Source organism: Dermacentor albipictus, unplaced genomic scaffold (assembly GCF_038994185.2).
Source record: "Dermacentor albipictus isolate Rhodes 1998 colony unplaced genomic scaffold, USDA_Dalb.pri_finalv2 scaffold_23, whole genome shotgun sequence".
Classification (NCBI taxonomy): domain Eukaryota; kingdom Metazoa; phylum Arthropoda; class Arachnida; order Ixodida; family Ixodidae; genus Dermacentor; species Dermacentor albipictus.
Genome location: NW_027225577.1, coordinates 2,002,123 through 2,074,211, shown reverse-complemented (window position 1 = coordinate 2,074,211; position 72,089 = coordinate 2,002,123). Strand labels below are relative to the sequence as shown.

Sequence of the window (72,089 nt, the reverse complement as noted above, 5' to 3'; positions counted from 1 at the left end):
CGACATTGGGACTGACAATTGACGTAAACTGTGGCGTGCATCACTTTGTGAGTGTGTTATTTGACATGCCCCGCGTTCAATGTGCGCCTCGCGCGCTGCACTGCCTGTGTTGCCTGGAATGCCACGGTGACTATAGGAATCCACTGAAATAAAATTTCACGATGGAGGTGTATCGCCCTGACATTATATATTAACACACTTTATATACTAAACCCCGATCATTTTTGTTCAGGTTTGCGGATGTCGCAGTGTCTCATGTTACTGGTTTCAACTACAGGCACGAAAAGGAAGGTGAACGGCTCGAGGGTTCGCGTCGCTCGGACGCGAGACGGGATGAAAGCTGTTCACTCTTCTTTTCGCGCTGCCTGCGGCTCGGCGCAAGCTCGAAGCTGTCGCGAGAAAATTCATCACTTTCAACGGAGTAGATCATAGTGTCGCGTAGACGTCAGCGCTGCTTCTGTCGTCGTCACGTTTCCTGAATACGGCCCGCCGCGGACGCTGCTCCGCCATGGAGGAAGCGCGCGGTGCTTCCCTATTAAATGGGAAACAGGCTTGTGATGGTGTCTTGCAGCGACATTTAAAAAAAAAGGAAAAATGATCGGGAGCTTCAAGACAAAGCGTTCAGCAACAGAAACACTTCGAAGTAGAGAGCGAGAGCAAATGATAAATTAAAGGTAGAGAGAAAATGGCCCCCTCCGTTGTGCTCGAGCCAGCCTTCGAAATTTAAAAAAACATATATTTGTTAGGGTCAGAATAGTAAATGCACAGCAATCACCACGCACTAAGTCCGATCCCACTCACACGTACACCTTCACTGGAATATGGCAGATACGATAACTGCTCCGACAACTACCAGTGAACTTGTAACGCTCAGCCCCGTGTGGTACATGCTAAGGCCAATCGCGGCTTGATTTAACTAACAAGCTTTGTACGCGGAACTTGCTTTCGCAGAACGCGACTTTCAAATATTCAAACTACCTTTAGTGTGTATCTGTGCTAGCAAACGTTAACCGATTGTATCGCACGATTGTTACATAATTCAGCAAGGTTTTCAAAGGTCAAGGCGAAAAGGCAACAACTGCAGAAACGGGTGCCGGTTGTGGTATCTTACGATAGGTGCACAATGCTCGCGCACTTGGAAAGAAAGAAAGAAAGAAAGAAAGAAAGAAAGAAAGAAAGAAAGAAAGAAAGAAAGAAAGAAAGAAAGAAAGAAAGAAAGAAAGAGATAACCTATTGTATGGGAAAGAGAAAACCTGTAGACCTTCACGACGGCAGAGTGTTTCCTTGAGACATCAAACTTCAAGAACTATTTTTCCGACGTAATTCGCGAATAGAATGCATGCGCGTAGACATAGAGAGCACATAGATGATAACATTACCAGTCTATTTATATACGGAAGATAAGATACACGCGGAAATGACGACGTAAGTTGCGTTACATATTCACACAAAAAGTTCGCGCGAAACCCACGCGAAAATCTAAAAAAAATTAATTAGAGTTTTACGGGCTAAAACCACGACATGAATATGAGGCCCGCCGTATAGTGGGGGGGGGACTCCGGAAATTTTTACCGCCTGGCGTTCTTTGACGTGCGCCTAAATATAAGCCCACGGCTGTTCTCGCTCCCATCGAAATGCGGCCGCAGTGGCCGGGATTCGATCTCGCGACATCGTGCTTTGCAACCCAACACCGTAGCCACCCATGCGAATAGCGTCTGTGTGTTACAAATGTTGACCGTCCAAGACCGCAATAAAAAAAAAAGGAGTCAGCGGTCGTAAACGAGAGCTGCAATTGCAGAGCAAGAACCACAAAGGTCGCGCAGTTGGCGAAGCTTTTTGCTTGGCTGCTCCGCAACGAACACCAAAAAATTGGCACTCAACGCGGGAAAGAGGGCGGCAGATCGCCTATTTAAATCTTCCTCAATGAATACACCTCCGTGCCAACGGTAGCACTATTTCCATTACACGCTTCGAGAGGAAGCTGTGAGACGTTGCTGCGTTGAAAGAAAGAAATAGCCCTCTGGAAGGTGATTGAACCGCATAGAACTCGTTCTTCCGTGTACCTGTGCGCATTGCAGGTGGCGCCGTGCACTCCCCAACAAACGCGTGAGTTCTCTGCTCGGAACCCGACATGCCTCCTTCTTTGTAGCCCTCCCTAGCAGTGCAGTCTCAAACACTGTGACACACGGGCATTCACTGGTGCACCTGCGTATGAGTCGCCATTATCCTTCAACCCGACCTCGCCGCGCCCCCCTCAACTCCACCCCCCCACCAGCACCCCGTCGGTTTCCTAGCCAGAGGGCTGTCGCCAGACCCGCTCGTCTCTCCCGTCCCTGTCCCATCAGGGTATCGAGTCCCGCCGAATGTGTTGTCAAAGCAAATGGCTAAGCGCGAGCTCCCACGCAGTATACATGTTCAGGCTTCCCCGCAAGAATAGGAAAATTCCTTCGATGGCCACTAAAGTTTCCGTTCGCTATCTTTCTGTCTTCTTTTTTCTATCTTGACAAACAACAAGAAGGCTGAAGAGAAAGCAAGGACCCCAAGCGAATAAAGCAAACGACAGTTCCGATTCCACGAAAAAGAAATGCAGGCTCGCGCGGAAAAGACCCGGAAGATAGGGAATGTTTGCGGAGGTTAGTGACAACAGGCTGTCTTCTTCCTTTTCTTTCTTTCACACTTTTTGTTAGGTTTGGCTGGGGGTAAACACGCGGGGGTACTCTGCTGGGGGGCTGAAGAATTGCGACGTCCCGGCAAGAACCATTTTCGGCGTGCAGCGAGGACCCTGCTACTGCTATCAGCCATTCCCGAACGTTCTCCCCTTTCAACCCCCCCGTAAGGATAGGAAAATTCCTTCAATGACCACGAAAGTTTCCGCTCGGTATAGTGCTGTCTTTTTTTTCTTTCTATTTTGGCAAGCAACAAGAAGGCTGAAGAAAAAGCAAGGACCGCGACGAATAAAGCAAACTAAAGTTCCGCTTCCACATGCCAAAAGAATGCAGGCTCGCGTGGAAAATAACCGAAAGATAGCGAATGTCTGCGTAGGTTAGTGACAACAGGCCATCCTGTGCCTTCTTCTTTTACATTTTTTTTCTTTCGCAGTTTTTGTTAGGTTTGGTTGAGGGGTAAAGAAGCAGGGGGGTACTCAGCTGTGGGGCTGAAGAATCGCGACGTCCCTGCAAAAACAAGTTTCGCAGTGGAGGGAGGACACTGTCACTGCTATCGGCCAATCCCGAACGTTCTCCCCTTTCATCCTCTTCACTCTATGCACTTCCGTCATCCCACGTGCGTCGCATTGTGCTTCTGACGAGGAAGACATTTTGCATTTTGAAGCAGTAACGAACATACCTACGATTGTCGTCGTCGGTGCGCTGTAAGTGGGGGTTGAACCGACCAAATGGTCGCGCACTGGGACGGCCCGTTGAAATGACGGTTCGATATCCATCTCCCTGCAGCATAACACTGCGACCACGAGAAAGCGTTTGAAATAGGGGAGTCAAAGCAGCCTAACATGCCTAAGTCCGTGACGCCGCACAGGTGCAGGACCCCTCCTTCGTCGTTCCTTTTTTTTTCTTTTAGTACGCAACGCAGATAACGCCCTCTAACCTTGTGTAACCCTAGATATGGAATTTAAGTGTTAAAATAATATTATGCATTTTTACGTGGCAAACCCGCGATTTGAGTATAAGGCGCGCCGTAGTGGAAGACTCCGGATTAATTTTGACCACCTGGGTATCTTGAACGTGCATCCGGTACTCCCAATTTCGCATTTCGTTCCCACCAGAATGCGACCTCCACGACTGGGATTCGATCCCGCGCACTCGTGCACAGCGACAAAGCCGCTAAGCCAAACAGGCAGGTATGAATTTCTGTGTAACAGGCATAGAGGAAGGAAAAATATAGGAGGGAGCATTAGGTCACGTAGCCAGCTTTGGAAAGCGAACGCTCCGTGAAGCCGCAGCAGTGGCTCAACACGTGATGTCTTGCGTCGAGATCACGTAGCAAGAATCGAGATTTGCTGACACGTTTCGTTCCCAGTACACTCTTAAAGAAGTTTACACCCTTCGGGGCTTATCTTGTCCCACAACAATAATTGTTATCTGCCTTGCTTGCGTTTGCTCTCTTTAAAACTCAGACCTCGCTACTTAATTAATTGCGGAGAATGCTGTGTCACGCTGATAAAATGCAAACCGTTCGTGGCGTGGAGTAGCAGGCTCGCAGCATTAAAGAAACGAAATGTAGACAATACAGATTATGATTATTGTTGTGGGACAAGACAAAACCCAAACGGTGTAAACTTTTTTAAGAGTGTAGCTATGCCAGTAGCTTTTATTCAGTGCGCGCTTGTTCAGCTGCCCTGCAGTGGCCCTGCCTGCAGAGCGGAAAACTACAGCCGACAACTAACGACCACGTCACCAGGTTGGCTTCACTCGCGTTGCAGAATGCCCCTTCCTCTCATTCTCATTCCTCGATAGCAACAGATAATATATATATATATATATATATATATATATATATATATATATATATATAAGCGCTCCGGCGCTATTACTAACTGTTCAATGAGCTGTTCTGTAACGCAGAATGTTTAACGGGGACAGCCAACATATTGCACTAAGTTTGCAAGTGTTCCACAAGTGTACCAACAATCAAACACAAAAATAGTTATTTATCGGATCATCGATTCATGCTCGGCAATCAGAACGCGTCCTCAACACGGAAGGAGAAGAACAGAGAGAGGTAGTTTTCAAGGAGCGAAAAAACGAAAGGAGCATCTGTCCTTGAACTGAAAAGCCGTCGGCGAGGAAGGGCTGTTGACCCGTCATCGTTCACCCATCTCGCTGCTGTTGACGGCTTCGCTTCCCATTACCGGGTTCGTTTCGTTACGACCCCAAATGCCAGTAACGCGCCGTGAAAGGGTTTGGGCTGCTTTAAGGAGGGGAGTTGGAGGAATGTGAGAGGTCCAGCAATTTCAGCGTCTGTTCTGCCGCGAGGCGCGCTTTGCCTCTGAGAAAAGAGTACAGAGATGAAGAAAAGGAAAGCTCCCCTTTCTTCCGGAAGGGAACAAGGGATTTGCGACTGCAAGGCATGTGCAAAGTCCGATCACTTCCTTTCGTGGGAAGGGTCACTGACCTGCGCGTGACGTTGGGAGAGACGGCGACTGCGCTTGCGCAGCTCAGTCTACCGTGATGGCTGCTAAGACCTCTGACCTGCGAACGCGTCTGAGTAAACTTAAATCTGGCATAGCTTTGTCGTGCTGAGATGATGCTTCCCGTAGGGCACATGGGTCTCCCGAGGCTGTCAGCGTGCGTTGTCTAGGTTATGGCTCCGCCTGGCTCAAGCTTTATTCACTTAACACAGGAGCCAAGTCGAGCCTATGGCCTGCTCAATCCGCCTGCACCACTGCAAACCAGTTCACGGTGAGGCACGAGAAATGGTGCAGCTTAACTTCCGCAGTGCCGGCACAACGCGAAGCTCGAAACGAATGCCGAGGTGCAGACGGGGTGCAGGCGTTATGTTTTGTCCGCTTGAAGTGCACCGTCTGAATCTATCTGAGAGTTCCCAAACTGCCGGTTTGGTCGGCTTCTGATGCGTATGAGTAGACCCCACGTTGCTTAGACACGGTAGATGGGCGTAAGCGAGATTTCAACGGCGCTTACGCTCACGCGCTGCGCATTCTGCTGCATTGCTGATTGATTCGCACCTGCACATCTGCATCAAGTCGGCACCGTCAAGGAAGGGTGGCGAAAACTCGGGAACGCCTTCCCCATTTCCTGTACCTTTTGAAACGATCGGCATTGTTCAGAGGCCCTCATTACTGCCCTGCTGAAACGAATGGCAGGGTGCGGAACCTCGTGAACCGGTGCCTGAAAATTCCTGCGGTGCCGGTGCAGCACGTAAGTGGTGCCGCGGATGCTGACGTTGCACGTACTTAGAAATCGAGTGATGAGGTGCGCAGGCGGTGTTGTCTGCTTGGACGAGTCTCTCAATGGCGTGCAGCCGTGTTTTCGGTTCAGCGCGAGCTTCTCGAGCTTACGGTGAAGTTCTAATACGCTTCCATGGCACCGTGCCACGAAATACGTCGCTCGTTTGGTCTGACAACGCATATAATCAAGCAAGTATGACAAGCGCTAGAAGAAACCGCGCTATAGTAATTCTAGCAACGACTTATGGTACGTTGAAAAGGTTAGGGAGTGTTTCCACGTTCACTGGAAACGTCTGTTGTGTACGCAAACAATCGCCTATGCGAGCGTCCTTTGCACTGCGCCATGCACCTCGGCTGCACTGCTTCGTCAGCAGGTGGAGGGCGTCATGCCGCAATCGCTGCACCCCGCCACAATCGAGGGCTGAGCCGCGATTCACACGCGGGCAGAACCGCGCGTGAATCGAATGGACCCATTGCGAGGACGCGGAATCACGAGCTGGAAACTATAGCGGCTCCTTTCTTGAGCACTTTTTTTTTTTCTTGAATACCTCCAACTTGGCCTGATCGCGTGAGCCAAATGGTCCAAGTCGGTACCCGCTGCGTCGTGTGCGTGCGCAGCAAAAATGACGCACAACTCTCGAGGACTTTATGTGACACAACGATTTTGTACCAGCACTCGAAGCTGCGATGATAAATTTGATGAAACTATGCGTACCGGAGGTTTTCCGAGGGCTATGGAGACGCGGAAGTGGCGGGCTTCGGAATAATTATGACGATCGCGTGCTTTTTTCTTCACGTGACCTAAACCTATTATCTGACGCATCTTGGCGCACAATCAACCGTTCTGCAGATAGCAATATCACCCTGACTGACACATCAGACGAAACTGTTCCTACAGACCAATATGCAAATATCTTAAATACACAGCCTAGAAAACATTTTATCGTCCAAAGCGGTTGCTTTCTTACCCTTGTCTACAGGGATTATTAATGCAGCTCGTGTTGCCCTGACTGACTGGCAATATAAAATACCATATATATATATATATATATATATATATATATATATATATATATATATATATATATATATATATATATATATATATATATATATATGTTAAGCCACCTACATGTTCTTGTGCGCCCCGGTCGTATAAAGTGAAGACTATTTTGTCTTTCGATCTCCTTCATGCCTTTCAGATATATTACTGCTAGCTTCGCTAAATCTCTTTGACCTTGGTTCTGGCTTAGAGATAGACTGAAGTGCCTGACGTCAGCTTATTAGAGCGCCTGGAGGCGCCACCCTAAACACTGTATTATTCTTTGCGGTAGTGTTTGCAGAGTGGCGAAGAGCTAACATTTCAGTCTGGCAATTTGTCGGTTTGCAGTTATAATCGCGATGAAGTTGTACGAAGCTTTCCTTGGCTTTATTCTTTATAAACGCCTCAAAAAGCCCTTTGGGATTACTTCGGTAGACAGCTGAAAGACTATAGGCAGTGATAGAACATAAGATATCACCGTACAAAGAAAACGTAATGTGCAGTTCGGCAAAACACCCATTCATATGGATGTAATAGTTCCTCAAATAAGCTTTTCTAAGGGTGTAAGGGTGGGCGTTATAAACTCAATAAAACACATTTAAGGGTGCAATTTTCCTGATTGTCCATGCCAGTATCATAATTAAGTAGATAAGCTCTGTAATGCGGGAATAAATGTCACTCGTGTATTTGCTAGCGTCATTTCTGTGCCTATAGTGCTCATACATTCTACCAGTAAGCACAAGACCTTCCACGTACCCCACTGCGGCTGCGACAGCCTACCCAATTTGTTTCACTCCTTTTTTTTCATTCCTCACTGTCTTATCTGGAGTATAGCATACATAGGCCATGCTAACCTTTCCAGATTCCTTTTAAACTCTCTGTCTCTTTCTCTCTACAAATTGCCGAATTTTCCGTTTCATTGTGTTAAATTTACTAATCCATCTATACTCTATAAAGCCTATCTGCAAAGGTGACGTGCACCTCCCAGAAGCCTAAGCGCCAACACATTGTTCGTGTAATAGCGACATCCCTGCTTTAGCTGTTAGTGGAACTCAACCGTCGCTCGGCTCCCAAAATCTTACTCGCGCCATCGTAAAGACCAACTCGCAAAAAGAAGAAAGCACAGCCGTCAATGAGAGGCTACGTTACGAGCGCCGTCTCCGACTGCAGCTAAGCAAGGAATATGCAGATTGGGACGGTACTCAGTGAAATTCGCACCGTATACTCCCCACACAGCACCAATGAACTACCATAGCTTTCGGTGCAGAAGCGTTGGAAGATGTTCAAGTAGGAGAGACTGCATTGAATGTAGGCGCATTCAAAAGCCAACTTTCGAAGCGCTCAAACACTGAAACGTGAACAGCAACGAACGCTTTTTACGGGTAATTACGCGGAAGTGTGACGTGTAATTGCTCTACAGCCTGTTTCTGAGCGCGGTTTCTAAATTCCGACTGTACGTTTCGGAGTCTGAATTAAACAGCTGTTACAAATGTGAGTGAACAAAGTTTTGCAGTATACTTTTGGAACTGTTGGCGCTTAAATTTCGAGCGCTGTGCTCACGCACGCACATTGCGCGCGAAAGAAATGGAGTCCGGAAAGAGAGCCAGTATGATATCATTTGGAATAGACATCTTGCCTGTAGTTCATTCACGTGGTGAGCCGATACTAACAGCGCTGCTTGCTCCCTGTAAACAGCCGCACAGTCAACATATCAAGCTCATACTCGCTCTCAGCATAAGGCAGCGCAGAAATGGAAAAAAAAAGCTACAAAATGCGTTATCGTTTCGTGATATGTAATCGAGAGTTCGACGGAAGTCCGTCTGGTCGTCGGGATGAGACATGACAAAAAAAGACGTCGCGAAGCGGCTTGTCCTTTAATAAGCTTTACTTGGTTGGTGTTCGTCTTTCTTTGTCATGTTTTGCGATATGCGCGTGTGACAGGCACTGTTTCTTTATGTTTGTGCATTTGTACTTATCATTCGTTAACGACTGCATCATCATCAGCAGCAGCAACAGCCTATCTTACGTCCACTGCAAGACGGAGGCCTCTCCCTGCGATCCCTGACTACCTCTGTCTTGCACTAACTGATTAAAATTTAATTATATTACGGGGTTTTACGTGCCAAACCCACTTTCCGATTATGAGGCATGCCGTAATGAGGGACTCCAGAAATTTTGACCACCTGGGGTTCTTTAACGTGCACCTAAATTTAAGTACATGGGTGTTTTCGCATTACGCTCTCATCGAAATGCGGCCACCGTGGCCACGATTTGATCCCGCCACCACGTGCTTAGCAGCACAACACATTTAGGCTTGGCATCTGAGACCACGTGGCGAAAGGAATTTCAACCGACCCTCTCACCCTGCCTCCTCGAAATGAGGCGTGACTTCGCCTGCTATTGTGGGCGTCCTGATCCACGTGCAGAAAGAACTCTCTCACCGCACCTTTTATGAGGCCTCGTCGAAATGAAGCGTGACTTTCTAATTCGCCATGACCGTTTCGAGTGTGCCTGTCTGCCGGAAGCCCCACAGTGTACAGACTCTTTTGTGCGTGTGTGTGCGTGTGTGCGTGCGAGTTTAGAGAGGCCCTTTCCTCGAATTGGACCTAGAAGGGAACTTCCACGAACCCGCAAATCGCAGATGAGGCGGACCAGGCGTCTACAATTCCGGGAGGTGGGACGACTTCTTCCTTTCAGCAGGCTGGGTATTTATTTTTTTATTATTATTATTTATTTATGGTACCCTCAAGGCCCGAAGGCATTACAGAGGGGAGTGGGAAAACGGGAAGTATAACAATAAAGTACGGAATAGCCGGAGGAGGAGGGACCCTCTTTCTGTGCCTGTCAAGTGACATCGACGGAAGCAAGATTTTGCCCATGATTTTAAAGAGCTCCGAAATGTACTTTTGATCACTTGATGTTCTTCTAATTTTCTTTCATCTACCTTTGAATAAACCGTGCAAGTTTCGCACTAGAAAATCGTCTCGCCCTTGCTTGGTCGCCATGACATACCGGATGCCTGCAGCCCGCCGACAACGCCACGCTACCCAATAAGTAACGTCGGTCGAGCTTCTATAGGCAGGCGCCGCTACTACTCGGCAGCAGTACGGTACGATACCCTGGAGTACGCAACACCACTAAGCAACCACGACGGGCATCGCAAGCTGATTCCAACTCGCGTCTGAAAGTTTTCAAATTTCGTCATCCCACTTAATCTTCTGCCGTCCTCGACTGCGCTTCCCCTCCCTTGGTACCCATTCTGTAACTGTAATGGTCCATCGGTTATCTACCCTACGCCTTACATGGTCGGTGCAGCTCGATTTTTTTTCCTGTCTTAATATCAACTAGAATATCGGCTATCCCCGTTTGTACTGACCCACACCGCTTTCTTTCCGTCTCTTAACGTTACGCCTGTCATTCTTCGTTCCATCGCTCTTTGTGTGGTCCTTAATTTGTTTTCGAACTTTTTTGTCACTCGCCAAGTTTCTTCCCCGTATGTTAGCACCGGTAGAATCCACTGATTGCGCACATTTCTTTTCAACGACAGCGGCAAGCTTCAAGCCACGATTTGTTAATGCCTGCCGTATGCACTCTAACCCATATTTATTTTTCTTTAGGTTCCTTCTCATGATCAGGGTCTCCTGTCAGTGAACCTGATCTAGATAAACATACGCCTGCACAGACTCTAAGAGCTGGCTGGTGTTCATGAATTCCTGTTCCCTGGCCATGCTATTGAACATTATCTTTGTCTTCTACATGTTGATCTTCAACCCTATTCTTACACCTTCATGGTTAAAGTCCTCAATAATTTGTTGTAATCCATCCCCAGAGTTGCAGTACCGGACGTCAACTGCAAACAGAATTTTGCTGAGATATTCGCCATTGATCCTCACTTTTACGCCATGCCTGTCTAATGGCTTGGATACTTCTTCTAAGCATGCAATCAATATCATTGGATAGATTGCGTCTCCTTGATCAACCCCTTTCTTTATAGGTAATTTTCTACTTTTCTTGTGGAGAACGGAGGTAGATGGGGAATCTTCGTAGATATTCCCCAATATGTTCAAGCATGCCTCCTGTACTTCTTGATTACGCAGTGTCTCTACGATTGCTGGAATCTTTTCTCCATCAAACACATTTTAATTATCTATAAAAGTCATATAGAGAGGGTTGATTGTACTCTGTATATTTCTCAATTAACCGATTGATGACATGGATGTGATAAATCGTGGAATATCCCTCCCTGAAGCCAGCCTGTTCCCTTGTTGATTGGGTTCTTTGGAAAATTATATTTTATGCAACACTGAAAGCAAATTAATTGGCCTATAATTCTTCCATTGTTTAACGTCTCCCTCCTTATGGATTGGTATAATGTTGGCATTCTTCCAGCTCTCTAGTACACTGAAAGTAGTGAGGCGTTACGTTAAGGGCAACAAGCTTTTCAAGCATGATGTCTTCTCCTGCCTTGCAAGGCCGCATATGCATATGCCGACGCAAATAAAAGGAAAAAGAAAGGAAAAATGTTACTCGAGAACATATGGTGCCATTGCATTTTGCATGAATTAATATTATTTATTTATTTAATGTGCAGTGATGTATAGCCTTGAAAACGGTGTTGGGTTGCGGAAATAAACCTGACGAGATGGACACCAAAGCGAGCCGTAGCACTGTATCAAAAAATTATTTACGAGTGGAAACATTCGATCAATACTTCCATGTGCTGGAACGTTTACCTTTTCTCGAGCAATGCATAAAGAAATAACCTTGACAGATGTATGCACATCTTACAACTGATACAGCCAAAACAGCGAATTCCGACATCCTTCGGAAGTAGCGAGGGTCTGTTTGCTGGCTCACGGTCGCGCTCCAACGCAGCTACTGTGTTCGAGCCCGGTCGTGAGTGGCTGTTAGTGGTCGGTCCCAGATATATGTGCAGGTGGCGTTGCAGCACTATAGCGTCAGCTTTCACCGCTGCAGCCGTACGAACTCCAAGCCGGCATAAAACGCGAAGCCGGTTTAACACTACGTCAGGAACAAATATATATATATATATATATATATATATATATATATATATATATATATATATATATATATATATATATATATATATATTACTAATGAAAGAATATCACGCTCATAAGTTGCCTATTTGAGTAAGGTAATCATAAGATTATTTTTATCGATGATTATGTTTCAAAGCCAATTCGGGGTTTCGACACACGTGGCGTTGCATTTACGTTTGGTATCGATCCACGTCATCCGCCCGTCGGCCTTCGCCGTTGTGGAGCGTGCACAATCGAAAAAGATCGTGCTCAAACATTTCCTCCGAAATTGGGCGCGTGCTGCAAGGCATTGTGTCCTGCCCAATTTAGGAGACCATGGCCATAAGCTTGCTCAGTTAAGTTCGTGGCCACCGCACTTACGCCATCTCCCCCTTTCACCTGCATCCGCATGTTCGATCTATTGACTTCCTCTCCTAGGCTGAAAACCTACGCTTGCTTGCCACGCACGCTCTTCCATATATACACCCTCTGTCAGAGGAAAGGAGTTGGGTCCCGACTGCGTTGCATCGCGTCCGTGGATCTACCGGCGCATACAAGCCCCCCCCCCCCCAGAATGGTCGAGCGTGAGTTCTCGGGTAAGTGCAGGCAGTAATCAGCTGCATAATTCAAAGTAAGCGACTCTAAAAAGTGCATGCATCTTGCGGTGCAGTTGACCTCGTGAAGGCGCAGCAAACTATGGCCATGAATAAAAAAAAAAAGTCGCAGTTTCGCGCGGAAGGCGAATCATCAATTGCGATTAGCGGACAGCTAGCTATACGAAGTAAGGATACTAGCTGTATTGGCCGTACAAACTTGTAAACATAGGCATACTAACTGAATTAAAAAGCATAGTGTCACGCGCGCACAAGCAAACATTAACACATCTCGCTCGATGACAGCGGAAACGCGCTGTCAAAACGCTGTAGTGAGGAAACGCGGCAGCAGCAGCGAGCGAATTGACCTTCGTGCAACCGCTCGCATCAACGCGAAGTGGCGAAACCACGCCGCAGCGCGGACTCTGTACCCGTCGCAGATGGCTTTCAAGATACAGCGGCCCGGCGGGTCGCGCGCAGCCGCCGGGAGATGAACACGCCCCCCTACCTTTGAGCGCGACGGAAGGCGGCACGCTTCTTCTCCGCTTCCGTCCGTTGCGTGCGCGAGATTGAGCCGCTATGGCCGGCTCACCCTCACGGTTTCACTCGCACATGCAGCATACAGCGCGCGGCGACGATTTTATCGCCTTTACACTTCATCCGGAGCCTCACGCCGACGGCAGAAATGCGCCGGGAGTGGCCATATAATTGCCATCGTAATGAAAGTTTAGGCGGCCGGCGCGTAGCCGCGCGCACTCTGTAGGATCTCGAGACTCGAGCAGTAGCTACTGAATATGCAGCGAAAACTACGATATGTTTTTTTCTTGCTTTGCGTCACATTGATCGGCATCAAACACCGATGCCGCGAAAGAGCAGCAGTATAGACGCGTGCACTTTGAAGCACTGCAATGCTACAAGTCAACGGAAGAAGGCGCGCTCCGTTGAATTGTTTGTGATAAGAAGCGAGCAGTTGTCAAGACTCCTGGACAAAACAAAATATACGCTTTTGTAACAATGATACAGCAGTTTATTGCAAACAGTTGTGGTTTCTAATACATCGACGACAGATGACGATGAGGAATGGACAATATTTACAGGGCGTTTGGGGGAAGAAATTTTAAATGAAGCAGTGAGAGATCACTGTGTGGGTTCAGTTTAAGGGCGAAGAACAGAGCGAATTCAAGACTGCACAGAAAATACAAATTTTAGACAACGTTTTGTACCGCCCTTGAGCACAACGTGATTGGCAATAGAAACTAGCATACTAGGACGCAGCTTCACTGGTTAGACGAAGTTGGGTATGCCGCTTGCCGTACGACATGGGAATTACAGGGAACAACGTCTCAAGCTATGCACGATTTGTTTGGCCTCGTCACAAGATTGAGCAGCATCTCTTTGCAGGAGCGGAGTTAAAAAAAAAAGCGTGACATCCGAGATACGTGGGAGGCCTTGCGAAATTTGTCTTCACAAGAAAAATACGGGAGGGCACTCCCACCCAATCAGGTAGCCGGGTAGTCTGCCACAGAACAGGAGAAACATAAATACGAGTCAATGGCAGATTCGGCGGCCTTAAGTAACAAGAGACGCTGACTGCCCCGCAATGAAATGCTAGTGAGGGGAACCGCTGAATCACTACGTGACACAAACGACAAGAAAAGAAAACACAGCAAACGATCAGTCCTGACTGGAATGCCGAGACTTGCCGGAAACATCCAGAAGAACTTGAGAATCCCCTGGAAGTCGCCGCCGTCTTCGCCGCTACACAGGCAGTCTAGCGGCTAGTGGATGAGGGCGTCCTGAAGGCACGTCGCTTGCTGACTAGGCTTATTGCGAGGCGGCGCCGAGAGAAATAACCAACAGTTTGTTTTGTCAGCTCAGCGTCGCTTCGTCGTCCTGGGTTCGAAATGATGTGCCCACCAGGCGTTGAAAGGTGAAGGCGTTTGGTCATCGGCCCATTCCGATGCGGAATAGCCAGTGATCCGACGCTGGTGACGTCATCAGTCTAGTTTGGTTTGCGAGCCGTCGGCGCCCGCCGTCACTGCCGTCTTCACGTGACCGTTTCGCTGCTGCTGCTGCTGCAGGCTGCGCGCCGTGTGGGAAGCCTTGTAGGCCTTGTTGTAAAAGTTGCGGAACATGAAGAAGAGCAGGACGGCCTCACCCATGAGGATGTAGGCGAAGTAGGGAGGGAAGCCGCAGTCGTAGAAGACTGGAATGGCAGCGTGCACGAAGCCGATAACGAACTGGACCATCTGGAACTGGGTGAGGTAGCGCTTCCACCACAGGTATTTCCGCACCTCGGGTCCCATGGCAGCCAGGCAGTAGTAGGTGTACATCACAATGTGCACGAAGCAGTTGATGAACGGGAAGAAGGCGTTCTGGCCGCCGGCTCCGAAGTTGACGCCCATCCACACGGTCCAGGCGACGGTCGAGTGGTGCACGACGTGAAGCAGCGAGATGTGGGAGAACTTCTTGGTTAACACGAAGAAGACCGTGTCCATGAACTCTATCATCTTGATCACCAGGTACCACCAGCCAAGGGTCGTCACAGCCAGCGAGTCCGGGTCGGTTCCGTAGCTGACGGCCTGGCAGAACCAGTTATACGGTCCCAGGTACGTGTAGGAGCCGCCCAGAACGAAGAAAAGCGTGCTAAGCACAACCATGAGGAGGTTGTAGGCGACCAGGACACCCTTGATCTTGAACGGTTCGCGGCCTTTCATCCAGTTGGGGCCCCAGACCTTCACGAAGTAGACGTAGCCGGCGATGATGGACATCATGGTCATCGGGCTGCCCATGAGCGGCCAGCCCTTCACCCGCGGGTCCGTGCTGGCCACCACAGACTGGTACGTGGTGAACACCTTCTCCAACAGCAGATCCATTGCTGCAGCACTGCGCGTTGCCGACAAGGCGGACCGAGGAGACGAGAGAAGCACCACGGGAGGACGCGGTTGAAGGAAGGAGGGCGCGCGCTCGTTCAGCTGGAGCCGTGCACGACTGGCCGGCGGCGGCGGGAAGAAACTGTGTCTCGTCCCAGCGGAAGCAAGTGCCTCAATGCTGCTCTGGCAGCTGTCGGGAGTCCGGTTTATACGCTGCCGCCGGCCCCACGTGACTACCTGCGTAAACGGGGAGGAGGAAAGGGATCAGCCGCCGCCTCCTCGACCACCCCGTTCGGCGGCAGGGTACGGCCGTGCCCTCTCGCACCCCTCTCCCGCTGACGTCGTTGCCGTCGGTACAATCGCGCGGGTCGGCCGACCGCCCGGTAGATACCGCCTCAAGGCAAGCCAAGGCGCCATACCAGGAGCATAGGTCTGGGCCTGGCATTCCCCAAGGTCTGTCCTCCTCGTCTCTTTCCGCGCGTTCCTTTCTTCTTCCAAGGGCCTCATCTGTTTGCTCTCCTTTCCTTCTTTTTTTTTTTTTCTGAGACCCTCTTCGGTCTCATCATATCTTAACACGCCTTAGAGCAGAGAGGGAGAGTTGCAGAGAAGCACGCCCGAAAGCTTGCTCTGCGCATAGCGTCGTTGCCCTCAGCGCTGCTACCGATGTCGTCAGCAGAGAGGGGGTGCGGTAACCCTTTGTTTTACGCAATATTCCTACATGCGTGTGCGGGAAGGATGCCCCGATCATTGCGTCAATCGCTAGGGCGGGAAAATTTTGATAGAACTTGTTGTCTTTCGTTACATTGGACACGTGCGCGGCAGGAATCTATTTCTTATTTGCCAGCGCAGCCGATAAGTTCGGTTCACACCAGATGGAGGCGATTATCTTCGCTGCGGCGTTAACAGTGCGCCGTCGTGGTGAAGAGGCGAAAGAAGGCCTAATTTGGCAGGAAAGCGGCGTCGTTCGCTTAGTTTAATGCATGGGTTCTTACGAGTTACAGCGAACGTTGCAGTACGTTATCGCCGCGATTATTTCTGACGCGCGACTTGAGAATGAGCTCTTACCTTCAAATCCGGGCGCCGAGAAGAGGCGGGAAAGATGCCTGTGATCCGTACTACCAAACAAAGTTTCGCCCGCGACCGTCCTCTGAAAAGATGCGCAGCCGATATATGCACGGCTTGAACTGTTGCAGCCTCCGTCGATTAAAGTGCAACACACTTTATTGCAGGTTGTACAACGTGTTGATGTATTCTTAACAGGCTCCTACTAAGGTAGCGTCATGTAATTTATTCTGGAAGAACACACGCGCACGCGAGCACGCACACATATTACAAAGGAGTGTTTCAACTTTTTTTTTTCTTTTTTGAACAAGGACCACTGAGCATATCACACGCGGGCAAGAACGAGCAGTCGTGCCAAGTATACGAGGTGACGGGTTGGAACTACCGGCCGCGAGGGCCGCATTTCGAGAGTGAGTGGCACGAGGCACAATTGGGCTTCGGAATCGCACCGCCTAGCGACCGAGAGCGCTTTAGTATGTGTGCCATGCAAACACGAGTGCGGAATGTTCGCGCGCGCACGTTTGCTTATGGAGGCGCAAAGCGCGCCCTGCATCTCGATGCGCGGCCTCGTCATTGTGGATGCCGCTGCTGCCAAAACTCGGTGTGACGTAACCGAGGTTTACACACGGCAGATAGCTTGCTTTCGGGTGGCAGTGGCGGATATAAACGCACGCTGCAGCCTCAGGTCTTCTCCCATAGGGAGTGTGTGCGTGCAGCTCTTGCTTTCTTATAGTGTCTTTATTTTAAGCGTTATTCTTTCCGCGTTTTTTTTTTTCTACGTTCACGTCTACGTCACGGGACTAAGAGGGGTAACGCCTACTCCTGCCGAAGCACCGCTCTCATAGGGAAATTGTGAAATCCGTTTCGATGTCGAAAATTCTCGTCATCGCGCGTGTACGCGTGGACGAGCAAGTGAAATGATCGTGCGATAATTCGTTAAATTACCCGGCGGTTATGGTGCAACAGTGGCGGCCATCGAGGGTGCGGCGGTTCGCTGCTCATTTTCGTCGCTGCTCCAATAATTCGCAACCTCACGAAGCGTATTTCAGGCGCATTTCCGACGCGTTGCTTTCATGCGCGGCCGCGACGGAGCTCGGAAATCGCGCAGCGCGATTACCACGCTGTAATGGAAAGAGAAGTGCGACTGACGCACTTGATATATGGGAACGACGTGCGTTTCATTTCGATTGATATTCGTCGTTATCATATAGCGGAGTAAAAGTGCCGACCCGACGTGGCACGATTCCCGGCCGACAATGCGTATAGCGCAGGCGTATATGTGGCTGCAGCTCCAAAAGACCTGCAGTGCGACGCGCCCGTACCGTTTCATAGGAAAGCTACCACAGAGACAACATTCTGATTGTTTAACTAACATGTGATGGTTAGTACAAGGATTAGTCTATTTTTTGTACTTGTGGTTTCACCCTTTCTTCTGGCGCTATTATAGCGCTTTATCGTTCTAAATTACAAAGCACTCATAGTTTTCCAAACACAGCATGGCAAGGACTTTTGTTACTGATCGCAACACATATATGGTTTCATCCGCACATAAGGTTTTGCTTTTTTTATTATTTACTGTAGAATAGCTGGAACACCATTTATACCCATACTTACAAGTGCCACAGTGACATCTCGACCAGCGCTTTTTGCTACGCTAAGCAGGGATGAAATAAATATTGATGTAGACAGATAAATCGAGATGGATATGACATCATGCTCGAACGACGGGACAAATGAGATAAGAATAAAAAAAATAAACATATGCGGATCCCACGAGCCCTGGAAACCGGTTGCGGTGTTGTTTGCGAAGAACGCTGTTCTTGTTTAGCGACCATAAGTAAGTATGCAGAACACACGACCAAGTTGCACACACTTTCTGTTCTGTTATTCGCACCCGGAAGCACCTCGCTCAACATAAACTTGTGACCCTCTAGCATGCGGGTCCCACGCATGATGACGAATGAATGACGAAGATACGGAACGACGAAATTACGAATGCAAGGACGACGAGAGAGTGAAGACGAGGGAATGATAACGATGGCGTGACAACGAAGAAATTATCACAGTGGAACGACGACGACCAACGGTGCGTTGGCGCTGGAGCTCACGTTCGCGCTTAAGCCGAACTCACGTGACTGGATGAATCGCCTGTAGTCAGTCCGCGGACGACTGGGAGGTGGCTGGACTGCAACGAATAGTGTCGCGAGCAGCTCGTGAGCGGCTTTCTTGTGTGAGGCGTGATTCGGCACCACCGTGCGACGTCATGCTCGTTCGCAGACTGACCTGGCAATACTTCCTCTCGTGTGAAACCAGCTTTACATGCATATCACCTGACGCTCCAGGCCCCTCAGGTTGCACTATATCCGGTGTTTGCTTGTTTGTTTGCGCTATATTCGGTACCTCTTAATTATGCAAGACAACAGCCAAAACCCGAACAGTGGAGGAAGAGGAGAGGAAACCTTCGCTCTAAAAATAATTGTCAACCTATTAGCCGCGTTCGAACCAAGAACTGAACGGTTGTGCTACGGGCTCTGTATGCCATTACTCCGGAGCTGCTTTCTTTTACCACGCGGAAAATAGAAAACTGAGAATATTATAGTACGCGGAGATGAGATCGCTACACTCTACAACAACACACAGGAACCTGCGCTCAACATGTGCATCCAGTCCGGCGCAAGTTGCAATACGTATCATGCATGACAAAGTCGAGTCAAAATCTTACCGTCCTATAGTTGCCAAATGATTTCAAAGGGTCACGATAAGGATGAGATCAAAAAATAGGAATTCCCTTTTTTTGTGAGTTAAAATTCAACCTCAGAAGTTCGCAAGGACGTAGATGTAGAGCCCCCCCCCCCCCCCCCTCCCTTCAACCCCCCCCTAGACGCTAGTGGCGCATACCCACTCAGGGGATATGTAAACAAACGTAAACAAATGTAAACAAACGTAAACCATATTCGTTAACAGGTAATTGAAAGCACTTCGCCTCATCGTATTTTCTTACCACCTAACTGCTGGCCCAAGGTCGCGCTGCATTTCCCACAATAAAAGAAAGGGGAGGTTGAAAGTTGCGTCTTAACCATATTCTGCTAGTTCCACAAATTGGTTTTAACGGGCCGCATGCAGGTACGTGAAAAAGATGTGTAATCCTTACCTCCTTAATTGAACTATAGCCAGAAGAGTGCCCATGGGCAGGTCGGGCAAATGACATTTAACTTCTTCGTCTTCTTCCTTAGCGAAACAAGATGCGGAGCACTTACTGCATCTTCAAATTCAAGAATTAAGCAAACATTTTGTTCGATGTTACCTCCACACTTACGGAAAGTATGTTTGCTTTGGGTACCGGGACATCGTGAGTTGCACTTAAATGAAATGGCTGATTCACTAGCGCGAACATACCTCAAGAAGAAGAAGTATTTTAATGAATGGAAAATGTAGAGAGGTCGGCCGGATAATGGAGCATCTGGCCTGCTACTCTACGTAAGGGAAGGGGAAGAGGGGAAGAAAAAGGGTCACAATGGGGGATGATAATGGGAGGAACGAGGTGAATGACACATTACACAACTGGTATCACAGGCGTGAGTCCAGGCCCGTGTCACCTAGGAAACGTGAAAGTGCACGCATTGTCTCTGTCGTCTGCCAACTCTGTGGCCACGCGCCTAGCAAGAGGTCCTCCGACAGTGGTCCATTGTGTAAATGTCTCAATGTATCTGCCAATGTCAGTCTTTCTCGCGCATACTCAGGGCACACCACGAGCACATGTTCTATAGTCTCTACAGCGCCACAGACTGAACAGTCCGGGGAGTCTGTCCGTCCAATAATGTGCAAATATTTGCGCGTGAAGGCGACGCCTAATCGCAGTATGTGTATCAGGCACGTATGAGGGCGTGGAATTCCACGCAGAATAGGAAATTTCATATCGGGATCCAGGCATTAATGAGGAGTGCGACGAGGAGATACTGGGCCTACCTCAATGGTCCTATCATATCTGCTCTGCCGACACCAGGTTATGTCCCCGCGGCTAGGTACAGAAATGTCTCTATATTGCAAAGTTCTACAATATCCGTGCTAACACCGTCTTTTGAATACCGCCATCTTGGTTTTCCGTGGAATAATAATTGGTGTCCTTCAGGACAACTGGAAGTTTCCTTTACAAAATTGAGATGTCCTATATACAGCCTCTAACCCGCCGCGGTTGCTTAGTGGCTATGGCGTTGGGCCAGTGGGTGGACAGTGGGGTTAGTTTCGGCATTGGCAAAGCGTCTCCATGACACTAATAGCCAAAAAGAAATCCAATAAATTTTGTATAAGTTGCTCTATCTTATTAAACTACATAACAATAAAGTGAAGTGATGTAATTATGTATTGAAATAAAATGTGATTTTGGCTATTCCCGTTTTCGGCGCCCTATATCATTATTTGGTCGCTTCATTTGTTGCGCCAATGTGCGGCGCTGTTGCTCTTATCACTTCGGCTGCCATTTTCTTCGTCTGCTCCTGCCGCTTTCTCTGCACGTGCACGTTTTTTTCGCATGCTCTGCAGTTTAAAGCTTTCTGTGCCTGCGGATGTCTTGGCAATGTAGAAAAAAATGGAGAAAGGATACACGGTTTGCTGCGCGGCTGTGTGATGTGGCAGCTCGGGGAGAAACACAAGGGCGAAATTATTCCGTTTCCCAACGGACCAGAAGTAAGCACGCTTCTTCTACAGTCGTAATGAAGAAACAATGAGCGCTGTGCTTATCGAAACAGCTATAGGACTAAACGAAATATCTTCCGCACTTGTTTTGAAGTAAACATCTTTTTTTCGTTTGGCGCGGTGCATTTTCCTGCGGTGGTGTTAGAAACTGAAGCTGCTTGGCCGATTGATGCTATAGCTGACGCGCAGACGGTAATTTCGCTTCGGTAGATGTTAGCGGTTACTCTTCAGTTTTTTCACGAGTAGAAAACTTGCAATTTATATCTGACGAAGTTGTTTGAATGCTTGTTGCGCAAAGTGGTTACGCTGGAGAGCATTCCGGGCACCAGTTTTTTGTTATTAGATCACCCACTTTGAATGGTCATGAACACGGCAGAAGTTAAAAAATAATCACTTACGTAGCAGTCACCGTTCGCGTTTTGAATTATAAGAAGTTCGAGTTACCTATGTGACGACAAAGGTTCGCTTCACTTTTCAACCTTTGCCTAGAAGGGCAGAATTCTTTAGTCGCTTCTTTTTACTCTGAACTTTGGTTTCGCTTTTAAGTATTCTCTAATCATGACCACGTGGTATTTGGCCCATTTTTCAGATGTGACGCATAGCAAAGTGGCGCTAAATGTGGAGTCCTGGCTGGGCTGACATGGGAACAGATGTATGATGGCTACGACCTCTGCTCGGATCACTTCAGGGACTACGCCGACCCTGTCGCGGTCGGCCGTGCCGACTGTTGGAGGGGAAAAGCTGTCCTTAGGATGTGCACTCATGGTTAGCGTTGTGGTTCCAGAGCGTAAATCTTTCATAATAGGAAGTAGAAGGTGCTATAATAGGTGAAACTGCTACAGCAGTGAGGAAAGGATAGAATAGAGCATAAACAGCCGGCGGAATTATTGTCCCCGGCCAACTTATTCTTATGTGTCACTTCAAGCGTCATTGTGAAAGCGAAGAGAACATAACCAGTTGCGTACAAATTTCAGTCTTTTACAGAAATTACAGAAATCGACTTCCAAGGAAAAGCTGAAAAGCCTTTGAACCTCGTCACCAAGATCATACACTGGGGCAGTAGTCGAAACATCACCCCACAATCAGCGAGCAATTTGAACAGCCGCACTGGAAAAAGTAAACGCTCGGACACGTTGGCCGTCCCCGGCCTTCTAGATCTGTAGCCCTTGCTGATAGACTTGCCATAACTCGGTGCAACCGCCGAATCATGATTCACAAATCCTTCGCAAAGATATAGGCTTGGCACAAGTGGGAATATTATCGAAGGCTAGAAGGAGTGTGTCCTTTTCATTGAAACTCTTCGAAGACCCTCCTGTTCCAGAACGAGGCCTCCAGAGAAGGCGGCCCCGTACGGTGTGAATCATGTCTCGGTATGCCGAGGTGAGTCCCCGCCTAGCCGCATGCAGCCCAATCGTTGGAAATGTCGTTCTGGAATATACGCGACAAATGCTGCGCGATTATTTGTACACGTCAAGAAGTAAACATAAACATGTGTCTGCGTCTAACTGTTGCTCAGCCCTTCCCAAGTAAAGTTGAACAACCTCGAAGGATTTAATACCCGTTCCGTGGCCGCCGCTGCCGAACGTCGCGCGAGATTTCTTTCAGATGCAAGATATATATATATATATATATATATATATATATATATATATATATATATATATATATATATATATATATATATATATATATATATATATATATATATATATATATATATATATATATATATATATATATGTATGTATGTATGTATGTATGTATGTATATATATATATATATATATATATATATATATATATATATATATATATATATATATATATATATATATATAGAGAGAGAGAGAGAGAGAGAGAGAGAGAGAGAGAGAGAACTTTATTTTGATGTGGCACGTAGTGGAATGAATCCAGGTTGTGGGTGGCGACTTCAGTCCAGGGCACCAGCGGCAGCACTTTCGTCTCCAGCGATCAGCTTTCGCTGATCATCCAATGCCCAGCTGGACAGCACCATCTCCCACTGCTCGTACGTTGCGTTTCGGTTGGGGAAATTAGTAGGGATTTTTTGGCGGGCCCATGTGGTGTGGTATAGGGTAGCTCGCTTTGTGCAGAAAGAAAACAAATAGGGGTTAGTTAATAAAGGCTGGGGTACATCGCGTGCAAGGTCTGCCGCGCCGAGCGCCCGTATACGTATGTATGACGTCACCGCCCGTGAAGTGTTTCTCGCATATCGAAATCCGAGGCGCGTTTGCATAGAAGCTGCGGCGATATTCATCAACAGCAGCCGCTGCCGTCTCAGAGCGGTCGCGCGGGGTAGCAGGTGATGAAGGAGCGGAAAGTGTGGAGTGAAGAAAAAAAGATAACAGAAAGAGCAAAAACGATGCGAAACGAAAAGATAGACTGGAACGATAGCGGAGAAAGGTCGGCGCCGCCAGCGCGCGCAGCCTGATGACCTCTTACCTCGCCTCCTCCCTTCTGCCTCTATCTCGCGTTTTGGCGGTCGACGCTTCGATTCTTGTCAGACAAAGGCCTCCGGCAATCTGAGAGCCAATTAGCAAGCGAGTACGTATTCGCGCTGGCTTTGTGATCTCGTGTTTGTGTTTGTGCATGCGTGCGTGCGTGTGCGTGCCTCCTGACCATGGGGCAGGCCGGCACGATGAAGGCGAAATCGCTGGCGGGATCCCGGTGAACGTACTTGGGCGAAATTAAGCCCGATTTCGACGCGTTCTTGCCGGCGACTCCGTACCAGGTAGCGGCGCGCACTATTGCTCCGCAAACCTGTTGCACGAGTTGTTTGGCGTTGTTATACTTATTACTATTCGGTCAAAGAGGACGTGCTCAGCGTAGACTCCCTGAACCAGTCAGTGCGAGGTATTATCCAACGAGACGGCCTTTGGCTTCAAAGCATATGCGACGCTAAGCGGTGGTCCAGCTTTTCGGCGTGCGCAGCGGTGACTGGAAGATGCGGGCCGTGGTTTCTGCGCACAAATCGAAATCAAAATCTTCAGTGTGCGTCGGCCCGCACGTGCGTAATAAGCGGGAGATTGCAGAAAACAAGAAAACGCGGTCCGATCGCTCCTCGCAGTAAAATGAACGTTATCCGTCCGCACTGTCGCCACGTAGCGTATATGTAGCTCAGATGCAGTCAACACGCGTTGTTAATGCGCCGTTATCTCCTAAATTTATATCTGAGAAGTTCTGAGCACTCTTTTGAAGAAAGCTGCTGAACGCTAGTGGTTCTGAAGGCCAGGCGTATCGAAAAGCCCATTTTCCTTGTTTGAGATTGACTCTTGCGCGGTATAGGACTACATGTAGATTGAGTCGACAAGGAACAGCTGGACCTGTCTGTATACGACTGGCGAGTCCGCAAAGCATGATGAAGCAGCGCTCGCCTTTGGAGGGTCGTAAACAACAACATCCTAGACGGATTGATCCCTTCTTTCTCGTATCGCTAGTAAAGCACTGAGAGATGTAGGCGCGCTTGCGGCAGAGCACTGAAGTTACGGGATCGGCGCAGTGCGAAATGCTGCTCCGAGTGGGTCGATTGAAATGTTCGTGACGCCAAGAAGGAGCACATGCGTGCATGTGCCGCTCCGCGTGAATTTCGCGGACGATGCCAGGGGATGATGCCTGCAGCCTTATTGGAATGTGCGAGTGCGCTATAGGTGAGATTCGCGCGCTGCACGGTGGATTACGGTCTTCTAAAACAAGCGTACCTCGGTCACGATGCGTGTGCGCGTGTGTGTGCGTGCGTGTGTGCTTGTGCGTGTGCGCGTGTTTAACAACAGCAGCCAAACGGGATAATTACCAAACGGTCGAAGGCATGCTCAAAGTCGTAACGTTGGCGCAACTTAGATATCAGAAAAAGAGAAAGAAAGACGGAAATTAGTGTATGCGTCTCTCTCAGTGACAGCTTTTCGTGGCATCCCGCCATGTATATACGCCGCCGAGCTCGTAACCGTATAGTAACCTGTAATGAATAGCCCCAACTTGTAAAGGTAAGCGCGAGTAACGATTACAGACAACCACGACTGCTTATAATCGATATCATGCCCGAAGCGCCAGACGCTCACGTGCTATACCAAATTTACACCTATGCGCCGTACCATATTCAGCTTTATGAGACACGTCTCACGCTCGACGCACCTCTCGATCAAAAGAAGCCTTTTCCGCCATGCACGCATTTGCTTGTCAGGAGTTTGCGAGCTGACGCTTCTGCTAGCGCATGCGCTTTGTTTGCTCATCTCACGGACGTCACCTGTGAGTGTTCTGTTACCGGTCACCCGCGTAGCGCGCCGGCCTGTCCTTTCATTCACAGTTCGGTGCATGCCTGTCAGGTCTTCATCGCTCGCCGTGCATGCTGTTCTTGGATAGCGGCCATATACTTCGTATTCTGCCGCTCCGCGTTTCTTTCTATTTCTTTATTGAAGCCAAGCTATAAGCGTATCGGTGATTCATTTGCTGTTCGACCGCGGCCATTATGTGGTTTTTTTTTAATCACTTATGCCACCCTTTTTCTCGGTCGCACCGAGTATCAGTATAGGGCACATGAACCATTTTGCGAGAAGCTCGTAGGCATTGTTGCATCTTAAGAGCCACCCAGTAGTAACAGCGATCGACACGATGCAAATGAGGGGGGGGGCTCTGAAACTATCTGAAACTGAAATCTGGAACTGAAATATGAAATGAAACTCTGAAACTGAAACTATCGGCCCATATGTCTCGGGCTGCTGCGTTGTCGTGGTCTTGATTTCCATCTTTCCTTTTTCTTTCCGTTCTTAAATAGTGTTTGCAACCCTTTTCATTATGGCCCGATCGCACACAGCTGTTTGACTTTGTCAATTGCCGCCTCTGACTCAAGCGAGCGCGCGAAATTTCCTGACGCGACAGCCGTTCCCCCAAAAGAAGTTGTCACCAAGACAACTATCTCCGAGAGCGCTCGTCGCTCGCCAATCCAAACGTGAAGTAAGAGCTTCGCTTCGCTTATAATTTCGGCGGATTAATGCGTGCTCTGCCAAAAGTCAACCGGCCGCATCATGTCCTTGGCAATGTTTGAAGGTCCCTCGAATGCTTACGTCGTTCCTTACGTCATGATGAATCTATGAGGGAAGACCAATGCCTACGTCGACGTGACCTGGATTTAACTGAGGAGCGATGCAACGACAGTGAGTATTTATTACGTATGATTTTTTTTTCTGCTAGCAGTGCCATTTGCAGGGGATGAATTACGCGCTCGATCAGTTGCTCGGCCCGAGTTCCTGGGTAGGATTTCTGTCGACGGTGGCCGCTTTAAAATTTAAAATTATATTGTGGGATTTTACGTGCCGAAACGATCTGATTATGAGGCATGCCGTAGTGAGGGACTCCAGAACTTTCGATCAACTGGGGTTCCTTAATGTGCACCTAAATCTAAGTACACGGGTGGTTTCGCATTTCGGCCCCATCGAAATCGGCCGCATTTCAATGGGGTTGAAATGTACAAGAACTTCCGCTCTCGCGTACAATAAAAACGCGAACGAGTTAAGGCCAGCTAGAATGCGTTCTTTTACTTTCTCCTTTCGACAATACGTGTAATGTCGGCATGATTTCGGCTTGTACGCGTAGTGTAACTCCTGTGGCATTTTTTTTCGAACTTTGGAGACCGAGAGTGCGCTCTCGAGTTATAACTTGCGAAATGTTTTGCATTGTCGTTTTCTTTTTTTGTTCGCGTTTGATTAGTCCCCAACGGTGCATGTACTCAGCACTGAGCGCATTGTTAAGAACCGCAGTTTGTCGAAATCAATTCAGAGCTCTCCATTGCGGCGTCCTTCGTAGCCCCTGCTTTACTTTATGACATTGCATTAGGAATCGACCAATCAATCAATTATACGGAAGTGAATGAGGGAGTTCCATTCACCTTGCCTGGCGTTACGGACCAGCGCCTTTCAGAGCCTACTGCCAAGCCTAGCGTGGATGCCAAGCCTGGATGCCTGGTCTTTGTGGCATCGTTGGCAATGACCTCGCTGACGGTGCCGCTTGGCATGGTGCCCAGATAGTGCGAATACCTTAATCAAGAGCGGACGCTGCAAGAAAACTGAGATGACCCAATAGAAACGTCAAAACATCTTAAATGTAAAACAAAGACCTTATAGTGCCAGTGACAGCAAAGTAAATGAACACCATATATATATATATATATATATATATATATATATATATATATATATATATATATATATATATATATATATATATATATATATATATATATATATATATATATATATATATATATATATATATATATATACCAGAAAAAAAGCAGTTCTGGGTCCGGGTAAATATTCACAGTGAGGTAGACGCGCGTATGAAGCGGTTTATTGACGTTTCGGCCGGGGTCCGGCCTTCATCAGGCCGGACACCGGCCGAGGCCGGACCCCGGCCTGAAGGCCGGACCCCGGCCGAAACGTCAATAAACCGCTTCATACGCGCGTCTACTTCACTGTGTATATATATATATATATATATATATATATATATATATATATATATATATATATATATATATATATATATATATATATATATATATATATATATATATATATATATATGCTTGCCGGCATCGTATGCTTCAGCATGAACTCTTGATCCCTGCGTAGGATCTGCAATATACATACGCCCGAAGCCCTAATTACTGTGGTTAGTGAAAAAGAAAAAAAAAGTATTGAAACGACGACACAGTGTGGAGACAGGATGCATTGTGGTTATGCCACGTGTGCCCCTGGTGCCGGCAAATCAGCCAAGGCTGTTGTGCCTGACGTTGCCCCGGAGCAAAGGATGCTTCGCCGGCAGACATGCGGCTATCACGGGTGCTGATCACGCCTCATCGTTCACTCAAGGCATCTCAATCAGCGTTACCGAGTCTTACGGACAGCGAGTGACGTTCCATATCTTCGTCTTTTCGAGCGCCCAGAAATGACAGTTTGCTTCAAGTCAACAACGTCGCCCCTCCTGACCGTCACGAGAGGCCACTGATCGATGACAGGGTCATTGACAGTTGAGATGACAGTTGAGAACTCCCGGGGAAAGCGACGACGGCAAGTTCCCAGTTTGCCACGTGGTTTCCTCGTAAAGTGCAACGTTGGAGACACATGGTGCTTTGGGGAACGGGAGGTGGTGAACGATTCGGCGTTTGTGATTGTCCAGTGAATTCCTTCGAGGAGGGAAACAGGGAAATAAACGACATAAAAAGCGGATCCGGATGGCTTTGAAGGAGGCGCTCGGGCATGCAAATACTCTAGCATGTAGAATTATTTGGTAAAACTTGATCATGTACATTTGAATATAAACCTTCTGCTGTTTTCTTAAACGTGGCTCGGGACCTTTCTTTCTCCCGGCACCTGGCATGCCATCACCCATGGCACCTTCGTGGCCGCACGGACCCGAGACTTCACAATAAGGCTCAGTACTGCTGCCACTATGTTTTGGGCCATAGTTCGGCCACCTGTTCGGACTGCGTTCCCAAGTGCGTGGTGGCTGGACAAGGGGCCAATGAGTCTAGACAGTGGCCATCAGCCAACAAGCCCAGACGGAGCTGTCACCTCTGTAGGGCCGCCTACCGTCTGCAGTAAAACCAACCTCGGAGGTGCACGGGGACTGCTCGAGCGACGACCATGGAACGGGAGAGCCGGACGTGTATGCTAGTCTGGGACAACCGCTAGGCAGCCCTGACCTGCGACGCGGTGTACGCGTCTTCTCCCCTGTCTGCGCCACCGATGCCGTCCTGCCATCAGCAGCAGAGTCCTAGTAAAGTCACCGCGTCGTGAGAGAGTGGGCCCTTTTTTTGCTTTTGGCACGTATAGGCCGTGCTTTCCCGTTATTTATCAGCCATGTGCATATAAACGGAAACATATCATATTGATAGAGGCTGAGTTCGCGTATTTTTTCGTTTATCGGATACCTTTTTTTTTCTTTTTGCTAGAAATAAACTTGTCTTGTTTTCCAACGACTTTTTTTCGTTGCTGTGTCTCTTCCTCGACGCACCGCGCGCCGGCAAGCGCGACGAATGTCCGCTAGGCACCATCACAATTATTGCGATATTTAAAGCAGTTACTCTCAGTTAGTGCGTTTTACTGCAAACCTGAACTGCGGCCCGCTGAAACGTTAATGGCTTTCCTGCGCGATACGGGCCTCTGTGAGACTCTGTGAACAGCTCTCGGGTTAGTGCATTTTGCACGCGCGAATGTGTTGGCGCGTGTGTGCGCTTCATTTTTATCGTCCTTCCTTTCTTTCATTCCTCACCATCTTACGTGGAGTAGCGAGGCAGGAGGTCTTTCGCTATACATATATTAACGTCTCCATCTATTATTAAATTCCTCTCTCGCTCTGTCTCCCTCCCTTTACTGCTAGCGGATGTTGGCGTTTTCCTTACGCGGAGGGAGAAAAAGTGAGAAACGGTTCAAAAAGGGAGAAGCATAGAGTTAAAAATTTCGGTGCTACAGTATGGCTGTATACACGCGTAAGTCTACTGTTGTTCATTACAGGGTAGCAAGCGGCTTCTTGATTGCGAAAATAAGTTTTACGCGGGAAATGCGAGCGTTTCGGGCTCCATAGGAAGAGAGAAGGATGGAGAGAAGCCTATTTCGGGTCTGCTCTACATTTGAATATAGCCAACCATGACATCCGTGCAGTTGGAGCCGAGCGCGCAAATTAAGGACATTGCAATTACATGTAATGATAAAAACGAAAGAATAATTATATGCTATAGCAAACTTCCTGGTTTTTCAGTGAGCTAACGTCATTCTCTGCACGGAGCCTGTTATCATGGTCGCTCGTCTTTCGGGATGCAGTACTTGGCAAACGCGCAACCACTAGCTGACGTCAGTTTTACAATGCAAGCCTCCAAGCATTTCCTTTTTTTTTTTTGCTTTCAGTTTGCAGCAGCCCCGTCGCTTCGAAGCGTTATATGCGAACGTTCTGCTTAGAATCATCGCACAAAGACGTAAAAAAAAAAGAAGTACGGGCGCTGTGATAGAAACACTGCCGCATTTTCTGCATCACAGACTGCTCAATCTACATGCTTTAGAGGTTCAATTTCAATGAGCGCTGTTCACTACCGTCACGCGCAAACCATGCGGTACTGCGGTGTTGTTAGTGGGACCGTTCGGCCTAATTGCGGTGACCGTTTGTAACAAATCCAGAAAGAATAAGGTCGTATGCATGAGGTATCGGCCAAGTTCACTAATTTCGGCAAGAGCCCATCAAGGAATTCTTGACTAGAGCACACACAATGGCACACCTTGGAAACACACTGCAGGCAAACTCATTTATTTTAAAACACTTGCTGACACTGAGGGCTAAATCAAAAACACTTTTAGAGCAAAACACAGTGTATTAAACGAACAGTAGTGCCAACCAATGAGGGAAGGAAGTCCCACAGTGACGCTGTCTGCCACCTATGCACACGTGACGTGACGTGTTAAATTTGACCGGGTTCCATCACGCGAGCCGGGCTTAGTCAACCTCGGCGCCCCCGCGTAACTTAGCTTCGCTTCTAAAGATGCACGATTTCACCTTCACTCCGCGGTCACTCTTCCCTCTACAATTTCACTTTTCGTTCGCTTGCAGACGGACATTGAATTAGGCTTAATTGCGATCGGCGTTCGACGCAAAATGTCCGCAGACACGTTCGCAAGAATACCTCTCAAGAGACCAGCCGTTCTCAGGGTGTATAAATTCTCAGTCATCGTATGTTTTGCTTTGTATATTTTCACCAGCAGCAACAGGAGGAGGAGGAGGAGGAGGAGGAGGAGGAAGAGGAGGAGGAGGAAGGTAAGAGACAAGGCAGTGATGTTGACCAGAAATTCCTCTGGTTGGCTACCTTACTCAGTGGGACCGGAAAGAGAGAGTGCGTACATCACAAACAGCCCTATACAGCGTCACAGTGTCGCACGACAGAGTATAGTGCTTGAAAACGCTGTCCCTGTCGCTGCGTTTTCTATAAACCTCAAAATACGTTGGTACACCGTTTACATCCATTTAACAACACCGCACCCTATACGACGCTCCTTTTGCTTTAAGCCGTGTTGCGCGTACCCTAAATGAAAAGGCCGCGTGCTGTTGAGGCTGTTAATGGTGTCGCTTACTTCCTTGATTACGCTTCGCGAAACGAGCAACAACATCATTGTTGGCTGAGGTGCAAATTAAGCAACACTAGTAGGTGGTGCTCTCTTGCTTTCATGCCGTGCGTCAGGCGTCAAAAGCGAACGGCTCTCCCATTGGCTGCCTCGAAAGCCTCAAAAGCAACTCGCCGTCTTGCACACACAAAAAAAGAAAGAAACAGTGCGGAGTTTTGTATTCACAGACTGCAACCAAAGGGTTCATGTAAAGCGCTGCGATCGCAAATTTTAATGACATTATTTGCTTCTTGGTAAGGGAGTTATGTTTTTCTTTTTTTTTCCCCCTCGGGTTGGGCGTGCATTTGAGCAAGCTCCCGGTGAATGCTCCCAGGAAAGAGCGTATACGTGCCACGTTCTTCCCCGTAAGGTCCGCTGTCGTGCGCCGCGGCATTGCTTGTGACGTCAATGGTATTAAAATGAGCGGTCTATATTCTATCCGGCCCTTTTATTTCTCGTGGTTCTTTTCTTATTCATACGCCAGGACGCCTAGCAAAACCAACAGCTTAAGAGGATTCGCCATAACGGCAGGGGCTACTGGAAAACGTTGCCTATAGAGAAATAGATAAAAATAGAACTTGTCCGAAGCCCCACTGGTTGGGCTTAGGTTTCTCCCATTCTCAAATTGAGCAGTCGTTCACTCTTTCTATTTTCTCACTCCCTCTCTTTCTCTCTTCGTTGCAGAAATACGGGTGGCAAATAATTGCAGCAAGATTTGTGTATTTATGACTCACGAGGGTGTTATCTTTAGCCGCTGACAAAAGGGGGGCCCACAGATCTATTATATTCAAGATACATCGACTCCTATTTCTCGAAAACGTTTATGAAGAACAATAATAGTTCCAATGTTCTGCAAGAGATTGTATACGCACGCACACGTGGAAACAAGTTGGTGGTGGCAGCGCGGATGAGTGTTTTATATTCCGCCACCAACATACCTCATACATACATACACCAGTTTGACAGCGCCGATAACAACAACGATCGCTGTCGTCAGTATAACAGAAATCACGGGCAGGGGAATGCAATTGAACTCATAGCCAATTCGCCAAATCGCACCGGTACCTGGACTTGGGGCGACGATGATTGGACGAAACGGTGCGTCTGTGCCCCGGTGCGATTTGCCGAATTCGCCTTCCACTTTCGAGCGTTCACTTACTTTCTCAGTAAAAAGAAAAAAATACTAAACTGTGTACATAAGTACAATTTGTTAAGAAACCTTCGTAACAGCCTCCAGCATTCGTTTGACCCCTCGCAGTGCATTGTGGGACAATTTAAAATTGTGGGAAATTTAAAAAGGATGTAGAAGGAAAGAACGCGACAAGCAGTGATAGTCGCCTGAATTCCTACCGGACGGAAGGGCGAGCCGTCGACACCGCGGGTTTAATGAAACCGCATACCTGTGTAAAGAGATCAGTGTTTGGATTGCGTATAGCGCCGGAGGCATTGATCGAGAATATACTTCGCTAAAACTCGAAGTTGTACCGGTCAACACTTAGGGCTGAGCTCACGCTTGCTCCCCTCTACTGCGCGCGGTCACTGTACGCGGCGTAGTCACTGGGGCCTCGCTCGTGCGTTCACGCGGTGTGGCCTCGGTAGCCCGCGAAAATCTCTCAGTGCCGACGGCCAGGTTTACTCCATGTCGAGCTTACCGCTCTTCTATTTGATGCGCCCGACGCTACCATTCTGAAGTGACTTTCCGGCCGGCTTCTTGTGCGCGTAGTTCGTATACTACGCGACGGAGCCTTTGCCAAAAGGGCGTTTTTTTCTCGCTTTGGACGTTTCGTATTCGGCGCGGCGACCCCACAAAGTCTTCGTTTTCTCTTCTTATGTATTTAATTTTAGATGCTCTTAAGAGGGCGGGCATCTGATCGCTGACGTACGGACGTCAACAACGTGATAGTTTTGTGTTTTGAGTGCAGGACAGGACCCCGTAACAGCAATCAACAGTTAATAAATTAATTACTTATCAGTTCAGTCTTAATCTCGTTGCACGTAGATTCCACCAAGTAAGTGTAACTTATTTGAAGAAAAGAAACACTTCTATTTACTAAGGGATGCTTATGTGGAACGAATGTCCTTGAGCCTCAGCTTTTCCTTCGCTGATGCTTCTTGCCACTACTATAATTATATGCAGGCTCCGCTAAGTAAGTGGTACGTATGTGCAAAAATGAACCACTTTCTATATGGAACCTGTGTGGTACGAAATAAAATGTGTATGGCAAGAATGTACCACACTTATGTGGTACGAGATAAACAGAGTACGTTAAGAATGTACCACTTGCTTTATGGAACCCATGTCGCACGAGATTAAAAGTTTATGACGCCTAGAATCTTGACGACGGATAGTCTGCCTTAGACCTTGCCTCCTGCGTGCGCGGTGATATAAAGTGGTAAATGTTTTGCGGCGAAGAGTAATTAGATGATGTCTATTTCTTTTAAACTCGGGAACACCACTATGCGCACGCTACCAGCCTCACCGTTCTAAATATGTCTACCTTATCCGGGAATCGAACCTCTGTCCGCCGCGCGGAAGAAACCATGGTGCCAGGGCCCGATGAAAGAAGTGCAACTATACGGAGGACGCTAATTACTGATCAATGTGTGCGCACTGTAAGCATATTAGAAATGAAATTACCTTTACGTATAATGTTCAGCACCTGCAAGAACGCGACCAATTCTATGATACATCTACATAGTTTTGAACAATCTCCGAGGAAGCTGACTTCCGTATCCGTTGTTCTGGAGCGAACGTGGGCTAAAGTCGGCGTTATCGAAGTGACAATGGGTTATCTCTTTTTCTTCCCGTAAGAAGTGCTCGCGTTCATATGGAATATTTCCATGGAATAAACCGCAGTTCCTTTTCCTATCATTTCTTAAGCTGTACTTGCTTGTTCGCTCATCAATAGACATTTGGAATTCCAAAAGATTCACAGTGCGAAGGGCGGAGACGACGTCCGATATGAATACATGCTCACTGCGGTCTGAGTCATGCGATATGTAAATTACCCCCTCCGCATTTCTACAGAGATACTTATATCGAAGAGCGCGTGTAAGGCTACTCTTTGTTGAGTGTGAGATAGCCCGTCAACACGATGAGATACGTTAAGGGATGGGCTGGGGGAGGGAAGGGAGAGCCTTACTTTCGTTTGCTGATCTAGAATTTATCTCAATGAAGTGCACTTGAAGAAGGCTCTCTTTCTTTTTTGGCTTTGTCTTGTTACTATTATTTATTTCTAACCCCGATGAGTACACACTGAAGGCTCAATGGCCTAATATAGAGTTTCCCAAGGCTTTTATTGAGTTGAACCGATAAAAAAGCAGCAGCGGAAGGATAAATACGTTATGCCATCAATGCAGATGCTCACTCAATCAAACAATTAGGTGTTAATTAATTAATTGATTAATTATTAATGAGCTAGTTATTACCGCTTGAACATATAGAGAGCTTTGCATTTAAGCTTCTCAGGCATACAGAGTTCAGTGATATGACATTATTTACATTTTTGCGACAGTCAAAGTACTATGTGACAGCTAAAACAGAAATAAGTACGCAGACATCCGCCGAGCAAACACTTCAAGGGGTAGGACATTCTGCTGCCCAAACAAGACCGCAGGTTATAGCCCCGGGTACAGCGGCTTCACTGTAGCAGAGAGGGCGAGAAAAAAAAAAGAAACGACGCGAATGCGGGGGACAAGCCACCACAAAAAATCCCATTAAACTCATATTTTCTGTCGTCCAAAACTGACGCAACCGGATTGACTGTTTATTTTCCTCAACTGGCACACGCATCGTCGTGTAAACCCGAAACGCCATGGACTCTAGGTATGCAGGCGATCCAAACAACACAGCTATGGTTGAGATCGACTGCTTAGTTCTTCTAACTGCGCACGCATGGCCATACAAAACCGAACGCTCGTTGAAAAAGTAAATGTGAGCGGTCGCATTGCCAACAGGACCTCTAAACATTTCTTGGAAGCTCTGGCATTGTCCAGTTTACGTGATAAAGCTCTGTGAGCACAAGCACGAATCAGTTAAGATTATACGATCCATCTACGTACCCCGCAACCCTTGGGGAAGAGGAAAGGACTGCGGCGGAGGCGATGGAGAAGACGGAGGAGGCGAGGACGACGAAGAAGCGATAAAAGACGACAGGGACAGACTGGTGACGTACCACGACATACTGACACACTACACGAAACAAAGAGAAGCATACCCACAACCCCACAAACAACTCGACAGGTCTCAAGAAACAGATTGGAGAAGATTGCAAACCAGAACGTTCCGAAACCCAGTACACTTAAACAGAATAAATTCAACACAATATCCAGACGCAAGCTGCAAGCTCTGCAAACACGAACACGCAGACATGGCACACATCTTGTGGAAGTGCACACAGATCGGTTCAGTATACGTAGAGGACAAGATAGAACCGGACCTTCTCGAGGAGCGATGGCTAAGCGCTCTGACTAGCTCAGAACTACACGACCAATTATGGGCTGTCCAGCGGGCCCGGGCAGCGGTGGAAAGGCTATGCCTCACCGCACACAATGCCCGGGTGGCCTGAGCCCGGGCTGGCAACCTCGCAGGTCCTTTTTCCATTAAAATTTTTTCCGTCCGTCCGTCCACATGCTCACCACAAGCCGCTGGAAATCTATTCCACTTCTGACTAAGCGAAGTCAGAAATGCAGCCATGTTGGTGTGCCATCTTCCTTTGCGCCTCCAATCAGCTCGCTGGAGCAGATAGGCGCGAGCTTTGAACTTGCATTACTACGAGTCGCCGGAAGTGTGGGCTGCTGACGCGCCTCAGAACAAAGCCTACGAAACTTCTGTAACAGCTTTAGTGAAACAGACGCGCTGCTGTGCTTTTCCGTGGCACGTTGAAGAAGACGACGAGGACCCGCGCCGTGATTACTTGAGTGTGTATGCTGCTGGCTTGGCACTCACACTCATCTTCAAGCACAGCTTCCAAGCTTACACACCACACTCCAAAGTCTGCTCGTCTCGCAAACAGGATGTGCTGCAAGAAAGGCACGCGCCAAAGAAACTTTCTCACTTTTCAGAGGCCTAGAGCAGCAGCGAGAGCTCCAGGAGCGTGGTTGCTATAGTAACGTTGACGGTTTGGGTACCAGTCCCAGTGCTCCTTTGCGAAAAACAGCACGTGACTTCCGCCACGCTTTCTCCAACAGTACATGCCAGCCTGGACCTTTCCTACGCTTTCCTTCCTCCATGGGGTTTACAGTTCGTAGCCTAGCTGTGGCTTTCACGGACGCTTTCTACACCACACAGACGCTACACAAATCAGAACGCTGCTCTATACAATGTTGTCACTGTGGTGCGTGATGTGACCTCGCAGTAGCGTAAAATCGTACGAGTGAGCCGCATAATGAGGTATTTCGCGCAAAACTGAAAGAGCGAAATGACTGAATACGCATTCTTTCACTTGAGAGGAGTATGTACTACTGCCCCGCGTTACGTAATTAGCGACGCAACGGCGAACTATGCGGCCAAAAAAAACAGCCGAGGCATATACAGTAGAGCACTCTGCGACTTCCTCCACACGCGACCTGTTTGATAATCCGCTAGACGTATACCAGAGGCACACTGTGCGTCAGACGTTGCGCAGACGCGACTTTTCTTATTCGGCCGGGCTGTGTACGCAAGCAGTGTAATTGGCCGGCGAAAACATGCGACTGTTGTCGCAGTTGTTCGCGTGGGTGCACGTATAGCTCGTATTACGGGTTCAGAGTTTCGTGCTTTATGATTTTTCTAGAGAGAAATGCAAGGCTAAAATCATTAAACCGCCTTGGTCCAATAGAAATACTTGTTCATGGACTTCTTCTATATATATATATATATATATATATATATATATATATATATATGTGTGTGTGTGTGTGTGTGTGTGTATGTATGTATGTATGTATGTTTGTATGTATCTGAATTTGTTAAAGAAACACTACATCGTTTCTTCCTCTCCCGTGGTTCGAGGGGGTTCATTTGTGCTCATCCCTGATTTGATGCGCAGAACTAATTAATTGTTTCTGGTGATTTATAACGAATTAACAAATTCCGGCACTTTCATATATATATATATATATATATATATATATATATATATATATATATATATATATATATATATATATACATATATATATATATATATATATATATATAAAGTAGATGTATTTTTCAGGCAATGAGCCTTTAGCCTCCTGGCTGAAATTGTGATGAACTTGTATGGTGGAAAGTGAAAACTCAATAATCCCAAACCCGCCGTGGTTGCTCAGTGGCTATGGTGTTGGGCTGCTGAGCACGAGGTCGCGGGATCGAATCCCGGCCACGGCGGCCGCATTTTGATGGGGGCGAAATGCGAAAACATCCGTGTGCTTAGATTTAGGTGCACGTTAAAGAACCCCAGGTGGTCAAAATTTCCGGAGTCCTCCACTACGGCGTGCCTCATAATCATAAAGTGGTTTTGGCACGTGAAACCCCAAATATTATTATTATTATCAATAAACACAATTCGAGAACGAAGGTCACAAGAAGTAAAGTCCTATTGACGTGCGAAATTGTTTTACCTTTATGGTGCTCTAAAACCAGTTGAGTGTAGTAGCAATTTAGGTTTCAAACGAGGTTCATAATTTTCCACATAGCACATGTGCGACGATAAATTAGTTTCGAGCAGGTCTTAACACTGGAAGATGCAACAACATCAGAAGCTAATGGAACCAATTTTAATGCAGTTCAATGTACCGCTCATCGTTCCTGCACAAGGCGCAACCGTCATAATGGAAGCTCAAGCAGTCACTGTAGCGTCACAATTTCATCTGGCAACCTTATTACAATATCGTTTGTCTTGTGTTCCGTTCGGTTATAAAAGGAAGAGGAGAAGGAAGCATGAATATACGGAAAGACAGGGAGGTTAGCCAATTCTCAGACCGGCTGGCTACCCTGTGCTGGAGAAAGGGGTAAGGGGAATAAAGGTAAAAGAAAAGGAATGTTACAAAAATGGAAAGAAGAGCAAAAACAAACCTACAACAAGCCACATAACTGCTCTTGCATGAGAAACACAGTGGACGCTTTCACATTTACACGGATGGTTTAGTTGGCTACGTCTTCTGTCAGGACTATATATAGCAGATGAGCCGCTTCTGTGTCGCTTGTGGCTTGGCGTGGCCTTCACGAATGCGTATCACTTCGGATCGGTATGGCCAACAGCCCCACTTCTCCACTTCTCTACTCTTGTGTCCTGTCTGCACGCCTCACTTCTATTTTGCATAATGAATCCTTGCCAACTAGCTCAGCTTTCTGTCGTTCTAAAATAACTGTAGGTGCAAGGAAACAATCGTCCACCTTCTCTGTCAGCGTCCCCGCTTCAGTGTGCCCAGGAAAGAACTTTCAAGAGCGCTAGATAGTCTTGACAAACACCCTTTGGCGGAGGAAATGGTCCTGGGACGCTGGCCGAGACCATCCTCAGCACAGAAGGCTTTGAAACCGTTGTCGTGCTGCTTGCGGAGTAGTGGTCTTAGAGACAGACTTTAAGCAGTGCCGTATTCTCCTTTCCTTTATTTCCGGTTATGAATGGGTTGTTGTGAAGAGATGGGAGTAGTATATACTCCAGCTGCATCATTGCTCTTTATAATGCAGTAAAAAAAAAAAGTATGGTTAACACATAAAATACAAAGAAGTGATAATAAAGATAAGGCTGCGGCGAGGCAATATCTAAGTGCTGTACACTTGTTTACAAATGCGGTATGCACTCCTCGGTCCTTAACATTGCATAAAGCGTCCTCCATGTACTAATAAGGATGGAATATGCAAAACATTCAGGGTGCTTATAAGCAAAGGCTCTTACGTTGGCAGCTCTTACGTTTTCGCGAGAGAAAATACCAGTAAATCCTGATGCTGCCCGTATTATTAGCAAAGGCCGCCGGCCAATTGAAAAAAAAAAAACAATCACTTACGAACAAAATGTGTAAACACTCAGGCCCCACCATGCCTTCTCCTTCTAGGTAGCGTCCGACTTCAAACTCTTTTCCTTATTTTGAGGACATTGACTCGCTCGAGAAGCTAGCGTGTCTAATTCAATTTTACATATAAATGCCGAGTTTGCCTTTTTCAAGCTTCCTTTTTGTTTCGCGTTTTGCCTTACCCTAGCTCTCTCTTTATCCCTCAGGGTCTTTCGATTCCTCATCCCATTGTCCGTGCTGAGTGGAACGTATGCATCTATACGGAAGCCGGCAGAAATATCAACATTTCGTTTAAGGTTTTCATCTCTCTACCTCTCCAAGAAAAAAAACATGGTTGTTAAAAATAATAGAAATAACTTGCTGAGAAGGCAACAGCAATCCGGGAAGGAACCGCCTACGTCAGCATAAGGCTAAACTAATTAAAGTGCGCGCCTCAAGCAGTGAACTCGGATCATAAATGATTTCAGGCAGAGAGAAAAGGTTTTGGAAAACTACTAAACTGCGGTTCCTTGCTCTGTTTTTTGTTTACTTCTTTAACTAAGGAAATTGAAGATAGCACAAGTGCTCCTTTCTCTAAAACACAAAGGCGAGGGGGAAATGCGTATAAGCGGAACGCTTAAGCGCACTCAAAGCTGCTTCGCAGCTTCGAGTATCATTTCTCCTTAATTTGACAACTGGCGGAAAATGCGTGGTCTGTTGATTGGCTTAATAACAGAAATGGCGCAGAAGGACACGATCAGTCTGCATCTATTAAAATAACAAATATTTGAAGCTGGTGTACGCTGTCATAATCTTGCGGGCGAGCCTTAAAACATGTTAAGGGACGCTTCCTTTTATTCCAGGAAAACAAGGACGCCGTCGAGAGGCCGACGGGAACGCCTTCGTGTTCGGCCTACAGGTTCTTCGAAAGGACTGCGAATTGAGCGAGTTAAATGGCATACACTCGCGCCATCCTGAAAATGAATGCCGTTCGCCTCTCCAAATTTGCAATCGCTTCCTGCATTCGTTTGTGCGCGAGCTGGTCACTATAGAAACGTTCTTCAAGCCACGTGATGGCACCCTTTAAGATACTTGACGCTTCGAAGTTCCGGATACCGGTGGTTCACTGTCCATTTTTGAAGCTTTTCTGTGCCGCGAGAGCTGCTCAGGAACCTCGTCGAAAATCGAACAGTATGCACTGTCAGTCCTGAAGTGAGTGAAGAAGCGTAAATAATTTCTATTCCAAAAAAGCCAATCTTGTTTGGGGTGTATGTCGCCTGTCAATATATTAACGAACTCGCCCCTGATTTAATTGTCACTGTTCGCCAAATATCGAAGTCATGCTCACTGTAACCTATCTGCTTCTAACAAGGAAATTCGCATCATTGACAGGCGTATGAGGGCTACATCGCCTCGTTCGTGTATTCAGACGTTTACATTTGCAGACGTTGTACTTAGCACATTCTTACTTCTATACAGTAGAGAACGGCTATAACGCAAAGGTGTTAACCACGCTTTGAGGGTCGAACCTTCTCGAATTCACCTGATTCTCGCCATAGTGTTCGTGTGTGCCCCCGAGCTTCTTTATAAGCAGTGGATAAGCAGGGGGATTGGATTGTGAGGCCGGGAGTGCTACTTCGTACTACTCCGTGACCCCCAATATGGGTATTAAAGCACGGTTAGGAGTCGCCAAAACTTGCTTCGCAGTGCTAAAGATGTTATTACGAAAAAAAAAGAAAAACAAGCCAAAAGGCTCTCGATAGTTTCAGCAGTTCTAGAGAACGGAGGGTTAGGGTGGGCTCAGTGGCCAGTATTTGGGCGGAAAATGACGTCAACTTTGAATTGACGCATACGTATACGTCCGGGCCACTCGTACCACGGTCACATTCATCTGCATTAACACGAGGCACAGTACACAGCCGCACGACCTCAGTACGCGGTGAAGGAAAGAAACGCAACCCGTAAACGATGCAGATGAAGACGGCTGACACCGCGGACGTGCCGTGTAATATTCTCCACACGCGTCCGAATCGCACCTCGTGGTGCTTGTTGAGGGGAACGCATGCGCAGCGACTTCGCATTTGTCACACGTGTCGCCTGTCGCTTTACCGGATGCGACGCTTCTTCGCGAAGCAAAACAAAGGAAGTGCGGTCTTCCTCGTAAGGGTGTTTGCACCCGCACGCGACGGCACCTGCATTCGTTGAACGTAACGATATGACACAGCTGTCGCTATGTGGCCCTGGATGGATTCGTGATGCAGCGAGGCTGTCCTCGACCTTGCGGACCTCGCGACGTGGCAACTGCAGGCAGTCCGAGTGATACGACTTCTGCGAGCTGATGAATTTCGCGATGGCGATGCACGCAAAAGCTTATTTGCGGCTTGTTGAATTGAATTGAGTTTATTTGCCTTCAATGTTGCGGGAGACCAGGAAAAAGAAATCTGATCTGGCCACCTCACACACGTACACGTCGGCATAACGGTAGTTGCAACAAGACGAGGAAAAATATATATATACAATGCGTTGTGGGCATGGTATGCTACACTACATAGGTATGCCGCGTGTCAGAAACTTGTGCAAACAACATTTCCGATAAACAGCAAATCAAATAAACAATCAGCGAGATTTCGGACAAACGTGAAAGAGCTTATGGTAAAGTCGTTATTCCCAGCAACACTCTCCGTAATCTTTTGAATGAAGTTTGTGAGATGGGAAAGGGTTGTTCTCTATCAATTACATCTAGAAATGTGGGCTACTTTCAAGTCGGCGTCCGTTCTAGAACATCCCCTTCCGCTCCCTTACAATTCTATCATGTAGCTGCACTCGGCATTTCCAGATTTCCTTTTTTTTTCATATCCTGTGAGTGATTTTTCTTTCTTTTTTTTTTCCACCCTCAGAAAAATGTGTACGGGGAAGTGCCCAAAATGATAGGTACAGTCCACATTATAACGGAGACTGCCCTTCGTAGCTCCTCGTAAACAATACTCTCCTTGTAGGGTAGCTAACCGCACTGCTTGAATGGCGCAAGACCACTCAACGCGACTGGTCTCCACACCATTCATGAAAAAGGTTTGGGTCAACTGACTCCCGCAAGTGCCGTCGCATGAAGCCCTCTCCATGCCATCTGGTGCACTACGAATCAACGCGATGTATGGACGCGAAATGCGACTATAAGATGCCGAAAGGCAAGGCTGTACCATGCCACGTTAAAATCGCATTCCTCTAGACGTCGCCAATACGAACTGCTATACTTGTTCAAGCTGCAACAGGCGCGTTCACCGCTGCGCATTGTGAGCGATGTAATACTTGCGTCGTGTTTTACGCGTCTGCACGCGCTTTACGGCCTGAATGACCTATTATGAAAACTGCAGGATCCTTTCAACTTACCTGGCAGCTCCTTTGAACGCTCACTGAAGGGGCTCTTGTTCGTCTTTCTGCGGGATAGTAGCCTCGACCAGGCAGTCTGGTTACTTCCCCCTCCACCACTGTGCGGTAGCAAACCAGGCGCAACCTCATTGACCTCGCTGTCTTTTCTATAATTTCTCTCTCTCTATCTCTCTCTAGTTACTTTTTACGGTGCCTGCACGCTTATGTTGTGTATATGCGTACATATTCGAATGAGATATAAATGCTCTCTAAGTGATCCTGGAGTAGCATAGCGCGCTACTCAGATGGATGGGATAGAAAATGAGATGACGCACAGTTCGCAGCAGATATATGCAAAGTACACAACACTCAGAAGTGTCTCATTGAAACCACCGTCTCCAAGGGCACACAAAAATGGAGTCCTTGCACGAGATGCGCAGGCCGTGCTGCTATTTCATGGGATAAGGACGTGTCTTGGCTCAAGAGAAAACAGCCTTTTGGCTTTTGACTGAGGACATTAAGGCCGTTCTTTGTGGCGTAAGAAGCCTGAAAGCGAATATTAAGTGGGCTTTGTCGTCCCGCGCTTTGCACGCAGGGCACAGTGGTGGCCTTAAACCGTTTTATTTTAAATAGATGGTGGTGGTGATAAACTTTATTGAAAGTGGCTGAGGGATCGGGCTCGAGTAGGGCCCTGGAATATGTTATGGTTGTCATAATTCGAAGTATTGGGTGCAGACGTGCCCAATCGGGCCTTTTAAGGCCACATGGCATACGAAACTCTCACATTATGATCGTAAGTGCAAATAGGTCCGCATGCATTGCTTTTCCGAATTAGGCAAGACAGCACGATGCGCGCCCCGCAAGACACGACACAATAGCTGATCCATCACTCCAGATCAAAGCTATTGGCAGAAGTCGTTTCACGTATCAGCCTTGCTGTTATAAGTAGCTTGCTAAGCGTATGGCCAGGCAAACATCTTAAACACGCACTAAAAGATGGTTCTCTCTCCGTGTGGGAAAGCCCTCGTGCGTCAAAAGAAGATTCGCTTGCTTTTTGGCAACGGTACTTGAACAAGGTTTACATTTGGTAACCTTTTCGACCGCCGTTGCCAGATGTGCTCAGATCAGTAAGGATGGTTTGGCTCACGACAGATGTATCCTGACGCTCGTACGCGCGAAACAAACAACTTATAACCAGTGGTTAACTAAACTATACGGTGGCTGATGATCATTATGTGTGCTCACCGCTCCGCCGATCGGCGTGGGTATTTCCTGCACGCAGACAGCGCGCAACTACTTCACGGCCGGCAGCTCGCGCATAAAGGGGACGCCCATTTCGATGACCTTTCGCACGCCTCGCCTGCGCAGTAGTATGGGCGCCGGCCTTGATTGGGGGGCCGTCTCTTTCCACGTATTGGAAACGCTCCAGCGATGAGCCGTGGTCGTCTTTCCTTTCGCACAGGGTGCGTAAGTCCGAGCGGTGCACACAGGCCTGTCTGGAGTCTCACACCCGTCATTTTCGCTACTCCCTAGCCTTTGGGAACCGCGTCGCAATAAAAAGCGTAACAAGCGCTTTTTTGACGTTGAATCGCGAACCGTGGAGAACGTTTGCGAAACGTGGCCTTGCAAGTCCGGCATTCTTTGAAACTGGCTGCGCGACGCCGAACAGATACTGATGTCTCTCGCAAAGGCTTGTTTTCTTCCGATTGCTTACCCATAGAGGGTCGTAAAGCGCAAACAGGATGTGACCTACGCCTTTCAGTATTGCGAGTGATTTTCAAGTTGTGAGAGTAGGAGCATGGAGGAGAAAATCAGTAGAGTAGGCAGCTAGGGATGTTAACCATAAATGCGTCTGGTTGGCTACCCTATTGTGGGGGACGGGAAAGAGGGAATAGAAAGACAAGATAGAGAGAGTAAACTATCATGAGCGGATGGCCATTGTCTTCTCGGTGTCACTGTTGCGAGAGTATTAGGCAATCACTGTTTGCACATTAACGATTTTATTTATTTTTTTCTGTCTCAAAAAAAAAAAGGCTTTTTCTCACCTCACTTTCTGTAGCATGCCAGACTCCTTAATCTGCTTGCGAACGCGCCTTATTTCGAATCTCTGCGTCGACACAGCCAATATGATGATCGACAGCGTGAAATCTCGTCTGAAGTTCACACAGCACATCAGTGGCGGTTTTTGGACGCTCTTGAAATAAAATTTCATGACCAGGTGCCTTCGGCGCATACTGTAAGGGGGTTGGTGCGAGATGTGTTTCCCCAAGCAGCCAACCTCACCGCACAGTTCACACACCCAGAAAGCCACACCAGCTCTTCTACAAAGGCGACGGACTTGCGTGCCCGACTGCTGACACGTTGCGCCTTGACTATAGTGCGTGTTACTGTTCTAAACTCCTGTCTTCCTTCTTTCTCTTTTCCCCTTAGTTTCCCTTAAATTTACTGCAGTTACCAGGCGCTCAACGTCGATAAATGGCAGCAAATGTGTCGGCCAAGATGAAGCACAAGTGTTGAAGCTCGAGTGAATGCGAATAGCCATTCCTTGAATACTCAAACAAGTTTTCTTTCCGGTTATCTCGCTATACACCTATCTCACCAAAATGTGGACAGATCCCAAAGGTACTGCAGTCTAAAAAACATGGGCCGTTCGCATGGGTATGGGAAACAGGGTATGTGCCGCTCTTCAATGAACCTCTTTGATGCCAACTTGGGTCACTGCGTATATATGCCACTGATTACGCGCGGGCTTCCCGGCGCCACTGCCAGAAAGTGCAGCGTGTCAAGCGGGAAGTGCAAAAGAGGAGCCCGTTTTCAGTGCGCGCCACATGAATGACGCATTTCGGCTATTCGCACACTTGGGTAGTCAACGTAGATGAGTTCTGGCCCACTGTTTTTTTTTTTCTTTTGTCCATCACTTGCTCAAAGCAGTTGATGCCCTTTCCTGGTTCGCTCTCTCAGCCATGTGAAGACTTAGAAGTAGGGTAGCTTGAAGAGTTGACTGTGCTGACACTGCGTATACAAAATGGTTCAAAACGTGTTACGCTTCTGCGCTTGCGCAATACCTCCGTTATTGCTTGATAACGCTTGGTCCAGCAGTTTCGCATAGCGTACCGAAGTTGTAGCGCCGGCGGCACTGCGCGTTCACTGAAATTAAATTGGGTATGGTTAAAGCTCTCTGCCAAAAAACGCTGTCTTAACAACAGAAGCAAGCGTACTCTTTCGCATGCATGCACATACATGCAATACTTTAGGGCCTTACAGTGACCCGCGTTTTTATTCTATCAACTCAAATAATTATATTTTGCGCTTACAGCCTGTTTCTTGGCTCAGAATTTGCGACAATATGCACATTTTGGTCAACATTGTCCCCTTCTAAAAGGGACATCTATGTTTGGCTGGTTGGTCCGGAAAAAAAAGAAAACACCACCGTCACACGTGCGCTTAATTGGCCATCGGGGATGCGAGCTGCTCCTGAGGCGAGGTCTAGTTTCGTCATCGGTCGGGAAGTCAGTCACCCTCTTGGAACGAAGCGGACCAATAAACTAATCTTGTTTCCAGAGTTGGGCACAAAACGAAGCATCGTTAAACAGAAAGACTTGTAAGTTTATTAGAGCAAAAAAGGCAGGTCACAGTAAACGTATACACATGTTCTGCCGAGTTCGCGCCAGCCTCGTGTATCGCTTTCAGCGATCGCGGTGACCACTGCCTCCGTGTTCTCGCTTACGGTTCATCACTGCGCATTTTCCGGTCCATGCACGGCCACAATGTCCGCGGGCGCACTACACGCGCATTACCGGTCAGAGACCCTCCGTGGATCACGCTCGCGTGTTGTGACCTACAACGCACTTGCGCGGGGCTGAACGCCGGCCGCTGCGGGTTGGGCCTGCGTTTCCGGAAGCACACGTTGTGCGAACCCTCGCGCTCGCGTTTGTAAACACGGCGACTCGGTGCCTGAAACAGTGTGTCTATGTCAAGTGGCGCCTGGGGCGTCGCGAGTACTACGTCGTACTCCGTCGTTTCGGCTCGCGCGAGCCCTCGCAGGGTCGCCGGCACGCGGGTGGCGCGGCGTGGCTGGTCCCATGCATGCGGGCGCTTGCCGGCGCTGACCCACAAGCGCGAAGTCGGTCGAGCGAGCGCGGTCTTTCAACCTCCTTTTTAGAGGCGACCACTGCGGCCGCGGAGCCCCCCCCCCCCAGCCGTTGGGTGAGCCATGAACGCGTTCGCCGGCGAGACTTTCCTGTTGGTTTCCCGTGCAACGGCGACGGAGGCACGCGCCCCGAAAACATGGAAGTGAGCCATGCGTCGACCGCGTGCCTTCACTGCCACGGATGGAACATCAATCGTCTGTTTCTTAACAAATGTTTCTTTTTTTTTCTTTTTGCAAGGGGCGATAGCAATGATCGGAGCCTTGCAGAGCTGAACGATTTCTTTTACTGTCCTACATGATTTCCGTGTGGAAAGCGACCTGATTGGTACATATTGATTCTCGCTTACGGCTTTTGTTCTGAACGCGGTTGACAATGTCTTCTACAAGTTTACATGAACACCGACTTTGTATAGTGCGCGAGTATACTCCAGTGTTGAGAGCTAAGTGTGGCGATCTTATGTGCAGCTTTCCTGCGCGCGTGCATGCGCGAAGCCTCTCAAGTTGACTGCATTTATTAGTTTCCGTTAGGGTATACACAGGGGTATTATGATTAAGTGTTTGTGGTACGCGTGCCACATACTAGCTTTTCATCATTCTTTTTTGTTCTTTAATGTTTTAGAGCAGGGGTGAGGAGGCACCTTTGGTTTCTTAATTATGTCTTGGGACAGCTTGCGGTTACGTATATCCAGTTTTTTCAGTTAATGAACAATAACGACAACGTCCAGGAGGAGTTTCCAACGTAGATAACTGCGCAGTCACCTATACATAGACAACAGACATAGCTATATGAATAACGTGTGGGCAGAATAAGCATGAATGACTACTTTTGCCACGCGAGGAGCACATATATGTAAACGATAAGCATACAGCACTAATTACGGGCGATATTGGCGGCGAAGAGTTACGGAGTCGCCATCTGTCGGAAGCGCCTCACTGGCGTAGTATGAGGGATCACGTGGCGCGCTCCTCATAGGTTTTGCTGTCAGCGCTCACTGAAAACCCCACGCGCGAGCTCTCCCGGACATTTCTCTAAGTGCTTTAGAAACGAGAGAAGTTTTTTACTGTCTAAATAATAATCTTGGGCAAACTGAAAGCACACAATCGTTTACAGACGCTATCTCTTTACCGAATAAGTACAGTGAACGCCACTGCGCGCGGTCGCCGCGATGAAGTTTCCCGAACCGGCTTCTTGCGTGAAAGGTAGGTAAACGCTGAGAGCAAACTATGCGAAATATGTTCTTATAGTGTTTGTATAACTAAATGGAGTGTAATAGAACGAAGCCTCAATGCAGCGATCGCGCAGATTCGCAGCGACCGCGAGTGCGCGTCTGCATGCTTGCGCGCGCACTGTTTCGCTTTCTCCGCGCACGCGTTTTCGCACCGTGCCATGAGCTTTAGGCCGCAGAATATGAGCATTTGACAGTATACAAGCAACCATTGTTGCGTGGGCGCTATCAGAGCTGTTCAAAAATAATTTCATTGTAGAGACTGCGACGCCTACGGGGACTGTGATGTGCCGTCGCGACGACTCAATTTTTGTTTTTTCTTCTAAATTCTTTGACATTTCAATACTATTTCTCAAGTTGCGTCGCACTGCATGTTTATCGGTGCTCTCAGCGTGCAATTTCCCGCTGCTTCTTATTTGTAATCCAGTGTATTAATTCATAACACAAACATGACCATATGCCATGATATTTAAAAATGTGCTTCTTACCGCTGCCTTTCCACTCCACTGAACTTGCCAGTATCTATAGCATCGACAAGTTCATACACCAAACCGTCATGACATTAGTCGGGCAGCGGACTCGGGCGAGCGTCTCAGTGCGCGTTTTCAGAACATCGCAGACCGGGCGCCGTAGCAGAAATCTTCCTCGCGTCTGTACTTGCTGCATACCCGAGTTGCAGCCGATGACTGTTTGCCGGTTTTATGTTTCGCGAGCCAAGCTTCACGCAGCTTCTTGTCCTGCGGCTACGTGTGAATAAGGCTGACACCGGCCTCCGTTACGTGCGTCCGGCCCTGCGGCACCGAGCAGTAGCCTACCATGTTGCGCGCCTTCAAAGGCAGCCACTACCTATTGTAGTGCTTTCAAGCGTTATAAAAGAGACACTTGAATCGGGAAAATTTCGCCACTAAATTAGGACCGCAGCGTTCGAGGGAATTTAAACTCGTTTTCAGCTCCCTTCGGCGCGCCCGAAGCAGCCGACGCGGCCGCTATGTCCACGTGATCCCTCCTAGCACGTCACGCCGACGGTGGCGCCAGCTTTTCCAGTGGTGGAGCTCGAGGCCAATAAGCTAACGTTAGCGTGAGCTAAGCATAACGGACGAAGGATCATGTTGTGCGCATTGCAGAGTGCGCCCCTGGTGGAAATGGCTGAGCGCACGAGACACAAGTGTCTCATAACGATGTTGCCAAACCCGTGTAAGGCTTGTCGTTTCAGCCGTACAGTAGTTTGCCAATCTAGACGCATACTAGCCGAGAATTCCGAGTCTGTTTGAGACCTTTATAATTCGCGCGCCCAATGCGGGAGCTCCATTAATATTTCCTTGCAGCCTTATTAAACCCAACTTGCCTTTAACGTAACCTAACTACCCGTCGTGGTTGCTTAGTGGCTATGGTGTTCGGCGGCTAAGCATGAAGTCGCGGGATCGAATCCCGGCCATGGCGGCCGCACTTCGATGAGGGCAAAATGCGAAAGCGCCCGTGTACTTAGATATAGGTGCACGTTAAAGAACTCCAGGTGGTCCAAATTTTCGGAGTCTCCCACTACGGCGTGCCTCATAATCAGATCTCGCTTTTGGCACGTAAAACCCTATATTTTAACGTAACTTGACCTTACTTTGCACTAACCTTACTCGCCATGCTAACACGTGCTAAAAAAAGATTACGAGCTTCACCAAATCGAGAATTGCCATTCCTTAGATGGCGCCGCATTGTCGTGCATCCAGTCATTACCTGCAGGGGCGCACTCCGTATAATGCGCATAGCGTCATTTCATAGATAGAATAACGTTTATGTACCGGTACCTGGACTAATGAAAACACCAATTGTGTTTACGCGTATGATGTTTCCCTGTCGTAATTGTATTCTGCGTATACATAGTTTTTCTGTTGTACGACTCTTTCTCTCTTTCTCCGTTTTGCCGATTGTCCTTACGATTAAATATCAATTACTGCAGCTTCGTCCTCGCTTCTGTCATCGGATCCCGCCCATTGCCCATCTGATGTTACGCTTGAAACTATGCACTAACTCGGCAGCTATCGACGCAGCTATCCCCAACACACACGGGGAAAGTGTCTTCGGTTCCTTGTGCATTCGTGCATGGGCTAGTAGAAAGCATGTGCTTAGACGTCTGAACGGTCGCCATTTGACGCACTCTATAACTTCGTGTGACGACTTCTATTCGCATGACCGTGTGCACGGCAGCAGCGCAGTATTAAGCCTAGCGCTCTTGTTGTCGTCTGACAACTGCAGTGGCACTGTTGCACACACACACATACACACACACACACACACACACACACACGCACACACACACACGCACACACATACATACATACATACATACATACATACATACATACATACATACATACATACATACATACATACATACATACATACATACATACATACATACATACATACATACATACATACATACATACATACATACATACATACATACATACATACATACATACATACATACATACATACATACATACATACATACATACATACATACATACATACTCTTTTTCTCAGCTGAGATTAATTGATTTAGGTAGAAGATTCTTCTTTTTTATTTTTATTGCAGAGCTCTTAGAAAATTGCTGTGAATGTCCGGACACTGAAGTTTTGCCGGACAGCAGGCGATTTTTTAAAGGCTTAGTAACAGTCACATATGATGTCACATACAAGGTAAAAAGGTTGAATCCCAATATTGATTACACATTTCTTTCTATTACTTTGTGTACATGTGAGCTCTCCGGCAACACAGCAGCAGCAACCACGCTCAGGAAAGTCTGAGATGGTTCGCTAAGAAAGCTTCGATTTGAAAACGTTGGACAACGCTCAGTGTCGTCGGAGACAACCAATCTTTCATAGTGCGCAAAAAAAATAATAATAATAATAATCATTTCGCACTGGATACCGTTCCGTGTACTTTCGGCGCGGCATGCTGAACTCGGTACGCAAGTGACATTTCTAAATATGTACTGGCGCACAACTTTCTGTGACAACAAAGAGAAAGGTCCTGCTAGTAACAGCGCAAAATGTAGACAAGAAACGAGACAAGAAGGCACCACAAGCGCTGACTTTCAACAAAGTTTATTCCGAAAGAAACACGGCTTCATTTTGCGCTGTTACTAGCAGGATGGAAAACCAACAAGCCCAAGCTGCTATTCTAGCGAAAGAGAAAGGTACAGGGGGGCGAAGCTTCCGCACACGTGTTACTGCGGTAAGTAGTCCGGCAGCGTTTGGCTGCGCCTTTCTTGCTTTCTGGGAACGTATACTGAGCAAGCATAGCTCCCACGTGCGACAGTTTCGTACTTGCCCCAACCTGGCGGAGAAAATCAAATAAGTCAAATTCAACGCACAGCGGTGTAATTTTTTTTATTATTATTTTGCTATTGCAAACAACTCTTGCAAAGCTCGCCGGCTACGATTGATAAATTGCAATATGTGCCGTAATTATTTAATACGGTAAGTAGTGAATTCTTGTTAACTAGTTGAATATGTGTTCCGATTTCTCGTGCTAGTGATCTCCACCTCTTAGAATAATACAGCTTGAGGGCAAGCGTTACGCTATCTGTCACGGGCGATTTCTTTTTAACTTCCGTAAGAACCTTAACAACGATCACCCCGTCATAGCAGTCGCAAATCCGGCAGTCAGGAATGCGGCTTCGAAGGCCTCACTTAGGAACCGAACAGATAAGTGTCCGAATTGTCATCTATGGAAGGCGCGCCTCGTGGCACCACACGACGCGCCTTCCGCCTTCAGTGCGCGCTCGAAGAGTCGTGCAACGACGCGCAAATTTCGCGCTTGTCACCGGCAGACTCACAAAAACGCTCTATGCGTGAGCCTCCGGCAGCTTTGCCGCGGTAGGCTCACGCGCTGCGTGGCTCCGGAATTAGCCGTTGGCGGCCGTGAAAAAAAAAAAAGAAAGAAAAACGACTTCGGTGCATTGTGCGCGGTCTGACACCGGCGGATCCGAATTGTTACGTCACGAGAGTCGCATTCATCGACCCGCGAAGACAGTTTTTTTTTTTTTTCGAGCCAGACAGGGTATAGTGATGTCTCGACGACGGGCGGATGATGGGTCGCGCTGGTATACCGTGTCAGCGCCGTCGGCGACAGCTCAAGGCCGCGTGTCTCCAGCCTCCGACGACTAACGGTGTCGTATGCGGGCGCTTCCTGAAGACGACTCGGAAGAAACTTTTCGAGGCAGCGCCCATTGGCGCGAGAAAAATACTTGTGGGAAGCGGGGTGTGCCCTGTCACTGGCGGATGGATGAATAAAAGCAAAATCGTAAAGAACGGCATGCAATCGATCCCGAAAATACTTAGAACGCTGAGAAACAAAAAACTTCCAGCCTCGTTCGACAATGCACACGTACACTAATTTTCAGTGGCATCATTTGCATCGGCATTTAAACGACTTAAACCAAAGCACGACTGCGCATGCATGGGTATGTAGTGTTCTATATAAAGTGAGCGTGCGCTCACTTTTGGTAAGGTATTACTATTCGACGCGCCTATATAGCGCGCTGGTGCAAACGAGGGAAATTCGTAAAGGTGTCTTAGGCTGTTTACGCATACCTCCATGGCCAAATGCAACAGAGAGCGAGCGAGAACAAACATTTATTAACGCGAATCAGTGAGAAAGGATTCTTTCTTCAACCAAGGCGGGTTGGGTGAAGCCGCCTTGGGTGAATCACCTCCATGGCCCTTGCTGCTTCCCTTGCCTTGTTCACCAGCTTTCGCTGGTCCTGGAGGTCCGGGGCCGCGAGCATGGCCTCCCATGATTTTTGGCGGTCATCTCCTGTGCCTTTATTTTCGGTTCTGGATTCAGCTTCTTGATTGCTGGGTTCAGCAAGATTAGGACACCCCATCAACAAGTGACAAAGAGTGTCCGGCGCCCCACAGGATAGGCAAAGGTATGAGAATTTGGTCGGGTGCATTCTATGCATTATAGTGCCGTGTCCATAGGAGTTTGTTCGGAGGCGCCGCAGAGCAACTGTCCTCTGGTTAGACGATGGTGCGGTAAGGAATATACCCTTCTTTCAAATTCGTAATGCTGCGGGACATCCGTATATTTTTTGGGAATATCCTCGGGCATTGTGGCCTTTCGGAACTCCTCTGGCGAGAAAGGCCGTCTCTTATGATCTCGGGCTGTGGAGTGTGCCGCTTCGTTTCCCTCCAGTGACTCGTGGCCAGGCATTCAGACGACGTAGGTCTCGGGAACTTGCGTGCGTTTCGATATTTCTTGCAAGATTTTCATAGCTTTGGTGGATATCATGCCTTTCCGGAAATTGCGACACGCGGATTGCGAGTCGGTCAGCATTACGGCATTTTCGGTGCATGTGGAGATGACCAATGCTATTGCCACCTCCTCGGCCGTGTCCAAATCTCTTGCGTGTATCATGGCAGCGGCCTATTCTTCGCCTTTGGTATTAATTGCGGCAACTGCGAAAGCAGGTACCCTTGGATACTTGGCCGCATCCGCGAATCTTGTGTTAGGGTGTGCAGATAATTTCTTGTGGAGTGCTCTTGATCTTGACCTTCTTCTTTCTGCATGAAAGTTTGGATGCGTATTGCGGGGTACAAGTGCTACTGAGATTGAGTCTCGTATGTGTATTGGGAGTCTCGATTTGTCGTCCAATTTCGCAGTTGCCTCCACATCGTAACCGAGCCGAAGGAGCACGCTTCTCCCGGTGGGATTTAATTTGAGTCTTTCAGTCTGGCTTGTATTGCGTGCTTCTGCGAGTTCCTCCCATGTTGTGCAGGCCGAGTTCGAGTAATGCAGTCTTGATAGCTTTCCTAATGATGTTTAGTTTCTCAATTTCTGCATTTTTCAGGGCCATATAGGGGTGCCATACATGATCCGGCTCGTGATGAGCGCCTGTACGATAGGCAGTGTGTCTTTGGTTTGCAACTCTCTTAATGAGCTGCGACACTTGGGTAAACGATGTTTGAAGTTTAGAGAGGGTCACGGCTCCCAGCCCGTTTTTATAAGACAAGGCCCAGTATTCGCAACGACTCCACTCGTGGTATTTTAATTCCGTTAAGTGCTACGCTCGGGTCGGGTTGCTCGTAGGCTGGTGGTGTGCCTCGAGTTCTCGCTTTGCGCACTAGCAGTTCTGAATTTTCGGGTGCCGATTGTTTAAATAAAGTTCGATGCAATTTACTGCCTCCTGTAGTGCGTTCTGTTGTTCGCCCGTAGACGGTGCTTTGGTCCACATTCTTATATTGCGTGAAGAAAAGGCGTGACTGAGCCCTTCTATTTCGTTTAGATCTTTAGGCAATTGCATCATTGTGATGTTGAAGAGCAAAGGTGAGATTGCTGGCCCTTGAGGCGTTCCCTTATTCGTCATCTCGATGTTTTCGATTTTTAGGTTGCGAACCCCAATGCTGGCCGTTCTGTCTGACAAGAACTTTTGTGCATATGGAAACAATCGGTCACACCAGCCGGTCACCTGGAGGTTGTAAAGTACCGCCTCATGCACTGTCAAAGGCACCCTTGACGTCGATTGCTAGAATGGAGTACTTGGGATGTTTTCCCAGATAGTCTATTATTTAGGTCTTCTTTGAGCTGTAATCGCACATGTTGCGTGGAAAGATGCTGCCTGAATTCGAACGTTTTTGGAAGCAGGTCATTGTCTTCGAGATGATTAGTGAGGCGTTCGTGCACCATGTGTTCCATCAGCTCTCCTCCACACGATGTCAGGGAAATGGGGCTGAGATTCCCTACTTGCAGTGGTTTATTGGGCTTTCGGATCATGGTGGTTTCGGCATGCTTCCATGTTGCTGGGATTTCGCCCATCTCCCAGCACTCGTTCATATAATTTAATGGATTGTTTACTGATTCATTTTTGAGATTCCGTAGGATTTTGTGAGAAAGAAGAAAAAAATAGCATCGGTACTCTAAGGGTTAGAGCATCGGGCTTCCGTGCTGGAACCACGTGCGATATGAAGCATCCGAAATACACATATATAATAAATAAACAAATATATATACATATATATATATATATATATATATATATATATATATATATATATATATATATATATATATATATGAGTAAATCCTGTCTTTATTTGTCGTAGAAGTGATGCTTCCTCTCAACAAAATCGCTCGGTTGCGCAGAGCGTATGTGGTGGAGCCCAAAGCGGGCCCAAAGTGATTACAAACGTCCATCCATCCATCCATCCATCCATCCATCCATCCATCCATCCATCCATCCATCCATCCATCCATCCATCCATCCATCCATCCATCCATCCACCCATCCACCCATCCACCCATCCGTCCGTCCGTCCGTTTCTCCACCCATCCCTCCATCCAATCTCATTTTAGTCGTATTGAGAAGCGTGGGTGTCGATACGGTAGCGTAGAGCTTGTAGCCTTCATGCTCAGTTTGCATTCACGTTCAGCACGTAGACCTGCGCCTCTATGCCGCAGACGCAACATCCGCGCAACATCGTGTGCATGAAACTCGTCGAAATTGAAAAACGAAGCGCATTGCATCCATTCGTTGCAACACGCCGTCCGCGTCCTTGAAGAGCCGACTTTTCGTGTACAGTGTACTCTCTTCGTCGCTGATTACAGAAACAGCGACGTCGAGGTCGCTCGCTGCTGCATACGCGAAGTTGGCTCCCTTTATCATTTGTCGCCGGTGTATATTCAGTTATCGGCTTGCATGTTGCACGTCGGTTTTTCGAACGCGGAATTCCCCGTCGTATTTTTTTTCCACGCACTGCACTCGCCGAGAATGTCATTGACGGGAGATCATTGGCTGTTAGCGAACAGTGCGTCCTTACGCTGTCTCTCGTGGTGCGAGCTATTTACCTGTTTACTTGTACGCATTTATTTGCGCGTATGCCTTTACAGCGCTTGCAGTCAATACGCGGCGCGATTGTCTGAACAATCGCTCGCCTATTCGGCCGTGACAGAGGCATGCAGATTGTATCTCACCAAGAGGAGGCGTCTAGCTCACGTATATTCAAGGGCGCAAAATATGCCGGTGCGGGACCTTCCGAAATGCGACGGCTTCCACGGTCCTTGGCAGCTTAGTCAGTTCGTTCATGACACACCGGAGAAATCCTTGGTCCTTGGGCCGGTGCGTGCTGATGCCTGACCGGCATTGTGACCTTTCTGCTCTCTTTAATCAATTTTTTTTTCGTATGGTCCGGCAATGTAATACGCAATGAGGTGCGCGCAGCGTAAGGTATACGGTTCTGCCATGCCACGCTTCGAAACGAGAAAAAGAAAAGTAAAAAAAAAATGGCCGGTATGGGTTTCCAAGGGCCAAGTGCGCACGCCTGCAAGAGTGACAAGGTGCGCTTATTTGAGGTTGCTGTTGTTGGCTACAGAGACATGTAAAATTTCCCCGGCGTTTGTAGCAAATTTTTGGCTTGTCGGAATTTCATTTTCTTAGAAAAGTTGCTTATGCTGGGTAAATTCTCATCGGTACAAGAATTTTCACATGATAATGTTTCCAGCTGCGGCAAATTGCTTAATTCATCTGTAAACGCAAATTCACGTCGCCTAGAACAAGAACAAACTAGGCTGTGCCAATAATTGCCAATGGTTAGGACGAGGAGGAAGAGGAGGAGGAGGAGGATAATCAATCAAAGGTGTTTATTAAAGTGCACAGGAACAATCTCGAAGGTTTTGGTGCTGGCGCACTCGGCAAGACGATGCACAGGAAAAACAGTGCACGCCCATATAAACACACACACACCCGCGCGCACACGCACGCACACACATAAAAAATATTAATTTCATGAATACAGATTTTAAAAGAGCATAAAATCTGTACACGAAGAGAATGCAAAGAAAAAGTGGAGAAACAGAATAAAGGATTACAGAATGACGGAACACACAACAGATACGAGAGTTCTATGTTCAGTTATTGAAATTCTTCTGCAACTCCTTTCAGGAAAATATTAATATTTGGCATGAAGACATTCAGGCCCTCTGAATGGGCGTTATACGTCGCCTGCACTCTATATAGAGGGCCACGAAAAATCTGAGGACTGAAAGGAGTGCTGTTTTCTTGTGCTTTTCTGAAGAATTGTAAAAGCGCACATTAGAAAGCAAGTGCGAGCTGCAGATTTTTCCATGTGTTAACTTGTCAAGAAAAAGAACATCCAATTTGTTGCGTCTGCAGGGGAGGGTAGGTAACGTGAGTGTCTGTGTTATCTCTATGGAGATGAAAGGCTTTTGACGGAATCGATGTTCAAATATACATGTGAACTGCTTTTGCACATTTTCGAGAAGTTCACAATTTGACCTACAAGTGCCGCCACAAACCACGGAGGCGTACTGAATAACTGGAAGCATATGCTCTTATATAAGGTTACAAGTGGTCCAGGTCGTTTGAAGACTCTCGTCACCTGACATATACTGTGCCGAGCGTTCGAAGTACGCGCTGCCTCGTCTGTCGATCGGTGGGCGAGATACTCAGAGAGCTGTCGAAGTACACTCCAAGGACCATTGTTTCCGGACCTCTTGGAAGGAGAACGTTTTAAACACTATTGGAAAATAAAGTCATGCTAGTATTCCACGTGAAGCTTACAAATTTGGTTTTTGACGCAATCGTGTCCCGCTTGTTTGCAACGCACCATGAAGGAAAAATCGCTATGTCCTTCTGAAAACTGGCATAATAATTAACATTTTTTACCGCTTGAAATGTTTCGCGCCATCAGCATATAGCAAAATTGAAGTGTTTTGAATGACTGCCAAAACATCGTTAATAAACACTGAGAAAAGAAGATGGCCCAGGACAGACCCTCTAGGAACTCCACTTGTAACCACATAAAGTTCTGACGACTGACCATTTACGCTGACGTAGCAGTACCAGTCGCGTAGGTAGCTTCTTATCAGCGCTGTGTCAGAGTGGTGCAGATCAAGTTGTCTAAACTTTTGAAGGAGTATTTTGTGGCATATAAAATCAAACTCCTTACTGGGGTCAATATAAATGACACGCAGCTGTCCTTTCTTATACCCTGCTTGAAAGGCATGCATCATGAAGCGAGCGAGGTTGGTAGTTGTGGAGCGTCCCGATATGAATCTATGCTGCTGAGGAATGTTAGTATTTTTAATAGAGGATGAAATTGTTGAGTGCAAACTTGACTCGAATAATTTAGATCCTGCGCATAGGAGAGACAAATGTCTGTATTTACTCGCAGCAGTTTTTACCCCTGTCTTAAAGGTGGGCACGAACCGCGCTGTTTCCCAAGCCTTTGGGAATGTGTTTGTCTTTAAAGCAGAATTAAAATTACAAGTAAGCACTGGAACAAGCAGGGACCAGTACATCTTAATCAAAGGAGGTGGAATGTTGTCAGGACCACCCGAAAAAGACGGTTTTAAGCATTTGGTGCTCTTAAGGACAAGTTCCTTTGTGACCGATAGACTTGAATCCAGGGAAGGGTGTTTGGAAAACTCACTAACTCCTTCACTATACCATTCACCGTACACAGACCCGAAGCGTAGGGCGAAGGCGCCCGCGACATCTGGGACAGGTTGGCTGTCGCCACTAAGTATAGATATCTTGTTTCGTATTGTTGGATGTCTGTTCACGAACGTGTCTCCAAAAGGACTTTGAATTTTTAGAAGTACTAGCTTCTACATGGGCTATATAGATGGAATGATCACGCTTGTAAAGACGTTTAGAGAGTGCCCTGTATTTTTTAAAATCTATATTCCAGTGTTCCTGATTTGTGCGCTGTGCCTTCCTGTGAGCACGGTCTTTTAGCTTCAAAGTTGTTTTCAGTTCAACAGAAAACCAGTGGGGAAATTTAGAGCGTTTAGTACTTTCTGGTTGTATAAAGTTCTTCATTCCTTCGTGAATAATATTCGTCAATGCCGTGACTTGGTCATTAGCATCTCTTAATCCTACTACTGAAGACCAGTCCGCATTATTGAGACAGTGGCGAACACCCACGGGATATCCGCTTGAGAAATTAAAAGACCGAGGCATTGCTGTATACTTTGACGTCCTGCTACTAGGTGTCGCGAATTGTAATCAAATATGAAACGGGGGTGATATTTATCAGGCTTAACAAGGGGAAAGTCGCCACACATTCACATTTTCTGCGTTACTAAGGCGTAGGTCTAGCACATCGCCACAACAGTTCAGGATATTGATAAATTTGCACAGAGGTGTGGAAGTTGTAAGATCAAGGAACGAGTTCCACTTGTGGGCAGATAAATAAAAAAAGAACGGGTTGAAATTTCACCACTTTGCCAGGAAATGCCAGGCCTCCTATATGGCGATAATCAACAGGAGCTCAGCGGTGGCTTAACAAGCTCCGGGCGCCATGTGGGCTGATTGTCTCCTTTCATTCGCTGAGCGCTGAACGTGGTTGCATTGAGTAACGTTAACTTGCGCAAAGCTCCGTAACCGGTGCGCAGCGGAGTCACCACAGTGAAACGCGATGTACCTGGGGATCTAAGGCAGAGGGAGATCCCACGTCGCGATTGCGCGCGCGTCATTTCAAACGCCACAGAGGCTGCGCCAAGACCGGAAAATATTGCTGCAACTGGTACGAAACACTTCCTATACCTTGAAGAAGGTATAGCAGGGGCCGAATAGTACAAAATGCTAGGAGTTAACGCGAGGAAAATTGTTCTTACTTGTAGCATTGTACCTACGTTCTCGTGTCGAAAAATTGAGCCGTTTAGGTAAAAAATGTAACAACTTCAGTATAGGCCAGTTGTTACACGGTACGGATATCTTGGAAACAAAGCACTTCTCACTAGTCGTTTCTTTACTTTTCTCGTTTTCTTTCTCTTTATTCGAGACAATTCACAAAAGGAAATTATCTTAGGTGACGTGGCAAAAGGCATACAGCTGGGCCTGACAAGGCCGTGTATGACACACTTGCAGCAGCGTTACATTGAAGTATACACAAGCAAAATATGCATTAAAAATGAGAAAAAAGAACGCACAGCTATAATGCACAAACACAAACAAGGCAAAAGTATGGTACTCTTTACAGCAAGCAAACAGTATCAGACTACCCGAAAGGAAAACGCGTCATTACACACCAGCAGTAACATAAGTATGCCAGCTAAAAATATGAACAGATCGAATTGACGGAACAAACGAACAAACGCCATTCGCATAGTAATGCACAGAAATATGCTACCATAAACCGAACACGTGTGAAAGCTTAACAAACTTTTTTTTTTTTAGAATTCTTGAAAGACTTGTTAGCGCTCGTTATAACTGTCCACGTCTCCTTTTCTCGTCCGCCGTGTTCTCTGGGGCCGTTTGCCGCCCTATGAAACAACTACCCCAACAATACGTTTATACCAGTTAAAAAGGACAGTTCTTAACAAAAAAAAAACTAAATATTCTGCAAGTTACGTCTAACCATTGGTAACGATTCAGTGGCGACTACAGGGTAGGACCATTAATTAGTGCAGGGCGATTTTCGCAGCATTTTACGCGAACTATATACAAATGAATACTTACTTGCTTAAAAGTCTTCCATATCGATCTGAGCAATTCCTAGGGCACTCTTTCCAATCAACGCAGGTATTTTGCATTGAGCGAAGACGGCATTTGTCTAACTTCCGGTGACATCGATGTCGTTTTGGAGAATGCAGGGGGCACTGTTGAATTGACTCTATTTGAACTATTTAAAGCGAGCTATCGAGAGTTACTGAGAACTGGTACGGTACTGCAATGTGCCGAGAATGCGTCGTACTGTCAGCGGGATGAAGCGGGCGCGCATAGAAACGAATCGCAGAGTCACGGTCCGTCGCGGCAGGATCGCTATAGAAATACCGGTTTACTCAGAGATGCCGCTCTCCAATGTTGCCCGGAACGAGGACCACATAATTTAGGCTATTGATTCTACAGAATCGCTGACAGCCGTCGGTAGGCCGTGTTTATTGTACCCATGCCAAAACAGCGCTGAGCAAAGGCAGCAATGAACTGCCACATTTTTCGCGCATCCCGCACTATATACTGTGGAGACTAAATGATATTATCTCACCTGCGTGTTTCCTTCCTGTTCGATAACATAAACGGAAGCAGCGCGTAATGATGCTGCTTCTCGGTTGCCATTCGATGCTTGAGCACGGCTTCGGTTATTGCACGCATGTTTTGAAAGCGCCGCCCGGGTGTCCAACGACCGATGACAGCGCATGACGCGGAACCGCTGCTAGATGGGTTGGCGCATTCGGGGTATCAGCTGCCTTGAAGCGCGTGCTAATAGTTGTTAAACGTTGAGTTAATAGGTGTCAAATGCGGAGCTAATAATTGTCACCGTGCCAAATGATCGCACTAATCGTTAGTGTTCCCAGACAGTTATGTCCTCCACAACGAGCCCCCTCCCCCGTTCAGGCGTTATCGCACTTCACCCGTCGGCGAAAAGCGTGCTTCCCGCTGCTTTCACCTACATTTGCGACAGCCCATGTCATTATTAAGCGAGACGTCTTTGCTGAAGTCGGCACGACATGTTGGCGCAGACAAGCCGACCAGACCTTGACAGCAGTGCGAAGAAACCGCTGCAGGTTCCCACGATGTCGTAATGGGGAACCGAACCGCTAGCGTGAGAAATAGTGCCATCGAAGTGCAAATCTGCACTCTCTGTCCATATCCAGCACTATATGTATGATCAGCAGCACACGCGCCTATATTCCTTCAATCTTTCATTACTTTTTTTCAACGAATCTCTCGCCATAGCGCAGTCGCTTGCCTCAATTTATACAGGGAGTATTTATTTCTCCTGGCATGTTTCCTCTTACCGATGAGCACGTTCACTAGTGTAAGATGCTTCCCAATTCCTTGTCTTCTCAGCGTCCTCCCATTTTCCTGAGATCGTTCCCAAGAGATAACGCATCTTGCGGCCCATTCACGTACGCTGCACCCGTTTGGTACTTTCGGACAGGTAAGAATGGCAAACGTTGAAGCAGCAATACACCCGGAACATTTAAGGCTGATTTGTAAGGAGGTCGTGAGAAAAAATAAAGTACCGGTAAGTGGGTCTTCTTCGTGCACGACGGCGATATTTTACCGTCACGATTGGGCTCGTGTTACGTAACCCCAGTAAAAAGAATGCGTTGCTTTTTTTTTTTTCGTCAGAGTCAAGCAAGATACGGAATCTCATGTGTCCCCGTCTTTTTTTTTTTCCAGGTGGCTTACGTCATTACCCGGATGATAAGTTGACCTTGCCTTCGCGACGCTGCTGCAATGGTCTCATTCCTTCCTACTGCGACAGTGGAGGGCACCTTGTGCCGGAATTCATGGAAACTTGGGTACCGCCGCATTTTCAAAGCCTGATGGTGGAAACGTGACACACACGATGAGAACACGTGTTCGGTTTGCCGCATAGCTCTGCAGTGTGTTCTGTATGGCATTCGTGTTCGCGCTGCAGTGATCGTATTATTAGACCGCTAACGGGGACACCACGTGCTTCAAGGACTGGTGAACGATAGCCTTTGTTCACGATAATAGACTGTCGAGCAAGTTCGCTTATGATCAACAAGTTGCAGCACACGAAAACAAGACAGGCACGCACGTACAGCGCCATACGTACAGTTGCACATACGTGGACAGGGCATGTTGACAGGGCACGTTGGACAGGGCATATGTGTCTTCTAATTGAAAATTCAATTTTGTGGTAGATTTTTGCAACCTACATAGTGACCCATAGTATTAGAAGCGTCATGCCTTACAGAGCAGGAATTCGCATTTGTCATGGAAACTGCGTCCTGCTAACAATTGCGACAGGCTGTATACGTGTGTGCTTCTATTTAACGTGATTTTGCCTGCTACAATTAACTTTGTTGCCTGCAGTGGTTGAAATGGAAGGTAGTTTATGACTACGCCTGCCGCCGCTTTTCTTTGTAACAATAGTGCGACCCACATTTAAATTTTCGCGAAGCGCTTTCTCTTTAGTCTCTGTGAAATTTTATTGGTGGTTGCCCAATCATGCCGGCATCGAGCACGAGCAACAGCAGGGCAAAGTTCAAACAAGGCATCAGTTCGCAGGGATGCGGAACTGTGAATGATCAACAATGGCTGAAGGAAAAAGAAATGTTACTGGAGTCAGCGTCTCGACAAAGGAAATGTGTCCCTTGGAATGAGTCATGTACCGGCTACACGTACACAACTGCAGAATGGGACGGAGTCGATGTAGGATGTTCCGAGTGGTGCCTACACTTCCAAGTCGAACTCTGTTTTTTGCAACAGGAGGCAGTGCAGAAATACAGCCTGCCGTGCCCGAAGGCACTGCGGTGATCACAAAGAGAAATGTGCTTCTCGTCGGTTTGTTCAGTAATTTTTAACGTGCCGCACGTATCACCTTGTATAGCGTGACTTGAAGACACGCTGCAGTGGAGTGTCAATCGTGCTTCGCGTCAGCTGTGGTCGTGGTATCTTGCGGTGCACTTACTGAGCCAAAACGAAGTTTGCCAGGCGTGAGCTTCGAGATTTCCGCGCAGTCGTAGCGCGCAGAGCGCACGCAGCGGGTAAAAGAACGAAACGGCGCCTTGGTCGACTGCAACAATGTATGCCCACTTTCACTTGTGCTTGCGCCCGTAAGCCGTCGCTCTGAATTGTTCACTCTACTATAGCGACCGGCGATGCTCTAACGGGCCATTTTCGCGTACGTCAACTGCTTCGTGAACGCCAGCCACTCTCCATCGATGCAACATCAATCACTCGATTTCATGTTTTGTTACCTGGAATCAGCCGGCTGTCTTTCAAAAGTCAATCTGTAATTCGGTCTCTATAACGTACTATTACGTCGCGGTCAATGTGAATTAGGATGGGAGCAGGTGGACCGAGGAGCTTCGAGACGGTCCAGGTGTGCCGGCATACAAAAAAAAAAGAAAAAAGAAGAAAAGAAAGCTATATACCGTTCCGGTGACTGGTGTTTACATAAAAATATTTTGCCTGTCAGTGCCGCCGTGAAGTGTTGGAGACCGTTCAGCCATGGACTCCCATGTTGTAGCTCATATTGAGATTACACATTATTTAAAAAGCCAGTAGTGAAATGAAGATTAAAAGTACGACTCAATTTTGACACTATAGATGCCAAAGGCGAAATCGATATAAGAAATTGTGATTGTTTTTGCTTGCTTGCTTGCTTTAATTTATTCTTCCCCCCTTATTTTAGGGCCTTTTTCTCCCTTCTCTCCTTTCCTTGCAGAGTAGCATGCGAAGGCGAATAGTTCTACGCCGGTAAACCTCTCTCCCTTAAAAGAAAGAAAAGCCGGCAGATCCCACGCCCTGTGGGAATCGATGTTTTGCGAAGCAGTGTGCGGGTAGCCAACTAAGTTAACGAAACGACCATAAGCGCACCAAGAAGTAGGCGGTTATTTTATGACTTACATGGCACGCGTGTCATGACATTCATGTCATAGCCTTTCATTTATGTTTGTCATACACTCTTGTCATACTATGCTAATTTTGGTACATGCCAAGTTAATGAAGCGACCACGAGGGCACCAAGGCGTAGGCGGCTGTTTCATGACCTACATGACACACACCTCATGATATTCATGTCACAGCCGATCATTTGTGTTCGCCGTATACACTCTGGTCATACTACACTAATTTTGATACATACCAAGTTAACTAAACAACCATGAGAGCACCAAGACGTAAGTGACTAGATAGATACTGTCAAAGTGGCAAATGTTCGCCAAGAAATGCTTCGCATTTAATAAGAATACTTCTCTCCATGTATTCTTAGAACCCCCGTTTTGTAAATACGGGTCAAGATTTCTTGTCAATTCCACGAGCAACTTTCGGAACCCATAGTGCGTCTTCCGATGAGTACACATCGCGTTTCTCGGTCGCCCTGTCTGCCTGCTGCGCTGCAAATTGTTTGGCGTACCTTCGCGCAAAGCTTGCAGCTGGGGCAAAAGGTGAGTGCGATATTACACGGCGGGCGATTCCGAAGAGTGCTAAATAAAAGCAATCATGCCTCGAGCTACTAAACGATGTGTGCTTTAAGATCTGATAAATGCAGATGACGGAAGCGGGTTGTGTGCGCTTGTATATTGTATGTGTCATGCTCCCCCTCCTTTTTTTTTTCGGTGACGTGTTTGTAACCCTGCACGTACGTATCTGTAGGAACTGCAGTGTGGCGCCCAACACGTCCTCGCCTTTTTTCTCTATATGTTCGTTTGTGTACGGAACCATACGCTCTAGATCTTTCGAGTATATGACGTTGTTTTTTCTTACAATGTTAAATTATTATCGTTATTACTACTATGCGTGAAGGAGTAGCCTTTGGTTGTTGTTCAAACTGCCAACACAGAAGTCGAGGTGATCTGGGGGGGGGGGGGAGGCGGGGGAGGCTTCGCACCCTAGGGGGCAGAGGTGACAGCCATGTCAGAAAACGCCCTCATTTATAAACTACCTGTACCATCGTACTAAGTCTACTTCATTTGCATCGCGAAATGACATAAGTAAAAAAATGAGAACAGAATAAAAAAGGCTTGAGTTATGCGCAGAGTCGAGAACCATAGTCGTCTACATTGTGAGAATAGTGCTTATAGAGTCCGGGATACTGACACCGAAGTTTACTTACACGTGTTATGAGGTTAGCTATGCGCGATTTGTAGACTTTCCGTGGTCTTTTTCATTACATTATGTCTTCTCTTACGAGTAGTTGCTTTGCCCTCAAAGCATCAGCGTTCTGCAGTAGCCGGCTCTTAATACCTGCACATTGCTCTGTTTGGCGTTCCCCTAACGTAAATCCTTTTCCTCCAAATATTTCCGTTTGCTTAGGATGATTCACTTTATCAATCACTGCCATTGCCAAATGCACAGTGCTCTCTTGGACCATCAAAACGACGCTTTACAGTGAACCAAATATTAGGATATTGTTATCAATATTTTAATCGTGCCTTTGAGAAAACAAAAGATTTCGTTTTTTTTAGAAGAAAGAGAAGCGTTGCTGCAATTAGAGTGACTAATGGATCGACAAGGCTTTTTCCTCGACGTTCAAAAATAAATTAAAAAAAAATTGCCCCCGCATGATAAATTGGTTGGACGAAGCTTGAGCCTCCCATGAAAGGAAACTTGTGGCACGGAAATCAGAGGGTAAATAAGACTTTGACGCTGGTAAACAAAATCCGACACGTCTAATCTGCTCGCGCTATACAAATGCAAGTTAAGAGGCATCTCTGCGGCAATGGACGAAAAGAACAACAACCTAGGGGTCCGATTTTTGTTAGCCCAAGCCATATGAAGCCAACAGATAATCAATTTAAATAATGAAAGGAAAGCATATGGAAAGTTCTATTTGAAGTGTAGAAATGATAAGCTTAAGGGAATCAGTGAACCGTTCTGTATCTTTGGGTGGCTGCACTGCATTCTACTTGCTCTGGAACAAAAAGAAGAAGAAAAAAAAAAGACAGAGACTCGGAAGCTTCAGGGTCTATCACTGTGCGAAGCAGATGCATTGCTGTGTAGCCTTCTAAATCGAAGGAGTCAAAATTAAACCGGAGTCCCCCACACGCCGTGCCTCCCCATCAGATCGGGCTTTTTGCATGCACGTAAAATGCCTCTTTTTATTTTTTGCAGTCTACCTCCCTCACATGGCGTACCAATCCCAGTCACACAACCAAACGAATGTTTACATGATCACTTGAATGCCTCTCCGTACGCGGAACAAGGTGAGTGCCTTCTGCTTTCCGTGGCACACGTAGGATACTGTGCCGAGGAAGGCTTATGTCGCCTTGAAAAAGACAAGTTCACTTGTCGAAACGCTGCCTCCTGCTCTCTCCTTGTTCTGGTGTTGCCCATAGTCTTGACTTTACAGCTCCTGAATCTTCGTCTCCCGCATTCCTCATGCTTTACCTGCATCTCCGAACACTTGTCACTTTCTGCCCTTGCAGAAGGAACAAGTTCATCGTAAGCTTTGTGGTCCTTCCCGATGCTTCAACCGGCATGTTACAAGCATCCGTGATGTTGCAGGGATGTCCTGATACTTCGCTCGTAATTGCTTAGCGCAGTGAGATGCCGAGAATGAAGTACACGGGAGAGTCTGTGAACGCAGCACATGAAGAACCACGCCGTGCACCCAAACGAGTCAAATTACAGCGATCCACGCGTTTTCATTTGTCGCTGAGTCCCTTCGTAAACGTAGCTATAGACTAGAGCTTGGAAGACTGCGGTATGGCAGTACTAGGGCTAACATGCAGTAAAATGGTGAAGTTCGAGTCAAGGAGGTGTCTTTGCAGTTTGCAGCCAAGATATTGAGCGTTGTGAGGGCACTTAGGCGCCACCAATGCCTCATCGTTGCCAGTTACTGCCGCGTCGCTGGGAGGCAGAGCGAAGGGCAAGAATTTATGTGGTCCCAGCATGCTAAGTGCGCTTTCTTAGACGAATGTCTTATGGGCGACAGTATTATAATAACTAATAGAACCGCAGCGCAGTATAATCTCAAACTTCTAAACACGGCTTTGAGTTTCCGTTAAACTCTGCGCTAACCTTATCGCGATTTAATGTTACACAAAGATACGCATTTTCACATTTAAGGACAATGGATGGACGAGTTCTTACACATTTATTTTTCGGCATCTCTGGTGGTAATATTGATTGGAGTAAAATATACAGGAGACTTATATATAGCTAATCGGCAGCCCTATGCGTAATACTATGTAAAAACACTACGCCTGGCCATCGTCCTTAATCGCAAATCAGTTCGCTGTCTTTTACTCCAGTCGATGTTACAATTAGACCTGTAAAGAACGAACAAAAATCACAATAACCAACACAGTTATTATCATTATCTAAGTAATAAAATACTCTGTGAAATCCTGCACTAAGTAAATTTTCCCATGACAGGACAGCTCAGAAGCAGTGCCAAGATGAAGGAATTCCACGTACACTTCTCCGTCGGTCAAATATGTCGTACCAACTCGCCCAACTATCAGTTCTGCTGCAGTGCAAATATACAGGGTTTCTTTTTCTTTCTTTCCTTTAACTGCACCAAATGTTTTAAGGACAGCACCAGTTCCGAGGTATTAAAGTAACTCGAACGCCAATGCATTTCATCGGACACTTTGTAAATTGACATCTCTGAACTCGTGCTGTCCAGGGTATTCGTTTCGAGTGGATACGCCGTGCGAACTCAGCAGCTATAATTAGTAGATCGAAATATGGGGCATACAGTAATTAATTAGAAAGTAGATTAGTGCGATTACGTTAATTATTCAATTGAACGTTTTGATTTTTCGTAGAAGTAATGGCCGCTTCATCGAGTAATCTAGATCAATGGTTAGAACTGTGCTATGTGCCATAGGCAATCTTTAAAAAATATGGTGTACCTAAAAAGAAAGAACACCTCGTATACCATCGTATTTGACTGAACACAACAGTCACGAGAGAGAAAGACAGAATAGAGGAAAATCACGTAAGTTAACCCGACGCACGTCCGGTTTGCTACCCTGCACTGGGGGAAGGAGGGAAGGGGGTACAGGGATTAAAGGAGAGGGAAATAGAGAGAGAGAGAGAGAGAGAGAGAGAGCGCAGTTTCGCGCACATTTGAAGGTTTGCACCCAGTCTACAAACGGTCGCCAGGACCTGTCGACTTGAGGTACCACAAAAAAAAAAAATCAGTCACTTTAGCATACGCCAAGGAAGGTGAAAGCCTGTGCGCTCAAGAAACAATAAATAAATTACTTGACATTCTCATTCGAATGCGTTGTTACTTCTTATTACTTTTTCTCCCACCAAAGGTCGTGTGTTCGAGTGCCTTAACTGACGCTAAATTAATTAACTGTGACTTAATTAACTTTGTCCTAATTACCACAAATATCGTGAGTTCGAGTGCCAGGGGGCTTAGCCACGGTCTAACGCCCCTGACGAATGTCAAAAGAAACACATCTAAGATGTCAGTGTACATCAAGTCCATCATGCGACAGCGTCCTCAGTGTGTCATTGAAAACGCTGCCGTCATCCGATAAAGGGGCGTATAATGTGATGTTTGTTTCGGTCGGGTCACCTACAGAGTAGTTTCCTTGCGGAGGGGTTTACAGCCAATCATCAGGGAAGAAAACAAAAGGGTAGAGTTTATTACCTCGTAGCCACGTGGCAAGCGGCGACAACTGCAACACATTCATTAATATGGCGTAATGTTGAGGGTTGCGGCGATCTGTTTCATTCCACTGGTCCCTCGCTGTATTCGTTGTTAAGCTGAAGGAATCTCCACTCACGCTTGCGTGTGAAAGTTGGCACCCAGGTCGAACGTCGCCAGCCTCGATGCGTGTGACAAATAATTAAAGCTATTCCTATTGCTGCAGCCACAGAAAGGATGAGTCAAAAGGCGAGCTGCACTTTCGAAATCTCGCTGCAGCTGTTGTTGTAGTTGTTCTTCTAGGCAGTAATAGCGGAAGTAATTTGGCATAGTCGTAGCCAAGGACGCACTAAATGCCAGCCGATCTCTGTTCAAAAGAGACCGGTCGACGTCAAGGTTATTGAGACCTTGGGAAAAAAAAATACTCGAAGTATGAAACTTTGAAAATACGGACGAAAGAGCATGACCAGGCAGTACAGTCAGATTTTTTTTTTCATTAAACATGGACCTCAGTCAGAGTAGTCGAAGGCTTCTGTGGGCCAGCGTGCGCGAGCAAATGATATGCTATTCCCAGTTGCCAGAATTGATTTACCTCAGAATCTTTCAAGCCCAATTCGTGTATTTCTTCGCTTCATGGCAGGCGATCCTATGTTCGCCTCGCGCGGCTCAACGTAGTTTCACGGACAGTCGCCTACCTTCCCCTGCTCCTGACTTGAAGATCTGCCTACCACTTAAGGGGCCACAAATGTGTGGAGAAACTCTCTTGTACTGTAATCTGTGCGCAAAACTATAGAGATGCCCCTGGTCACCTCAATAGCCCAGACAAAAGTATAGCTTGGCATGTTGCACATACAGCGCGCCAAACTTAGGGTTATTATTTGGCACCGCAAACCAGCAGAAAACCGCGCATGTTGTGCCATGTTCTTCGTGGGTGGCCGTATGTACAGAGCCACTCACTGCTATGTAGAGCGCTCGAGCAGCTAACTCCCGTGGGTGCGGGCTAAGCCTGTAGCGGCCGCTGCCGCAATCGAGACAGCGAACATAGGTGTACGCGTGTCCACACAGACGTGCAAGACTGCACATATTGATCTTCGCGAGCGATGGCGCTTTATGAAGGCCTTCGTTTTGTTTAACGGGCCGTTCCTTCACTCTGCACAAGAGTGAGCGGGTCGGTCTGTGCACTCTGTGTACAGAGAAGCTCCAGCCATGACGTCGTCCAACCGCATGCCACATTCTCTTGCATCCTACCTACGTGCTCACGATTGCTTTGTAGTAAGTGTCACCTTAATTAACAGGGAACCCAAGTCAGTATTCGCAAAACTTGTCATACGCCCGCTCACATGGGGAAAGACATCCACCCGCAAAATCCCAACCTCAATGAAACGGCCCATGACCGTGCGCGAGAACTTGCCCGCCGCGACGGTCCCACGGCCTCCGAGGGGCTGGACATTCAGTTTAATGACCCGCTACTCACATACCAAGAAATCACCTCACACTATCGGAAAGGCAGAATGAAATACCCGCTCACCTGGTTCCCCGCTCACATGGGGAAAGACATCCACCCGCAAAATCCCAACCTCAATGAAACGGCCCATGACCGTGCGCGAGAACTTGCCCGCCGCGACGGTCCCACGGCCTCCGAGGGGCTGGACATTCAGTTTAATGACCCGCTACTCACATACCAAGAAATCACCTCACACTATCGGAAAGGCAGAATGAAATACCCGCTCCCGCACGCCAAACTCGAGCGCGCGCAGGCGGCCGCGTTTCGAATGCTGCAAACGGACTCGTATCCGTCACGAGGCCTATTAAGCCACTACAATTCAGAAATCCCGGCAAATTGCCCAGACTGCCCAGAACCCTACTGCTCACTCTCGCACATGCTTTGGCAATGTACCGCGTTACCAGAGGGCCCTCTCTCCAGTGAGCCCGAATGGGAAGAAGCCCTCAAAAGCCCGGACCTCAAACTGCAATTCAAGGCCGTCCAGAGGGCCCAAGAACTGGCGGAGCGTCACCACGTTTCCGTCCTGACTTGGGCGTCGCCTACGGTTTCGGCCCAAGGAGCTCGCCGCGTGCGATCTCCGACGGCTTAGACCCCTCAGGACCTCAATAAAGTTCTTGACTGACTGACGCAAGAGTACCTCTTGGTTGGGGGACATTTGGGTCCCCACCGTTCCTGGTTGCCCTCGACGTCTCGAGAGATGATCGACGTAGTGGTGGCCACTTGCAACCACCACGTGTACGTAACAACTCTTGGGAATACCGGTTTTACTTCATTTTAGCCTTCCGTCGTGATAATCACAAACGTTGGAAAAAAAATTATTTATTTATTTATTTATTTATTTATTTATTTATTTATTTATTTATTTATTGACGGAGTCGACGGCTGTTGATTTCGCGCTAGTTTGCACAGGATAACGGAAACGTTAGAGATCGGGCATGATGCCATTCTTCCCAGTGTACATCGCACCGCTCTTCTGCGGCGCACGGCCGGGCACGATCAAATCACTGCAAAAGATGACCGCGCATTGAGAGCGACCACGAGGCGTCGTCGTCTATCAACACTTGCACAACTGCCTGCTTCTCCGTTGCCTTGGAAACTCCCCTCAACTACAAAACAGGGAGCTGTAATTGACTGCGCTTAATGGGGCGCCAGGCCTATACGCGAACACACAGGTAAAAAAAAAAGTAATAAACAAGTAAAGTCACTGGGTGGAGACAAGACAGAATTGCGCGCAAGAGGCGAACTGCAGATCATTCGTTGCCGTTGCCTATACCATTAGCCCTCTGGGTGAGCACCGCGCCTATGTAGTGATGTAGAAGGAGTCGTCTACCAATTCAAGAGAACGTGCGCCAGAGGCAGACAGATAAACGACGTGGACCCTGGCTTTGCTATAGCGACGAGTGGCCTCGACGGCGCTTTGCCTATAATCGAATGGCGAAGAAAG

General features: G+C 47.4%; 1 protein-coding gene and 1 long non-coding RNA gene across 4 annotated transcripts; one reads left to right on the top strand and one right to left on the bottom strand.

The window, feature by feature from the left end:
• Positions 1-13,607: 13,607 nt before the first annotated feature.
• Positions 13,608-19,752, bottom strand: LOC135898893 (very long chain fatty acid elongase 1-like). Of its 3 annotated transcripts, XM_065428097.1 has the most exons (3): positions 19,690-19,752; positions 16,542-16,623; positions 13,608-15,713 (listed from the first exon to the last, which is right to left on the bottom strand). In XM_065428097.1, exons 1-3 carry the CDS (start codon positions 19,722-19,724, stop codon positions 14,601-14,603), a joined length of 1,230 nt encoding a protein of 409 aa, XP_065284169.1. In that variant the 5' UTR covers positions 19,725-19,752; the 3' UTR covers positions 13,608-14,600. The 3 variants fall into 3 exon arrangements, with proteins under 3 accessions (XP_065284169.1, XP_065284168.1, XP_065284170.1); XM_065428096.1 differs by lacking the exons at positions 16,542-16,623; positions 19,690-19,752 and adding an exon at positions 15,802-15,936; XM_065428098.1 differs by lacking the exons at positions 16,542-16,623; positions 19,690-19,752 and adding an exon at positions 15,896-15,919.
• Positions 19,753-25,993: 6,241 nt separating this feature from the next.
• On the top strand, positions 25,994-66,737 carry LOC135898844 (uncharacterized). Its single transcript, XR_010563422.2, has 3 exons — positions 25,994-26,394; positions 62,238-62,359; positions 66,645-66,737. It is a non-coding gene; the product is annotated as an uncharacterized lncRNA (long non-coding RNA).
• Positions 66,738-72,089: the final 5,352 nt, after the last annotated feature.

Excerpts from the sequence above, each read along its gene's own strand:
- LOC135898893 (XM_065428096.1), bottom strand. The coding sequence starts at position 15,921 with ATGCCAGGCCCAGACCTATGCTCCTGGTATGGCGCCTTGGCTTGCCTT. Across the intron at positions 15,714-15,801 it reads ACGACGTCAGCGGGAGAGGG|GTAGTCACGTGGGGCCGGCG; the intron begins GTGCGAGAGGGC and ends CCGTTTACGCAG.